Source organism: Garra rufa, chromosome 3, assembly GCF_049309525.1.
Source record: "Garra rufa chromosome 3, GarRuf1.0, whole genome shotgun sequence".
Taxonomy (NCBI): Eukaryota; Metazoa; Chordata; class Actinopteri; order Cypriniformes; family Cyprinidae; genus Garra; species Garra rufa.
In genome coordinates, this window is record NC_133363.1 from 46,043,716 (window position 1) to 46,114,336 (window position 70,621).

Here is a 70,621-nt window from a genome sequence, read left to right on the forward strand (position 1 = left end):
ATTTTGACCCATACAACATATTTTTGGCTATTGCTACAAATATGCCTGTGCTACTTAAGACTGATTTTGTGGTCCAGGGTCACATATGTAAGCATTTTATATGTGTCTCACTTTGTCTTTAGAATAAATATACCCATTTGTACCTTAACATTGGTACCTGGAGTCAACACGTACATTTTTTCATCACAACACTAGTGGTAACAGACATATCTTCATGGAAAATATTCAGCATGTTATTTTCCATTACTTCAGAAGACAGGCAAATAAAAATGCATGTTTTATTTTATTGAACAGATACAAATATTTCAAACACTTTGTAGGTATTTACAAATTCATCATATACATTTACATAGTTTCAATGAATTTAACACTTAAAATTTAACAAACCTAATTTATATACAAAAAACTGTAAACTAAGAATAATTCACAATGGCAGCTGGAATGACATTCTGCATGTAATAAGAATGATTAGGCTGTCTTTACAAACAGATTTGAAAAAATTGATATCACAAACATATTCAGCACATAATACAGTCACTATAGATAGTTTCACATTGGAGGTGAATGAAAACTTGTTCAGGGTGTAAAAAACAGGGTGCCTTGGATTATTTTTACCTCTTGACAATTCAGTGATATCACAGAAAGATGAAATCCTCAATAATTATGAACCATGGTACGTGTTAACATTGTCTTGCTTTAAACTCTGTCTCCTCTTTTATCCAGTGCAGTTCTGTCTCTCTCTCTGTCTTGTCGGATGAGGTAACGTCCTGCCAGCTGCAGGTCCCAGTTGTAGCGGGCAAGGATTTTTTGACATTCCTCACGGGAGCACTGACCCATGTAATACAGCTGCTCTGTCTGATGATTTGAGGCAAGCACAAAAGAATAAGTACAAGTAATGCAATGAATATAATGACATGATTAACTTCAAATGAACAATGGCTAATTCTCTATTACCTTAAGCTGCTGCTCCGCCCGCACGGGATTCCAGTCATTGCGATACAGAGCTTTTTGAACCTGCTCAATAGTCACTCCATGTACCGCCTCCTGAACCTGATGACCAATCAGCATTTAACATATTAGCAACATAATTAAAGAGGAATTGTATTATTTAAATAAAAAAATTAAAAAAATACAGTAAAAACAGTAAAAATATTTTAATTATTGCAATTTACAGTTGAGGTCAAAAGTTTACATACACCTAAATAACACCAAAATAAGAGGGATCATACAAAATGAATGTTATTTTTTATACTTTGTTGTTACGTGAATGATTCACAGCTGTGTGTGTGTGTGTGTGTGTGTGTGTGTGTGTGTGTGTGTGTGTGTGTGTGTGTGTGTGTTTTTTTGTTGTTGTTGTTGTTGTTCATGAGTTCCTTGTTTGTCCTGAACAGTTAAACTGCAAAGTTTTCTTCTGAGGACAACTGAGGGACTCATATGCAACTATTACAGAAGGTTCAAGCTCTCACTGATGCTTCAGAAGGAAAAACTATGCATTAAGAGCCGGGGGTGAAAACTTTTGAAAAGAATGAAGATGTGTACATTTTTAATTATTTAATCTTGTGGACTATATGTAATGTCTTTTATATTAAATATCTTATTCAGGTCAGTATTAAATAAAATAACATGCATTTTGCAGATTCTACAAAAAACTTTTGACCTGTGTATATACTAATATGTCAGTCTATTCTTTTCTAAATGTTATAAGGACTGAAATTACTTTACAAGACAAGGAAAAGTACTGCATACTTGTGCTATGACTGCTTCTTTGTCAACTTGTGGCGGATACCTCTCCTTTGCCCTCTCCCGTTCTCTTTCTTTCTCTTGCTCTCTTTCTCTCTCCTTGTCTTTCTCAGGGCCATCATCTAGCTGAGGGCTTGAATTGGCCAGATGTGCCATCCTGGCAAGGTTGTTATTTCCTAAACAATGCTGCTGTGGTTGGAACTGGAACTGGAACTGTAGCTGTGAATGAGTTTGAGGGGCCCCGGCCACAGGGTTTACTTGTCTCCGATCCTGGATCATCATCTGAGGTTTGTTGAATTTGAAGCCAGGGTTTGGTGGGCTGATGCATTTAAAGCTGGGGGGTGGTGGCCTTGGAGGTGGGATGACAATAGCGTCACTAAACCGGCGTGGATCTTGATTTAAATTAAGTCTGCGTGGGTCTCCTCTCTGAGATGCAGGAGCTCGACCTTTGTCCTGTGAACCACCAAGGACAGACTCTAGACTCCTCGAGATGCCTGAAGATTAAGAGTAAGACACAGAATGTGATTTGATATGATTTGTGATTTGAATGTGACTGATAACGTAAATATATATGATAATGTGTGAAGTTTGTTACAGAATATTTTAAGTACTAACCTGCCATTTTCTTCAGATTGGAGCCTTCCTTCTCTTTTGCTAATGGAACCCTCCAGCGTCTGAAGCTGAAAAGTACACATAAATTGGCAAAAGTCACATAAACAGTACGATTAGACTGACATCCAACTGTTTAGCGAATTCAAACCTTATAGTTTATAAGTTTATTTAAAATGTCACTCACTCATCTATTCGTTCTGGGGTGCCCCAGCTGTGCGCTGGGTCAGTGTCTCCATGGCCAGTGTGCTGTAGACTGCCTTTAACAGGGGGAGAGATCATAGCCGGACCAGACGCAGGAACTATTGCTGTGAGAGCAGGGGCAGCCAATGCAGGGGGAAACCAGCCAACACTTAGTGTTCTCTGGTTTTGACCCTTCCACTCGCACATTTCCAGCCTACAACAAAACAGAAAAGCATTAAAAAATACAGAAATCGTTTTAAAGTTTTTGAGGATAACCACGAAGCCCTATTTAGCATCTCTACTTTTAAATTTAGATGGATAATCTACAGCACCTTTCCTTTTTTGACAACTCTTGGTGTGCTTTAATATATGTGCTCTTAAAAGGATAGTTCACCCAAAAATGAAAATTCTGTCATTATTAACCCACCCTCATGTCGTTCCAAACCCATAAGACCATTCATCTTCAGAACACAAATTTAGATATTTTTGATGAAAACCAAAAGCTCTTTGACCACATTGAAGGTCCAGAAAGACACCAAAAACTACAAGAAAACTACAAGCTACAAGAATACTTTTTGTTGTCTTGTTCCTCTAAACATAAAAAATATCTTAAGTTGTGTTCCGAAGACGAACACTCTTATGGGTTTGGAACGAGCAATTAATGACAGAATTGTAATTTTTGGGTGAACTAACCTTTTAATTTGTGCTCCAAAACTACAGATTTTTTTCTACTGACAGTTTGCAAATTATTTTAATTCTATAAAATGTCACTAATGTTTATGTAAATCTGGACAAAGTCACTTGTACCTAGTCATTCGGAATCTGTTCTGTTCAATCTGTTCATTTTTTTTGTCTAAGCATGATTTGAAGCATGACCGTATAAAAAAAACTGTTGACTGAGGTAAGTTGAGCTATGAATTGAATGTGACTGAGTCAAAGGGAGGGGAGACAGGTTAATAATTACCCACAACTTTTATCAGAGTCAGAGTTAACAAAGATAAATTGGCATGGCATGACTGTTAGCAACTTTCAACAATGCCAAGGGTGTAAAAAAGATTAATACAGTAAGTGATAAATGAAAATTAAGGGAGCAATAGAAGAAAGAAAAAAAATTACATTTTAATATGCCCTCAAACCCCTGTCTTACCCATGATCTATTACGGTCACTAGATCATTCGTCTGTATAGAGAGTTTTCTGGGCTCTGCAAAGTCTTTTACTGCACGAACCTCCATAGGCTGTGCCTGAAAAATACATTTAAAAGAGAGAGAATTGTGAGAGAAATTCCATGTGTATCAACACATTCCATGTGTATCATTCATTAATGCACTGCGCTAAGAACAGGGTTTTATATATGCTTTTTGGAATATCTATATTTTTTTAATGGTTTTGAAAGAACTCTCTTATGCTTACAAGAATGTCTTTTATTTGATCAAAAATATAGTAAAACAGCAATTTTATGGCAAATTATTACAATGAAAAATAACTGTTTTGTAATTGAATATATTTTATATATTGAATTGACAGGAGCCATTACTGAATGGTTTATTAATATTACACTGACCTCCGATACCATGGTGGTGAGCTGTGAGAAGGTCGGTCGGTCAGCAGGATTGCATGCCCAACATTTCCGCATCACAGAATATAACTCCTGAGGACAGTCTGGAGGCCTTTCCAACCGCTCACCTTCCCGTTCAACACGATACAAGATCTACACAAACCACAACATGTCACTTTGTCATCAAAGTGAAAATAGTGCTTATTACAGCTGCAGTTTATAAACAGAATTTTTCACAGAATTTTTCGCAGCATATGTACCTGTCTGCCAGACAGCCCCAACCAGGGCTCCTCACAGTAGGTGAACATTTCCCACAGTGTGACACCAAACATCCAGACATCTGAAGCATGAGAGAAAGTACCCATACGCAAACTCTCAGGAGCACACCTATAGAAAGCAAGAAAGAGGATGGAATTACTATCTTCGACCTAGCAAGCAGGCAATAGTGAAAACCTCTCTTCATTAAGCTCATTGTTTCTTCTGGAATTGTACTCAGAATTCTGAATAAGCTCTTTCTGGATCTTCAATCCAGCTTCTCACCATGCAAAGGGGATGCGTTTGTGTGCCGTCATGATATAGTGGTCCCTATCCTGCTCCAAGCCTCTCATCAGTCCAAAGTCTCCTATCTTCACCAGCTCTCTACCAGCCAAGAGCACATTCCGGGCAGCAAGGTCTCTGTGGATGAAGTGTCTGGACTGTAGGTACTCCATACCTGTAGCAATCTGTGTGCTGAAGAGCCAGAGCCGCAAAAGAGGGTATTCTCCGTGTCGTAGGCGCAGAGTGTCGTATAAAGAGCCAAGAGGAGCCAGCTCCGTTACCTGATAAAAAAAAAAAAAAAGTTTAATTCTATCATCTTAGCACCACCAGCACTGGAAGTACATTACCAACAACACTACTGTTTAAGTATTTGGAGTTTTTTTTAATGGTTTTAACTCTTATGCTCACCAAAGCTGCATTTACGTGATCAAAAATACAGTAAAACAGTAATATTGTAAAATATTACTGAAAATTAGCTATAGAAATCGTGTCAATGTCACTGTTAATTTAATGCATGTTCAATTTACTGTCACGTGTTAACCAATTTAATGCATCCCTGCTGAATAAAATTAATTTATTTCAAAATAAAGACCTTCCTCAACCTTCACCCCTTCCTCAGCCTGGCCAATTATCGGCACCAATATTAAGCATTTTTATTGGTATCGGTTATTTTCAAAACAGATTTGCCAATCAATTTTTTTAAAGCATTTAAAGAAAGTTTTTATCAGAGCCCTGGTTATTATTTATTTTGACACCAGACATATATATCGGTTCAAAATATCAGTTATCGGTCTACTTGATCTGTAATAATCGGTATCGGCATCTGCCCTGAAAAAATCGGTTGACCACTAGTGTACATCTTTAAACAACAACAATCTAATACAGTTTTATTTAGCTCCAATGATTAAATTTCCAAATTAAATTAAATTCCAAATTAAAGTAAATTTCTAATTATTGAGAATGCATTGTATGCACCAAGGTCTTATACTTTGAAAATAAACTCTAACTCTAATAACTCTATGCAAGTTACATTTGCAGTTTCTGCAAGTTATACACTTGTTGCACAAGTGGCGAAAAGTTATTTTCTGAATTAGCTAATCACTGAATAAAAAACATGATTTATTGAATCGCTCAAATAAATTGGGATTCAATGAAGAACATGCAGTGGTTAATTCTGCTTTGTTTGGAAGTATTTTCATTAGTGGAGCACAAAAATACACAAAGTAAAAGGGGTAATATCTTCTAAATGTAAGTTATTAAAAATTAACTTCTTGTTTATTGTACAGGTTTGTAAAAGTTAATATCACACTAGCAATCATGCTTTTGGTCTGAACATCAAAAAGAATGATAAAAAAAAAATGAATAAGTAATTTACATTTAGAAAAATATATAAAGAATCAAATATTAGTACATAATCCCCCGGTTTCACAGACAAGGCTTAAGCCTAGTCCAAGACTAAAATATAGGTCTGGGCTGTTTCAACTGAAAGAAACTTGCACTGACATATGTGACCCTGGACCACAAAACCAGTCTTAAGTCGCTGGGGTATATTTGTAGCAATAGCCAAAAATACATTGCATGGGTCAAAATTATTGATTTTTCTTTTATGCCAAAAATCATTAGGAAATTAAGTAAAGATCATGTTCCATGAAGATTTTTTGTAAAATTCCTACTGTAAATGTATCAAAATGTAATTTTTGATTAGTAATATGCATTGTTAAGAACTTAATTTGGACAACTTTAAAGGTGATTTTCTCAGGATTTTGATATTTTTGCACCCTCAGATTCCAGATTTTCAAATAGATGTATCTCGGCCAAATATTGTCCTATCCTAACAAACCATACATCAATAGAAAGCTTATTTACTGAGCTTTCATATTCTATATACATCTCAGTTTTGTAAAATTTAACCTTATGACTGGTTTTGTGGTCCAGGGTCACATATCTTAAAATATATCAGCCCCTTTTTTGTTTTCAGATGCACACCAGTAATGTTCTTTCCTAAGGCACATTTATAAAAATTATTTAAATGTCCTAATTGACCTATGTCTGTGAAACCGGACCAATATGATTTTAAACAGAAAATGAAGATTACCATTTTAAGAGGATGAGTAAGGACAACACCATACAGATGTATAATGTTGGGGTGGTCCAGAGACTGCATGGTCGAAACTTCCTGGAGGAATTCAGTCACCACGTCTCCGTATCTGGATCCGCCACCCCTCAAGGTTTTCACCGCTACAGGCAACTTAAAATAAGGACAGAGGATTGTTAGTATGGTATTTATTTGTATGTGTTTTAAGTTCCTAGATAGACAAAAAGAGAACACATATTTGGTGTAAAGCACTTACCACTTGTCCAGTCGGTGTTTGCCAATCTGCTTTCCTAACTACCCCAAAAGAACCCGAGCCTAGCCTGTCCCCAAAGATCAGTTCACTGTCCTGGATAAGACAGGGGAGTGCACGTACTGGTTCTGGCCCCTGCCCTGACCCAGCACCATTAAACGGCTCACTTCCCTCTGGTGTGCGACCACTGAAGGCCTAGTAGAAAACGCACAGTGATTATCATAGGTAGGCTAAATGAATGAATAACCATGTATGCAAAGACATTAAATACCTTATTAAGCCACGAGCGTGGTCGCATGTTGGTTTTGTAATGTCTGACGGCTGCCCATAATCGTCGCTGTCCTGTTGACAAAGAAAAAACACCAGAAAACAGCAATAAATACAAAGACACAATGATACACAAACCATATCAAAGGCACTGTAGAGTCTTTAAGTAATAACATGATCTTCACAAGACAAACCTGGTTTACTAATGCCAATCTGTTCAAGATCTGCTTCTTTAACGTAGTTCAGGTGCTCAATACGTGTCACATTGAGCCCATCTCGCATCCGTAGGTAGAATCTCTCTAGCTGCACACTAGCAAGGAGCTGGTACAGCCACTGAGTGTCATGATCCATCATTATTAGACTGTCACACAGCAACTCTGAGAGACAAAAAGCAATAAATTAAGATCAGGAAAAAAGTACAATAAACCTGAGAAGATGTCTGAGAACATGTGACTCGAAAGACTTTCATTTTTAATTTTGATTCCACAGAAACTCTTCACCTAAAGTACTATATTTAAATATCTAATCTGAATAGACACTACCTGGCTGTTCCTCAGAAATCTAGGCCTCACTGGGTTGCTATGGATGCCTGTTGGGAATGTGCTGCAAGCCAATGAGAAATTAAACAAACAAAAGGCTTGAGTTGTGTTGAGAAAGTCCTCTTAAAGTGGATGGTACTCAAAATACTTCTTTTTTTTACTTTATTCTGTTTAGGTTTACAGGGATGTCGCACATAATCCTTGAATTCTAATTTTTATTCTTGTTCATTCATAAAATAAGAACAATTCCAATATATCACCTTGCTTCCAATATTGCAACATATTGTATCACAAACCCTGTATCATGATACGTATTATATTGCCAGATTCTTGGCAATAGACAGCCGTAGTATTTGTACTAAAACCTATATACATATATATGCACATTTACAACAGTTTTCAAAATACATATAAAAAAAGAATAATGATCAATACATTTGTTACAATATGTATTAATTCTTTAAAACATTATTTATTACAAAATAAAAATAAAACATTCATTGTTAGATTATGTTAGCTCAGGTCCATTAAATAATATTAACATATACTTTTAATTTAAGTGTATTAGTAAATTCTGTAATTATTATAGATTAAGAAATGCTTTAAAATAAGTTTTCATTGTTAGTTAACTAATGTGAACAAATGGAATGGTAACACACATTTATGTATAATGCATAGAGGTATTCATAATGTACGTCATAATGTATTACAACTTTTCATAACTAACTGTAAACAAAGCTAAATGCATTTTAGTATTTGAAGGTTTATTTACCATGTATTTTAATGATTTATACTTTCTGAGAGTATAACAATAAGTATTATAATGTTATAAATGTGATTACAATTATTCATGAGATCATGCAATGAATTATGGGGTGCATTACAAGGCATAATTAATGTATTAAAACTACATTTATAATGCATTGCATATAAGGGCTTTAAGTAAAGTAAAGTGTTACCAAAGGAACCTTATTGTAATATTTTATACTGTTTTTCAGTTGTTATATTTAATTTTAAGATGTCTGTCTGAAATTTCCTTTTAGAAGAGAAATGGTAAAGACAAAAAACAAGGGTTAGGACAAAAATGGCAAAATAATGCAGAATTAAACAAGATAGAATATTGTGTGACATGCAAATAACATAACAAGCAGGGAAGGACCAAACAAACCACTTTTTTTCAGTGGATGCCAATGAGGAGAAAGGTATGTAGCCAACCACTTCAGGCATGTGAGGGTAAAAGAAAATGATTTACCTGCTCAGCATGATTAAAGTCATAAAGCAATTATGCTACAGGTATGAATGACTACTGAATACCTTTCTAAAGTAGAAATAGAAATAGAATTGTTGCCTTCAATGTGTCGTTGCCTTCACATGTCCATGAACCTCCCACTTCTATCAGCATGTGTACAAAGAGACAACCAGAAACTCTCTGCACTCTTGTGTTTACAGAACCATGACAACATAAAGGCTAACTCAGACACATGACCTTTTAGTGAATAATCAGCCAGTATGCCTCAGAGACTGCTCTAAAACTGTGGGGGCTTGTCTGAGCAGGTAACCTGAGAGAATCAAAATAAGATTCTCCAAGACTACACACCCAAAGTCCACACCCCAAATGACAAGAGAAAATGTAGACTTTGTGTGAAACTCAAGGCCCTAAAGTTTAGCTGGCAAAGCCTGTTCTAAAGCAGATCTTACATGTGTAATAACTACAGGAGCAAATGTTTTATTTTAGTCAAAAATAGTCAAAGATAATAGAGCAGATATTTTTAGTAAAGGGTTGCAACTTTCAGACTGGTTTTCCTCAAGCCGGCTTGTTTGATAAAGCCATGCTCCTGTTAACATTTGAAACAATCTTCTCTGAAACTGGGTGTGAATTGATAGATTAGACATTTTCTACAGCATTATTGTAATCAAATATTTCAAATCTTTTCAAAGTCTTCAAAGCAGAAAACTGTGGCCATTTACAAAGAGTTATAAAGGAGTCTACACCCAGTGTATAGAAACATGACAGCTTCTGTTTGTCATATTTTGCCAAAAGGCGTGACTTTAATCCTTCACGTATAATTAATCATAGAAATATGTGTCAGATATATGCAGTTGATCTATGACTGGGAATTTAGTCACAAACTATATGCAGGTTATTACTACATTTTACAAATTTCCTAATTTACACCACAGTACTAATTATTATCTTACAGTTATTTGAAAGATTTGTTAGTGTTATGTTAGGCTGTCAGAATGAGTGTTAGGACGAAAAATGTAAAATGCTTTAATTGTCATTCATTTTTTTCATAGCAAGAGATAACAGTATGGTCCTTCATTATTTTTTTGGTAACACTTTACAATAAGGTTCATTAATTAAACATTAGTTAATGTACTAACTAACATGAACTAACCATGAGCAATACATTTGTTACGGTATTTACTAATCTTCATTAACGTTAATTAACGAAAATACAGGTGTTCATTGTTTGTTCATGTTAGTTCACACTGCATTAATGTTAACAAGATTTTAATAATGTATTAGTAAATGTTGAAATTAACATTAACAAAGATTAATAAATGCTGTATAAATGCAGTTCATTATTATTTCATGTTAACTAATGTAACTGTGTTACCATTTTTTTTTTCAAAAATGAAAGGAAAAATAGTAATTTCAACAAATATGACAAATAAGCCTACATTTAAATTTAAACTTGCCATAGATACTCAGATACAGTAGTAAAAACTGTAAAGTTTTAGTCTATATTTACTGAAATGTAAAGGAATTATTATATACACGGTCACAAAGCAAAGCCTTTAACTTACATATAGGCTACTATTGGTTTCACCCTCTGCTATAAATCAGCCATGACAGCAGATAAGGACGAAATTCCTGGGCCCAGGTGAGTGTTTCAGCTTTACACCGAAGCGGAAATGACGCTTTAAAAATAATTCGTTACCTAAATCGTTACTTTTGACTAACCATCCCTTTTGTTTACACTCTCATACACTTTCGCTCTTAAAAACAATTCCATGGTAAATCGATACTTTTGACCAACCATCTCTTTGGTTTAGACTCTCATTCACTTTGAATAAATAGCCTAACGTTACATTGATTATTTTTCAAGATGAAATTAACTTTTCTTTGCAAAACAAAGATGCTACTTGCAGTAAACAAAACACATAGGCTACTTACGAATAAACGCTCGACTTTTTTTTTTCTCCGCAGTTGAATCACTTTCTTCAGCTCGTAAGTCAACTGTACTCCAGGTATAAGATAAGATCCATTATAAACAGTTCATTTTCAGTGAATGTCACACGTTTGTTATAATCCGCGGTGCTAGAAGGTAGTTTAAATAATCCGTCTTTCATTAATCTGTAGTCAGTCGTATTGAAAGTAAAGCAGGTGTTTTATACTCTGCGTCTGAGGTCGCTCTGCGATTCCATAGCATTCAGTCTGAGCTCTTCCTCACTCCGCCTCCTCGCGTCCTCCGCCCTTAACACCAACATTTCCCCTTTAGCATTTTCTGTAAGTATGCCCTTCATTACATCATTCAGTGTTTTTTCCTCCCCAGATTTGACAGTTATATAGAATTTGATGTTTATCTTCTTTTCCCCCCACTGTTGTTTACCATGCTGGGCTCAAAAAGCTACTTTTCAAAAAGCTACTACATCCCTGTAGCCTACTTGAAAGCCACACTATTATTTTCCCATCATAAAAAGTGTTTTATTAATTCCTATTCTTTATTTCTGCTACTAATTCAATTATTATCTAAGTGAACAACATCATGGTTTTCCAACTTCCAATGTTACATTTGACTACATACATTTTAAATGTGGAGTATGGAGTTATATAGGTTAAAGGTAATATTCCAAAACAGCCATGTGTTTAGCTTTACAGGAAACATGCACTTATTTTTTGTTACAACGGAAGTGTTAATTATATAGGACATCAACAATTGCTTAATGACAAATTACAATAAATGGGCGTGAAGGGAAAGTTGTATGCCTAAATATCGTATTAGTACACTCAGTATGAAGGAACTCTAATGAATTGCATAAAGCCCTACATCATTAGAAGCACTTGTAAACAGAGACTATTTTCCCCGGTGCCCCTTTCAGTCATGCCTTTCTGATCCTGTCTTTCCAGTTTGACTGGATATTTATGGTCTTTCTTCTCACAAAGACGCACACACACACACACACACACACACACACACACATATGCAAATGCTCATGTGACTTCATGTATTAGATTACACTTAGTCAACCCATAAACTTAGTCTGTGGGGTAAAAAGGACTTTTTATTAATAACTCACTTCCCGGTTCTTTATTTACGAAACTATACATGTCATAAGCTAACTATTTAGCTACCATGGTTTCACCATGCTAATTTTACCAGTGATTTTTCTTTATTGTTATGTTTTTTGTGATGTACAAAATGTGCAAATATGACTCACTGCATACTACAACATTATAGTCTTTTAATTGTGATATATAAAATTGGATGTTACAAAGTACATAAAGGACTTATTTGTTAAACATAATATAATCTAAGAGGTTTTAATCAGTGTTGGGGGTAACGCATTACAAGTAACGCAAGTTACGAAATCAGATTCCTTTTTTCAAGTAACTAGTAAAGTAACTCATTACTTTTTCATTTACAAGAAAATATCTGAGTTACTTTTTTGCATGTTCTGAGAAATCCCATTAACTGTGAATATGTTGAGTCAACTGTGTGCTGCAATTGACAGACCTCATCATTTACTCCAGACTACTGCAATTTTTTGAATAAGTTTTTCCTTCCCATCATATGGTGACTCAGGCCTGGAAATATGCAGCCTGTATTTAACCACAGTGACTTGAAACAGATACTAACAGCACAGAAAAAGATCACAAACAAAAAGGATAGTAGAGACAAGAGAATAGGCCATTATGCTAGCTATATGTGACCCTGGTCTTAAGTAGCATGGGTATATTTGTAGCAATAACCAAAAATACATTGGGTCAAAATGATAGATTTTTTCTTTTATGCCAAAAATCATTAGGATGTTAAGTAAAGATCATGTTCTGTCAAGATATTTTCTAAATTTCTACCGTAAATATATCAAAAAAAAAAAAAAAATTATTATTAGTAATAGGCTATGCAATGCTAAGAACTTAATTTGGACAATTTTAAAGTCGATTTTCTCAATATTTTATCCTAAAAAACCATACATCAATGAAAAGCTTATTTATTATGTATGATGTATAAATTTCAATTTCAAAAAAATTTACCTTTATGACTGGTTTTGTGGTCCAGGGTCACATATTTAAAATGAAAGATTTAAATTCAGCTACTGAAAACCACATTTGAATCCATTAAACATTTAATTAAAAACTAGATTGGCGTACTTGATTTAGAAAAATGAAATTAGTTTCTATAAATTTCTTAACATAGTCTGTATTTTTATTTTTATCAGTTCATAACAACCGTCATTTAACGTGTGTCTTTTCAAGATATATGGCTTTTGAAAGGCTTGGTGGATAAGAAGCTGTAGGAGATGTGTTCTCTATTCATTTAGTTGTTGATACTAACATTTTACAATTAGCCTATACCCGTAATTATATATCTGCAAATTTCATGAATCATGTTTGGTTAAAAGTGCACAGACTATTAAATTTCTTTATGAATGCATACTGTCTAATAACAATACCTGCTTTCTATGTTAAGTGTTCAGCTTGTTTGTATTTGATGCTTTTAAATTAGAGTAAATGAGAACAGAATTTAAAATATGCTATTGTATATATTTAAAATGTCAAAATAGATATATGTAATGTAGCTAACATCTACTTGATTTAGAAAAACGAAATTAATAGTTTCTAGAAGTTTCCTAACATAGTCTATATTTTTCATTTTTATCAGTTCATTAGTAGCCTAAACCCCCTTTTTACATTTAAAGCTCATTCTACTTTTGCTTCTGTTGCTTCATCACATGATTTGATCTAATATTAGTATGTTAATACGTTGCAAGTGGAAGTATCTTTGTTTACATGTTTTCTCATAATGCTTCATTTTGTCAGTTTCTTTTTTTTCTTTTTTTTCAGAATAGTAATTTATATCTTTATTGAGCATCACTAAAGATATAAAAAGGCATCAACTACCTTTTAAACACTAGTTTTAAACACTATTTTTGCTTTTACTGCAAATGACAAGGCTGCTCTTTTTAACAATTGTATATATATTTTTTTATTCAATGCCACAAGAACAAGAGGTATTACATATTCATATCAAATTAACATTAGCTGCCAGAGAAAAAGAAGAAACAAAATAGAAAAAAGAAATTAAATTACAGAAATTTCAGTGTTTTTAGAGCATTACATGTTTTCAGTGCTTTTTTGTTTGTTCCAAGAGATTTACATACAATTTAAAGTCGTTAATAAAATGAGAAAATTTGGTTTACACTGAGCCCACTTTTTCTTATGTATATGGAATTTTCCTAATAAAATAAACAAATGTATTATATGTTGTTCAATTCAAGCTTTCATTTTCTGTATAAAAAAGCACATCAAATATATAAATTTCTATCATAGCCTACATTTCATTTTTCTGTTAATATAGAATTCCATATCTTTCCAAAATAATCTTGAATAAATACAATGAAAAAAAAAGATGCAAAATGGTTTATTTTTCTTGACCACAAAATTCACAGGTATATGAAATATTAAGCTTAAATCTTTCCAAAACATGCTTGGCAGGATAAATTCTATAAGTATTTTGTAAGACACTTCCTTAATTTTGTTATTTATACAAAACTTATTTGACAGATTCCATGCTTTAACCCAAGAGATATTACCAAATAAAGAAGACCAGAAAAATCTTGCTGCAGAATGAAGAGAATTCCTTATAATCTTATCACACTGTTGTTTTAACACATCAACATTTCCAATGAAAATGTTTCCATAAGGATTAACCACGCTGATTCCTTCTAAAATATAGTTTTTTAAAAGTACTGTCACACTCTTTGGAATTGCGTCAATGACAATAGCAAATTCTCTTGGTTTAATTGGTAATTGAAATTTTTGACAAGTATCCATGAGAATTAAATAACTGTCTTACTAAAAGAATACCTTCATTGAACCAAGTATGATAGAATAAAGATTTGTTATTCCATATAAAATAGTTGTGGGGTGAAACATTGTGCTTATACACCAATTTCCATGCTAGCAGGGCTTGTCTGTGAAAACCAGCCAATTTAACAGGAATTTTGTCAACAGAAAAATTACATTTTAACAAAAAAATATATGCCTCCCAGAGTGTTAAATATATAATTCGGAAATACATTCCAAGGACTTTCTCTATTCTTCAAAAACTCTATTAACCATTTAATTTTAAAAGTGTCATTAAGAGTATTATAATCCAAGACCTCCAGTCCCCCTGGCTCTTTAGGATTACAAATTACCTCCTTTTTTAAATAATGTGGTTTTTTCCTCCAAATAAAGTTATAAAGAATTTGATCTAGATTTTTGATAATCTTAGGAGGCATTTTGTCAGTTTCTGCAACGCCATTACACGAGGCCAATGATGTCATCAGTTGCGCGCAGCGTTGCTGTTTATGCTTTCGTGCAAAGAACGCGACGGTATTCATTGATTGAGCTGGATATCCTCGTAATGCACAATTTGGTTCATTTGCCTCAAATTCGTGGAAAATAAAGGCGAAGCTGCCGTGTGTGCTGTTATCTTACACTGGTGTAAAATTGCATGTAAAAGGTGAGTGATATGTGAGCACAGTTGAAAAGACTGCAGGCAGCTGTTAGCTCGCCAGCTAATTAGCAAATTTGACCATGCCAGAAAACGAAAAATACCATAGCAACTGTGAATTATAACATCAACTGTCATTGCAAAACGCACTTAACGTGTGTTGTTTCTATATATGAAGTGGCTTTTGAAAGGCTTGGTGGATATGAAGCTGTATAAGACGTATTCTCCGTTCATTTAGTCGTTGATACTAGCGTTTTACAGATGCCCATGAATATATCTGCAAATTTCGCAAATTATGCTTGGTTAAATGCACACAGACTGTTAAAATACTTTGAGAACGCATACTGTCGAATAACACTAATACCTGCTTTTTGTGTAAATTGTTCTGCTCGTTTGTATTTGATGCTTTTAAACTAGAGTAAACGAGAACAGTATTTAAAATATGCTGTTGTATATACAGTATAAAATGTCAAAAGAGATATATTTAAGGTAGCTAAAATCTGCTTTACTTTGTAAATCGCCATATAACTGAGTAATAACTGGTCTTGTATAAAGAGCACATCTGTATTATGCAAATTACCCGCCTGCACCTGAAGCAAAATTCAGAGCACTGAAATTACCCAAATTCTCGTTCTTGCAGGCGGCGAGCTGGCGCAGGTAGCAGGTTGCCAGTGGACTATGAGAGACAGCGGTGGAAGCCTGGCCCAGAACCGCTGGCAAGGAGAACTCTCCTTGACTGTGAGCCAGGAAGCCAGCAGTGTTGGAGGTATGGGAGGTAGTCTAATGGATCCAAACTCACCTCCCAATGCCACCAGCCCTATTCATCTCAAAATAGGTCACAAGGAGCAAGTTTGGACTGGAGAGTACATAGAACCAGTAGAGGTTGATGAGGAACCTGGATTTGATGAGAATGAAGATTTGGAAGAAGAAGAAGAAGAAGAACAAGATGAGGAAGAGATTGATTCTGAATGTGCTCCATGGGAGGAGAAAGATGATGTGGAAGACTGGCAAATGCCATTTGAATCACAACCGCAAGCCGTGCTCGCTAATAATTATCGACAGCAGGTGTCCTTGCATGAAGGGGAGGCCAAATTCCAGGCCAGAGACTTTCCTGAGAATCCCTTCCAGATTCGGCTTCATGGACTTAGACTGCAAAGGCTGAAGCGATGGCGAAGACTACGGTCTAGCGCAAGGTTACGCAACCGGCTTGTGCAGAATTGGAAAACGTGGAGACAGCGGGCCCAGTGGGTCGGCACCTTAGGGTATCGACGGGCGAGGAGGTGGCGCCAGTATAGCCTTTATGCCAGCAAGAGAAGGGATGAGCAAAGATTTGACACCATGGGCTCATCACAAACAAGTTCAGAGACAAGTGGAACAGAAACAGGTGAGACTTTACTTTTTTACTTATTTAGAGCAGAGATTTTCATGTCTTTCTTTCTTAAGTCAAAAAAAAATGAAGGTTTTTGAGGAAAACATTCTTGGATTTTTCTCATATTGTGGACTTTTTTCAACCCAACAGGTTGAAGGTCCAAATTGCAGTTTCAGTGCAGCTTCAAAGGGCTCTACACGATCCCAGACAAGGAACAAGGGTCTTATCACATAAAATGTATATACTTCTTAACCACAAATGCTCATCTTGCTCCAGCCCAACCTCACGCATTACATAATCATCAAAAACATACAAATGTAATTTTTTTTTTAGAAAATGAACAATCGTTTTGCTAGATAAGATTATTATTAAGATTATTCCTCGTGCAGAGCCCTTTGAAGCTGCAGTGGAACTGCAGTTTGGACATTCAGTCCATTATATGGAGAAAAATCCTGGAATGTTTTCCTCAAAAACCTTAAAATGTTTTTTTGGACTGAATAAAGAAAGACATGAACAATCCTTTAATAGATATATTCATCTATTAAGCTAGAAAATTTGATTTAAATAAATGATTGATTGATTCAAATAATATAAATTATATTTATTTTAAATAAATACATCAATACAGTACTATAGTGAGTAGAAATCAGATGGCAATAGTGTAACTAAAATAATAACATTTTTGGAGGGGGTCCCTTGCACACAGTTAAAAACCTCTTATTTAGCATAAATAGAATTTGTCAATACTGCATTGTATTAAATATTAGTTTTCTCTCCACAGAAAACAATTTCTCTGGTTTCAATGGTTATCATGGGGATTCTCAGTCAAATTCAACAATAAGTGGGGGTCGAGAATATCTTTCAATGCCCCTGAAGCCCACCACTCAGAGGATGGAGATGGCCCTTACAGAGGAGCACAGGTCTTATGTTCAAGGTAGAACTCTTGTTCAATAAAAGCTGCAGAAACATACATCTTATCTCTGTTGTATTCAAGCTATTGACGTAAAACTGACATTAAAAAATATTTCTTAGTTTATTTTCAAATTTTCTGACATAGTTTGGTGTTTAAATAGATAACATGATCTGAACTCAATGGTGGCGGTACCTCATGCCTGCATTTATTTATTTCTCAGGTCTTCTTGATGAGTTTCTTCAAAAGTATGGAAGTCTAATTCCTGTACATTCAGATGATATTGTTGAGGAGCTGCAGGGCATCTTCAGTGAGGACTTCTCTCAGCCCCACAGGTATTATACATGCACAACCTCATAAACTCTTTTTCTCTAAGTCTTCGTGCATTCACTGTGTACCACATACATCTTTACAAGGAGCTAAAGACTTTTCCTTTACAATGTGCCCACAGGAAAGTCATGGTGCAACATTTAATTCAGTCCTACCAGAGATCCGCAGGGACTGCCATGGTGAAAGGGTTCCGGGTCAACTACAAGCGTCATGTCCTGACAATGGACGATCTTAGCACCCTCTATGGACAGAATTGGCTCAATGACCAGGTCAGTTTTGAGTTACAAATGCACAGCATTATTTTTCATTATTCTTCATTATTCTATTTGACAGTCCTGCTTAATGCACACATTGTTCTTTCATCTTAAGGTCATGAACATGTATGGAGACCTTGTGATGGATTCAGTGCCTGAAAAGGTGATTATTTTGCTCCTATGTAAATTATTTTCTTCTGCCATATTAACCTGATCCAAGTTTAAATTTAATAACAAAGGTTGTGAAATACAAATGAATCATGCACTATTCAGTCATCAAAGTATATAAGAAGTGAACATTTTAAAACATTATTGTGAGTTAGTGATTCAGTTTAGGGAAAGTTCATTTGTATTTGTGACCCTGGACCACAAAACCAGTCTTAAGTCGCTGGGGTATGTTTGTAACAATAGCCAAAAATACATTGCATGGGTCAAAATTACTGATTTTTCTTTTATGCCAAAAATCATTAGGAAATTAAGTAAAGATCATGTTCCATGAAGATTTTTTGTAAAATTCCTACTGTAAATGTGTCAAAATGTAATTTTTGATTAGTAATATGCATTGTTAAGAACCTAATTTGGACAACTTTAAAGGTGATTTTCTCAGTATTTTGAATTTTTTGCACCCTCAGATTCCAGATTTTCAAATAGATGTATCTCGGCCAAATATTGTCCTATCCTAACAAACCATACATCAATAGAAAGCTTATTTACTGAGCTTTCATATTATATATACATCTCAGTTTTGTAAAATTTAAACTTATGACTGGTTTTGTGGTCCAGGGTCACATTTTGTATTGTGTTCAGTGCTGTCTGTTGTATCTAATGACATCTCCTTCATTTTAGGTGCACTTCTTCAACAGTTTCTTTTATGACAAGTTGAGGACCAAAGGTTATGATGGAGTGAAACGGTGGACAAAGAATGTAAGAAAACGTGTAAACCTCTATTATTTTATTTGTTGTACACTACTGTTGAAAGCTACATTTAAAATGAAATGTATTCCTCTGGCAAAGCTGCTTAATATTTTTGTAGAAGTGGTATTGTATTGAATTGAACACCATTTATTTGCAATACATCATAAATGTCATTAATGTCACTTTTGGACATTATTATTAACCCCGCCCTTTTGAAGTGTATTAACTTATTATGTGCATAACATAATCATGTACTATCTAATGATAAATCTATTTGCGTCCATACTTTAGTGATGATCTTTAAAGAAAATCATCCTACAATTATTAGCATACTAAAGTATGACTCTTTAAAGAAACAAGATTTTGACATTTTTTTTCTTGGACACAGCCGTATGGGATTGGTCAGCAGTGAACAGGCAGATAAAGCAGCTAAGGAAGCTTTTCAGTTGGAAGTAACAGAATGTAATATTCCAGTATCTGATGTAAAACCTATATTTGAATTTGTACATTAACAAGAAATGACAAATAGAATGAATGCATATGCAACAAACTCAATGAGGTGAATCCAGTAGTAAATCAAAGAAGTAATTACTGTTTTGAAAATAGATATGACCAGGTTGTATATATAAGATGTCCAATTAACATTCAAGACTCACTCATTCATTTTTAAAAAGGTCTCTTCTGGAAGAAAATTAGATTTTTTCTCATTGATTAGATTGAAAGATTCTGTATAATTTTTTTCAGTACTATTGTTGTTACTTGTATGTTTTTGTATAGTGATTGCTTGTTAAGAAAATGTTATTGTAAATTATATATTGAAATGATACTGTTAATAGTGCCATAAACACAGCCATTGTTGCTGATATTAGAACATGTTCTCGATACGCTTTTATTAATACAAGTACAAAATATTTCAGGTGGACATCTTCCAGAAGGATCTGTTGTTGATTCCCATTCATTTAGAAGTGCACTGGTCACTGGTCTCGGTCGATATTAAGCAGCGCTCCATCACATACTTTGATTCTCAGCGAACCCTTAATCGCCGTTGCCCCAAGGTAAAGGCTATACAAAAATATTGTGTTTTTCTGTATGTACACTCTACATCTTCTCCACAAGCTATGAAATTTCTTTGAAAATGTGTGTAATGTCTAAAACATTACAATAAATAATAAGTTCTTAACTTTAGTTTTTATGTTTGTAATTTAGTTAAATGACACTTTTTTTTCCTCTCCACAGCATATTTTTAAGTACCTGCAGGCAGAAGCCATGATAAAAGAAAAGAGAGACTTTCTCACAGGGTGGAAAGGCTTTTTTAAAATGGTGAGTCCAGTCATTGCAGTGACTCTTACCATAATGTGCTATTTTTGCTTTTTTTGTAATGTGTCTAATGCTGTTAAGTTGTTTAAATGACAATTATTAGAGCCTCTTCTATTTATGTTACAGAATGTTGGCAGACAGAATAATGACAGTGACTGTGGTGCGTTTGTCCTGCAGGTGTGTATATATACCAAATTCTTTCGGAAGTTTTTATGAGTGGTTGTCGATGAGATTCAGATTAACTGACACAGTATTGTATATTTATGGCTGTTTAACTAAAGTTAATCCGTTAAGCTTTATTAAAAACCACAAGAAATGTGTCAGAGCATATGTTGTTTGAGATATATTTTCCTCAGTTACACCCAAAAGATTAACATCTATTAATTTCTATTTCTATTTTTATGTCCTCCACCTCTTCTTTAGTATTGCAAGTGTCTTGCATTGGGTCAGCCCTTCAGTTTCAGTCAACAGGACATGCCCAAGCTGAGGAGACTTATGTACAAAGAACTGTGTCATTGCAAGCTCTCACTGTGATATTTGTGTAAAGACTGCACAGCCAGTGGAGAAAAAGATACATTTGTCCAAAAAGCCTGAGAGACTTCACACTGAGGATATTTCATCCTCGCTCACTTTTATTTTTATTTTGTATAACCTTTTCGTTTGGTTTCGTCCCGGAGCCTAACATCTTGACTGAGAGATCTGAGATGATTAACGGTTGACGGCCTGTCTTGCCCTTGTGACATACTGCCTAATGAACCACTCGGTTTCGGATTTTGCTTTTGTTCTGTGCATAAAGATGTTCCAAAACTCCTGATCCGAAATATTGGCATGAGAGTAACTGTGCTCTAATGCAAGTGACAAATCATGTCTGCAGTTTTGTTTTTAATAAATCATCTTATGAAAAGTGTGATCTGTGTATTCATCAGAACACTGAAATTATTATTCTGTGAGTCACGTTGCAATTAATGATGATATGATGTTTTGAAATGACGGGATTTATTATGAAGGTTTACTGAATGCACGTGAGGAATTCTCAGGTAATGCTGTGTTCACCCTTATTCATACTGAAAATTTGCATATCAGAGCATATTTATAAGGACTAGTAAATGACCTACTTAGTAACACTAGCTGTGAATCATAAATGACTTACTCACAACATTTTTGTACAGGAAAACAGCTCTTGGGTAATAAGGGAAGGGTTACATCTTGACTGTTTTCTGGAAATGAACAAATTAGTATTTGACATGGTAACATAATTGTTTTTTATTTACTTTCTTAATTCAAATACTGTTCATAATTCAAATACCCATTCTTGTCTTAGGACAACTTTCATAAACTATTTATATATACATACAGTGTTGGGGGAAGTTACTTTTAAAAGTAATACAATTACATTACAAATTGCATTATTGTGTTACTCCCTAAAATAACTAATTATGTTAGTTAATTTTTATGGAACGTAATGCGTTACATTACTTTCATGTTAGTTTTTAAATTTGGGCAGGGCTTGCTTGTTTGTTTTTAATATAAAACATTCTGTTTTTAGCAAATGTAAAAGCCCTTTCATACCAAAACGTTAAATAAATAAGCCTCAGGCTGAAGAAAAGGTACATTTACGTCTGCACAGCAAGAGAAGAAGGTTTAACAATCTTCAGCAATAAAAAAAACCCAATAAAGCACAAATGTTAGTTTATCTAAAGTTGCTTATTAGTAATATGGTTGAACTATTTCATCAAAGGTCCGCAGCAAAGACATTGGTTAATAACATAGGATTAAGTACATAAAGGATATTTGTGTGATTTCACGTATTTATTTATTGTTGGTTTTGCAAGTTTTAATTAATTTTGATCAATACTGAATCTGTTTCCACATTTTTTAAATTATTATGCATTATCACCTCAAATTCCAGGGCTGAAACATTGGCTTTAACTTTGTAATTTTTTTTTTTTAAGAATTTATTTATTTTAGTAATTAAAACATAAAACATTTATAAAATATATATTCTAAAGGGACGTCAAATTGCTTGAAGAAAATACCTTAATTTCCTAAAGAACCTCAAAAATTGAGGTTCAATTTCCAGCTAGGATTTTTCCTGACGTCTCCTGACGTATTTTAACAGGCGCTTATAATAGGGCGTTATCAGTCGTTTCTGGACCAATGGGAGATCACGCTGGGCGGGTGTAAGAGCTGACTGAACGGGGCGATGTCCAATCAACGAGGGTTGGTAGTCGTCACAGTTTAAGTATTTGCGCGTTTCCGCCAGACTACAGTCCTTTGTAATAATGTCGTCTGAACATGAAGATAGGTAAGAGAACGTGTTCGAAGAATTGTATTCTATTTGTGTAAATTGTGACTGTTTACTTGAAATGTTCACTTAGTATCATTGATATTACATGATTTGTTTGCGAATGTAGTATATTTGTCTTCCATTAGCGACTTAAAAGCTAGCATTATCAGCCGGTTTGGCACGTTCGCCCTGTCGCTGTTCCCGCCTCGTTAAAACGTTTCAGAAAAGTGTTTTTTCACCATGTAGTATAAGTACCAGATATTTTATTTTGACGTTATATTCGTAATGTTAGTTGGAAAGTCTTTTAAAACGGTTTTTGTAGCGTCTAGTCGACGTTCCGTTAGAATGCCGGTTCTTGTGACGCAACGTGTCTCACGCGCTAGTTCAGTTCCTCGTGTGACCGGCGCGTCCATGCGGCACATGGTCGCTCCCTTTTCCCCCATTTAAACCGATTACATATACTTGTAAGATTTATTGTAGTGTAATTTACGTGAGAACTCCTTATCGGGTGCCATGTTATACTAAATCTGTTTAACGTTAAATGTAGGCCTAAAAATGAAAAAATATGTAGGGCACATGGCCTTTCCTGGGCGAGACAATAGAGTGATCTGGCAGTGTAGGCCCCAGGCCTATCCTCAAATAGGCCTCTTTTATAATTTAAAAATGATTATTAATTATACACAAACTATTTTATTTTAAAGAAAAAAAGAAACCGTGTCGTCGGTGAAAAGATTACTAGTATACCAGTACGTCTAAAAATAAATGTAATGTATTGATATAATACTGAGTTGACGCACAAGCTCATTTGTATCGCATTTTATAAGATTCTACATTTTAACGATCGATTATTGTTACCGACGCGGTTATGTGATTTTTTGCGGAGCCACGTTGTTAATGGCGCAGACCAAAAATGGCCGCCTCTTGGTCATTTTACGACGTTACGAAGTCAGTGACTTTAAAGATTAAAACTAACGCTGTTTTAGAAGTATAATATAAATTATAAAAATGAAAATCTTAATCCAAATCGTTGTGGCTTTTCTTTTTTTTACACAAGAAAAAGGCGTTAGGCAGAATGATGGCCTCAGTCACCGTTCACTTTCATTTTATGGAAAATGATCCAATGAAAGTGAACGGTGACTGAGGCGCCATTCAGCTTTGGTGTTCTATAGAGCAAAGTCGTGTGTTTTAGTTTTTGCGTGAAGTTTCTCATTTTAAGTAAGTCTTTTGGACGTTTAACAATAGACGAATACATGTATGAAATGTTTCCGTGTAGCCAATTCTCTACACTAAATGGGACTTGTTTGGAATCCACTCAATCTATGCTATACTGAATGCGAAATGAGTTTTATATGAAAGCTATACTAATTACAACCTTTTATTTTTAGACCCAGAGACAATGGCCCTGAGGGGATGGAGCCAGATGGTGTCATTGAGGTTGGTGTCTCTTTAAAGCCATTTGATCTATAGTATTAATTGATAGCATAGTATTATATTAATAGAAGATGAGAACTCTTACTGATTCAGGTTTGTTATAGCACTTTTCTGTTTACAGAGGAAAGTATAGCAAACTTTTCAAGCACACTTTTTCAAAAAAAAAAATCTTTCAAATCTTTTTTTCATAAAGTGTGGTTAATACTTTAGATTTATAAGCCTCCCCCTATTATTTGGCAAGGCTGTGTCTGTTGTGGCACAAAGTTCTTTACCTGTTAGGGGCAGAGTAAATAAAGACCATATTCATCACAGTCAACTCTACACAGTGAGAAAAGACTGTTTCAAAATATAGCCACAGATGCTTGTCTAGTATTAAGTGCTTAAACTATATTGAATGTCAGAGTTTCTCTCTATAATCATTTTCTCTCTTTACAGAGCAACTGGAAGGAGATTGTTGATAGTTTTGATGATATGAACCTGCGAGAGGCTCTTCTCAGAGGAATCTATGCTTATGGTTTTGAGAAACCTTCTGCCATTCAGCAAAGGGCAATTCTCCCTTGTATCAAGGGTATGTCTGTCTTTTAGTCACCTAATTATGGAGTCTTAAGATCAGTTTGTTCTCGCCCTTATCAACTGGGCAAGGCAGTGTCTGTCAGTGACACTCTGGCCTATATCTAGTAAGGGCAAATGAAATAAGGCCCACATTCATCACAGTCAACTCAATACAGTGAGGCATAGACTGTTTCATGGTATGGGCACAAGCTGCCATGGTACTTTAACATGAGTGAAACTTGGTGTCATTCAATGGACATTTGTTAATATTCTGCTTCTTTTTTGGTTCGTAGGTTATGATGTCATTGCACAGGCTCAGTCTGGAACAGGAAAGACCGCCACCTTTGCTATCTCCATCTTGCAGCAGATTGATGTGGAGCTGAAGGCTACACAAGCTATGGTGCTGGCTCCTACCAGAGAGCTTGCCCAACAGGTGAGAACCATTTTCTCATTCAGGTTTGTTGTGGCACTCTGGACTGCCTTTTTCTTGAAGGATTTGGAGACATGGAAGATAAAGTGTGGCAAACACTTCAGTTTTATAAGCATGTCCCCTATCAATGGGCAAGGCTGTGTCTGTCAATGACACAAAGTCCTATATCTGTTAGGGGCAGAGCAAATAAAGTCCATATACTCATCCCAGTCAGCTCAACACAATGAGAACAGACTGTTTCATGGTATGGGCACAGATATGTCAAATCTTTTAAGATGACTAGCCAGTCATTTTGCAATGACTCGTGAGCGCAGGAGGTTTTTCAGATCCAGTTTTTAGTTGATGCTAAAATGTCTTTGTCTTCCTCAGATTCAGAAGGTGGTGCTGGCTCTTGGAGACTACATGGGGGCAACCTGCCATGCCTGCATTGGTGGCACCAATGTCCGTAATGATGTTCAGAAGCTTCAGGCTGATGTGCCCCACATAGTGGTTGGAACCCCTGGCCGTGTGTTTGACATGCTGAACCGTAGATATCTTTGTAAGTGCAGATCACATATTTCAGTGTGTGCTCTTATTTGAGACTTGTACTTGGAATTTTCTCACTTTCCCTTTTTTTCCCCCTCCAGCTCCTAAATATATCAAGCAGTTCGCACTGGATGAGGCAGATGAAATGTTAAGCCGTGGTTTCAAGGACCAAATCTATGAGATCTTTCAGAAGTTGGCCACAGATACTCAGGTAAACTAATGATTTCTTTTAGGTTTGATTTCTTGTTGCTCACACCAAAGACCTCTACCTGCCAGCTTTCTGTGCTGTGATGGGTATCATTTACTTTGGTAGAGAAATGTAACTGCTCTCCACAATGATTGGGCTCATGGGTCCCTCTGCATAACTATTAAGCAGCTGACATTTTATATCCTAAATGCTGTATTTTTAACTTAAAATGCTGAAAGCTGACATAGTGGTAATCCACTGCAATCAGCTAAGATGATTGCAATGACTGTACATTTACCTTTTCATGTCATAAGCATCTTCAGGTTGTGGTTAGTATTGACTCATTTTGTAAGCTATAACTTTCACGTTTTTACGTTTTCCCAGGTGATTCTTTTGTCTGCCACCATGCCTCAGGAGGTGCTGGAGGTGACCACAAAATTCATGAGAGATCCTATTCGTATCCTAGTTAAGAAGGAAGAGCTGACCCTTGAGGGTATCCGGCAGTTCTACATCAATGTTGAGAAAGAGGTCTGTGGAAAATGTAATGTTGCGAAAGAAATATTTCTCAAGCTGTCCAATTTGTTGTTAGCCAGTTTTGCTGTTTTATGATGATCCCCATGCGTGTCAACTGATCCCAGACTTCCTGCAGTGCTCTGTGTCTGATAAGCGTTTTGCTTAGCTGTGCATTTGAGCCTGTAGGACCCTGGGAACATGATCTTGACTTTAGTCTGAAACGGCGCCACCTAGTGGCAGTGTTGAAGATTTCTCCCTTTTTTTGCTAAGCTGTTTCTCTCAATATCTTTCAGGAATGGAAGTTGGACACATTGTGTGATCTTTATGAAACCCTGACCATCACTCAGGCTGTTATTTTCATTAACACGCGTCGAAAGGTGGACTGGCTGACTGAGAAAATGCATGCAAGGGACTTCACTGTTTCTGCACTGGTGAGTCACACTAACACGGTCTGATGTTTTGTTAACATGCCTTTTTAGATGTTTTATGAACTTTTTGCACTCTGTTTTCATAGCACGGTGACATGGAGCAGAAGGAGAGGGATGTCATCATGAAAGAGTTCCGCTCTGGCTCCAGCAGAGTCCTCATCACTACTGACCTGCTGGTAAGCAACCTTTCATCTTCACCCACAGTTCTGAGACATCACACCAAAGATACCCTCATCCACTAGCTCTATGTGCTGTGATGGGTGTGAAGATCTTTGGGAGACTATTCTAACAGCTCTCCACAGTGCATGGGTTTCAATGTCCCTTAACACTACTATAAAGCAGTTGACATTCACACTTGTTTCAAGCACTTGCAAAATGGGTTGCTAGTTAACTGCTTTTGTTCTTGAATCTGTAAGTGAACTAAAGTATTGCTTTTTTTAAATACTTTCAGGCAAGAGGCATTGATGTGCAGCAGGTTTCCCTGGTTATCAACTATGACCTTCCAACCAACAGGGAGAACTATATCCACCGGTAAGTCTGCAAAACTCTTTTTGCGCTCATTGTCTAATTTGTGAATTCTGGCTGTTGTTTAATAATGCTGCTTTATATGTATAGAATTGGACGTGGTGGCCGTTTTGGCAGAAAGGGCGTCGCTATCAACATGATCACTGAAGATGACAAGCGCACACTCCGAGACATTGAGACCTTCTACAATACAACTGTGGAGGAGATGCCTATGAACGTTGCTGATCTGATCTAAGACCCCACTTTTTTTTTTTTCCCTACACTTTTTTTTTTTTTTTTTTTTTTTTTCTCTCTCTTTCTCCCTTTATCCTTTCTTCCCTTCCCTCTTTAGTCTCATTCCAACCCACATCCCTTTTCATGCAACGCCCTCACAAATCAAGTACTGTTAATTCTGAGGGTGTGCTTTTTCATAAATCCAATACATCGGCCACATCAATCAATTATTCAGAATGAATTATCTATTCCTAAAGCTCATTTAATCTTGTCCTTTTTGAGTGGTGCCATCTACTGATCAAGAGGAGGCGCTGCAGGGCTTATTTGCATGCGTGGTGTAAATGTTAATGCACTGACTGGCATAATGGATTGAAGACATGCCCTGCTTTTCTTGATGGTGTTGGTTTTACCATTTTTGAGATGTGACCGTTTACATTGGAATATTTTTTTTTTTTTTTTTTTTTTTTTTTTGTAACACAGGGCAAAGGATGTAAAACAAACAAACAGAATTATTCATGCGTTTTATATGGGGGACTTGGACTTTTGTTCCAAACCTTTATCACTGCCATCTTCCTTTTACAAAAGCATCCGAGTACTATAAGATCATCTTGAAGATAAGATGCTTCAGTCCAAAAGGAAGCTGGATTGTGAGAAACCAGATTGTAAATTTTCCAAAATGTGGTCAAGTCATTTTCTCCTGGTCCAGTTCTTCTGTTACATCTCTTGTGTTGTCCTGTGTGCGTGGCTGTAGCTTTTTGATTTTTGTAAATAGGCTTTACTCTGGCGGAATGGGTGGCTGAAGGCATTAGAATTGAATTTGGTATGGCTGGTTAACAACCCGCCATTGTATTGCCTCAGATTTTCTCTGCATCAAAGTCCTATTGGGGAGTGTTGCTCCTACAACCTACCTCACCAAATTGTGTTGGATGGGTCTAAATATGTAAAGGACCAAACTGCAGTAGTAGAGTATATAGAGATCATTATGTCTTCGTATTGTTCAAAAAATGCCTGTCTTTTGTTGGGTGGGTTTGGATGTGGGGTTTACATTGGTCAGTGCTATTTTTTTAAACAAATTTATTACAAATGTGATAATTATTAACCTTTTTGAGACAGAAGCCATGTATTAAATCTTTTCTACATTGGACTCTGTATAGTATTTATTTTAATGGTCTGAAATAAAGGTATTTCCCATTTTTAACATGCTAAGCTGACTCTTACTGGTTCATTGTTTAATTTACAGTTTCATCTTGGAATACAAATGTGTGAGAAATCCAAGCATATGTTCATGGTTCTGGCCCTGGTTGAACTTGTGTTTTTTTTTTTTTTTTATCTCTTTTGAAGTTCAATGTCAAATTCCTTTTGCTATTTTTGTTGCTTTATCAACATTTTAGTCACTGTCTTTCATCATTCAAATTGTGTTTGATCAGATGTAGGGTTAGATGGTAGACATAAATGTTCAGTAACAGCTGAACAAGTCATGTCTACATTATGAGAATTACGTCACATGCTCATTGGTGCGAACATCACAATATGTAATGCATAATGTATTGTGAAGTGAAATGCTGTGTTGAAAACTGCAGTTGCCCTGAGAATAAGTAAATCAGCTATGCCTTTAATATGAACATTTTAATTGGTATACAAGTGTTCATCTATATGAATGAAGCAGTTTTGACAAACTTGCAATGCATATGTCAGTAAGATTTGTTATGGTACTAATAAACAATGTGTTTTAAATACACAATCAGGTTTATGTATTTATCAAACCCAATTGCAATTTATTAACTAGTTGAATCTTCCTTGTTCTACAGCCAGCCATATTAAAACAATGATAATACTTTAACTAGTTAAATTTGTGATGGCTAAGGAATTTGTATAAATATATTTGAAATATGATTATATAAATCAATCCAAACTGATGCAAATACTTAAACTGTGATTCATTTTTCTGTTGTGTGTAGTTTCAAAGATAAGTACATTTTATTGAAAACTTGGATGATACATGTAAAACAGTGCCAACTGATCACAATATGAATACTTTACAATTAGGGACAGAATTAACTTGTGGTAAAGTTATATTAAAAGTATTTGCACTTCAGTAAGTAAATGTCATGTTAGTTCACTCAATTTTAATTCTGTCATTAATTACTCACCCTCATGTCCTTCCAAACCCATAGGACATTTATTCATCTTCAGAACACCGTTTAAGATATTTTTGATGAAATCGGAGAGCTGTATGACCATGCATAGACACCATGTAAATACCTTTAAGGGCCAGAAAGCAAGGACATTGTTAAAATAGTCCATGTGACATCAGTGGTTCAACCTTAAAGGAGAACTCCGGTGTGATTTTGACCTAAAGTGTATTGAATCATGATACCGAGTGTAAACGTACCTTGCATATCTCATCTCGTCTTGTCCACTGCTGTCCGAAATCTGGGGTCAGTTATCCGATGCTCACAACAGGTTGTCAATGAAAGTCAATCGGGCATCGAAGGAGCCATGTAAATAAATCACTGTTTTACGCCATTTACGAGGCACAAAGTAGCTCCAGACTTCATTGGTAGACTTCCAAGGGCCCTGACGTTTAAAACGAGACATTGAGAACTCAGAAAAAGCACCGGTAGTTTATTTACAAGTAGATTTATACAGACAGTAACTGCAAGAAGTTTAGCGGCCGCCGCCATCTTAAATGTAGTCACGATAAGTCGAGTGTCGAGCACGAAGGAAACTACAACCTGATACGTTGATAACCTGATGAATTCCATGGTGCTCGACACTCGACTTATCGTGACTACATTTAAGATGGCGGCGGCCGCTAAACTTCTTGCAGTTACTGTCTGTATAAATCTACTTGTAAATAAACTACCGGTGCTTTTTCTGAGTTCTCAATTAGTGATGCGCGGGTCGGGGTTTTTTTCAACCCGCGGGTCCCGCAATTATGAAATTATTTGGCCCGCCCCAGCCCGCCCCGCAGTACTGTGTCTATTTTTACAACCCGCCCCGCCCCGCACCCGCGACAATTAAATAGACATACTATGCATTGTAATGCAAATGAAAACCGAAAGTGCTTTTCGCCCTTTAAACTGGCAACAATACTGTACGATTATGAATATGAACCATAAATCAAATCATATTAATAACAAGATAATCAGTGGTGTAACGTTAGTGGTGCCGGAAGAAATGTGGGTATATAGCCTATGCTTCATTTATGAATATCGGTTTGAACTTTCTATTTGAACGCATTCGTTTACTGGATCCTTGGACTGAAAGGTTTAAAGGTTCACTGGTTTAAGGAAGTTCTGATCATGAAAATCTGCTTCTTTTTATTTGTAAGATATTGTGTTCGTTATTATGTAGCCTACTGTTTAAAATGACTAGGGTGCAGGACGCAGCGGGCGCAATACATTTCAAAGCAAGCCGGCGCCACAGTCCTGACTACATCATTGCTGTCTTTATTGTGTGTTTTTAGCGAATATTTACATTCATTCACATATGACTGGATGTGGTTGACTGTCATGATTTTGGCTAATGCAGGATAATGCGCATCAGAGGAGATTTAAATACGCATAGCACCAGGCCAGCAGAGCTGAATGTGAGTTCGCTTGATGCGCTTGTGGCTGGCAGCGGGAGCTGCTTGGCGCTTTCGTGACGTGACGTGTTGATAACCTTATTAAAGAACTTAATAAAATATGAAAATAGATATGCCCAAATATGTAATATAGGCTATAGGGGATTGCACGCAACATACATTGATTTTTTTAAATTTTATTTTGTTTTTAATGACCCGCCCCAACCCGCCCCGCAAATAAAGTGACAGTTTCTTTACCCGCCCCAACCCGACCCGCGGGTTACCCGCGGGGCCCGTGGGTTATGAGACGACCCGCGCATCACTATTCTCAATGTCTCGTTTTAAATGTCAGGGCCCTTGGAAGTCTACCAATGAAGTCTGGAGCTACTTTGTGCCTCGTAAATGGCGTAAAACAGTGATTTATTTACATGGCTCCTTCGATGCCCGATTGACTTTCATTGACAACCTGTTGTGAGCATCGGATAACTGACCCCAGATTTCGGACAGCAGTGGACAAGACGAGATGAGATATGCAAGGTACGTTTACACTCGGTATCATGATTCAATACACTTTAGGTCAAAATCACACCGGAGTTCTCCTTTAATTTTATGATGATACGAGTTCTTTTTGTGCGCAAAGAAAACCAAAATAACAACTTTTGTAAATGACCGCAAAGTGGTTGTGTCTCTTTAAATTCATTCTAGGTGCGTTCACACCGGACGCGAATGAAGCGGCAAGCGCGAGTGATTTACATGTTAACGGTGCGTTCACACTGGCACGTAGCGAGCGGGGCGAAGCGGGCGTTTTCAATTCATTCATGTGGAAGTTGTGCGTGAACGGTCGCGTGGTGCATTTTGGGATTGGAAGCGGCGCGGAGAACGCGTTGAGAGCAGCTGAGAGCGTCAAAAGGTTGGGCATTCCTCAACTTTATGCAAATCTTGAGCGCAAAACGCTGGGCGACAACCAATCGCTGTGAGAAGTAGGCAAGGCAACTATGACGCGTGTTACCGAAACTGGTTAATTACTGAGTTGAAATCACATATCGAAAAAGGCATGCAGAAGTAAATGCGCTTTGCATGCTTTCATTTACATGCCAGTGTTTCATTTGCGAACCGCCGTTAAAAGAACACGATGAAACGCAAACAGGGTGTAAACATTGTTTTTCCATAGGCGTGCTCTGCTCTAAATTTGACACTCCCCAAAGCAGTGGCGTTGTAGCGTTGCCAGCGGCACTGAGCGCGGATTTGACGCTGTAGTGTGAACGCAACTGGCACGTAGCGAGCGGGGCGAAGCGAGCGTTTTCAGTTCATTCATATGGAAGTTGAGCGTAAACGGTCGCGTGGTGCATTTTGGGATTGGAAGCGTTGCGGAGAAAGCGTTGAGAGCGGCTGAGAGCGTCAAAAGGTTGGGCATTCCTCAACTTTATGCAAATTTCGAGCGCAAAACGCCGGCGACAACCAATCGCTGTGAAGAGTAGGCAAGGCAAGATTATGACGCGTGTTTCTGAAACTGGTGGATTACTGAGTTGAAATCACATATTATTGAAAAAGTCAAGCAAAAGTAAATGTACTTTGCATGTTTTCATTATATGCTACAGTTTAGTTTTCGAACCGCCGTTAAAAGAAGACAATGGAACGTAAATAGGGTGTGAACATTGTTTTTCAGAGGTGTGCTCAGCCCTAAATTAGACACTCCCCAAAGCAGTGGCGTTGTAGCGTTGCTAGCGGCACTGAGCGTGGATTTGACGCTGTAGTGTGAACGCACCGTTAGTCAATGCAAAGACGCGAATAGCCATCCTGCGGCGCGAAACGCGCGAAGAGCGCGAATGAAGCGGCGCGCATTGAGCGTTTCAAGCGATTGCCGCGCCATTCGCGCGAATCACGCGAAACGCGCGAGTTCAAAAATCTGAACTTTGGCGAAAATCCGCGCCGCGTTAACCAATCAGGAGCTTGCTCTAGTAGTGATGGAGGCAGAAATCCGAAACAACAATGGAGGACAAAATCACCGTTGCTGTCTGTGGTTGAGGGGTTACTCGGAGCTGTACGATACATCTTTGGACTTTTGTAGAAACGGGAATAAAAAGGATCTTGCTAGGAAGAAAGTGAGTGAAGAGGTCGGACAATCTGGTTAGTTTAAAAAACGCTCTTTACTCAATTTGACCTACATATACATACATATTGAGACTACAAGCAAGCTAAAGCTGGCAAATTGAGCTCATTCACCTATTTTACAACTCCTTTCTCGCTGATGAGTGGCAGAAGCCCCTCCCATGACGCGAATTCGCGTCTGTTGTGAAGAAAATAGGTGCGTTCGAGATGCACTACACTAGCCTGCCGCCGGCTGTCGAGAGCAGCCGCTTGCAGTCGGGGGAGGAGTAAAGAGACGGCCGTCAAGTCGGACACTTATAGAGGATGAAACTGTATTCCAAACATACACAAAAAAAAAAGGAATAAAGAAAAAGAAGAAATGAAACTACATAAGATAAATAAATAAAAGAAAAAAGTTACCCTATCATTTATTCTATATGCTACAATCGTTTTGCTTTTTTGTTGATCATATCAAGTATGTGAGTTACTTTAATGTAATGAAATATGACGCTTATTATTTGTATCTTGGTTTTGTATTTAGCTATAGGACATTTTTCAATTTTTATAAGCAGTTTATTCAGTGTAGTGAAGCCTCTCACAACATCCATTAAAAAACGGCCTCTGGTTGACCAGTTTTTTTTTTTTTTTTTAACTCTTATACAATAAGAATATATATTTACCATATCGCCTAGTCTTCATTTTTATCAATAATGTTTTGTTTGAATATCAGATATTCGATATAAAGATTGATTACACACGTGAACTTTTTTAAGAAAAACACGCAGCACACGTCGTGCTTGTCATCACATAATCTGACCAATGAGAATAAAGTGTGTCGTCATCAAGGCTTTCGCAGTCGGTTTTAAGCAACTGCAGCGCCTGACCTCTGCGACTGCTCTCGTTTTGCTCTCACGTTACTTTGATGGCACACGTGATCGAAAGGCGGCTGCAGCGCCGATCAAAGTCGGACAAATGATCTTACCAGAATGCATTGTTTTGTAAGGCGGCAGCCGATTTCTTTCGGCGCCGCATGAAGTCGAACGCACCTAACGTCACGCGCGAATGACGCGAATTATACCGCGCGAATGGCGCGAGTAAACTCAAATGTTCAAGCGTTCAACTACGCGCGAATAGCGCGTTTTTTTCGCGCAAGTCGCGTCCATGACGCTATGAGGGGTGGGGTAATGGAAACTAGTCAGATCATGTTGGAATTTACCGGTATTCTAAGAATACCTACTTCCCCCCAGTCCGTTTATCCGCCCTTTAAATAAAACAGTTCGAGTCCGCGTCAAAGTTTAAAGCCAATTTAATAGTAAAGTCAAAGCGTGCTGAGCTCAGGATTCCAGAACAGCCAATATCAAATCTGACATTCTGGGCAGTCCAGGAATGTCTCACAAAGCTAAAATATGCATTTATATTCTTGATTCTGCAGGCCTCTCCTCCTGATATCGTTCAACCATTCTCCTCCAATCAGGGCCTGTTATCGCCAACCCGTTCCTGCACAGAGAAGAAAATACAGCCCCATCCCATTCTTCTTCTTAGAGTGACCAAAAGTCTAGTCTAAAGTGACCTTCAAATTGCTACTACTTTTGCAGGGCTTCTTTTCTCCTACGTGCCTGTAAACAAAGGTTTCTCAGAAATGACATAAATGTAGAGAGTTCGCAACTACACGCACACATTTTACTAAACAGATTCTGTTACATAGTGTACACTTTGTCTTTTCATTAAGCACAGAACATTCTGTATTCTCATAAGCACAGAACAACCAAAACACAAATTTAAAAGCATTAACAAAAAGTATTTTCTACAATTCCCTCTCTTGATCTCTGAAAGAGATCACACTTCTTCATCCTCACCATCATATGCACCCTCATCTGTCAGCAAATGCATCTTGTACGGGGGAGGTTCTCTTTTCTCCTAACCAGATTGCTCTCAACCTGCTTCCACCTGTTTCCATTCAAAGTTAAAGGCACAGCCATCCTCACCATAGGGCACAATCCTTCTGTTATTTCTGTTGGCCTAACTATCATCACACCTGTACCACATGCACAATACAGACCTGCTCTAGCCCATGACCCCACCATTTCCTGCCCCCTCTGGTGGATTACCTTGCACCATGACACTCTGACGTTCCCTACTATCAGCTTATTGTTTTTAGAGGAAGTGAAATTGAAACAGGTATAATTTCCCTCCCTTACCCTATGTGCAGCCCCTACAGAAGTAGTATTAGTGGTAACAGGATAAATTTTGCTTAGTTCAAAACCGTTCTTTGGTTCTGCCATTTTTGTCATGCTCAATATACACTCATAACCCCATTTGTCTTCAGGATGCAGAGGAGCTGGTTCTGTATTAAGTTCAGGTCTGGCCGCAGCACAGGCCAGACAGCCACTCAGTTTCAATTCAGCTGCACTCCCATGTAACCAATCAATCCATAAATTTGTCTCTTTATACCCTGTTTCCATTGTAACTATATCATGAGGGGTGATATTTCTGTAATCAGTACTCCTAATCACTTTACCTAGTTTTGTGAGATCCCTGACCATCGGGACTGCAGTTGTGGTGTTTTCGCTCTCTACCAGTTTTCGTATAAGTCCTAATGGGTCCTTTCCTGACGCATCTGCTCTTAATGTTATAAATGTTTCAACCCTGTCTGGCCCATCAAATCTCGCACAAGGGGGTTGTTTTCTTTCAATTGGGTCCAAAGGGGCGCTCAGATACAACAGAACCCTGCACTGTTGGTGTTGTTTTTTTTTTTTTTTTTGAACAGTACCCCACTCACACTAGCCCCTTGCTCACTGACATCCAAATGGAATGTTACAGAATAATCTAGGGTCTGCAGTTCAGCAGGTTTGGCCAAATCAGTTTTTAGTGTTATAGATTCCTGTTCTGCCTCAAAAGTCCATTTTAAGACACTCCTAGTATTTTTCATCCCTGCCTCTTTCTGAAATTCTTCCATATATATTTCATCTCCCTCCCTGTCATATTATACAGTGCAATGCAACGGATCAACCGGGGCTGACAGTGAAAATTTTGAGGACATCCATGAAGTCCATTCTTGTACAATTTTAGTAACGTCTGGCATGTCTGGTGCAGTTAGCAATAGCCAATAAATATCTGCCCCTTTTTCCACCACCTTTTCTATAACCCATTGTCCTGTGTCCCCTTGTACCAGCCCCCCTCCAGTGGAGCAATTATGAATTGTGCCATCTAGAAATCTTATGTATATGCCATCTGGACAGCAAAAAATGCTTACCCCCAATTTCACTAAATGTCTCTCCCCAACAAGGGTGATGGTGCACCTGTGGAATACAACAATAGGCTTAGTTAGTGGCCACCTTTCTGACTCCCCAGAGAACCCTCGCACTCTCACTGTGTCAGATGAAAGTGCTCCTTCTTCCACCGTGCCCCCTGTAACAGTGGAAAAAGTAGCCCCAGTGTCCACTAGGGCTGTTATAGGCTTATTATTGACCAGCACCTGTTGGTAGGGTTCAGCCTTTGCCCCCCTGCTGGTTCTCTGTTGACCTCGTCAGTAAAACTCTGCATCACCTGCCTGGTCCCAGACTGGGCATCGACCGGGCACCTGTTGGTTGGCAGGCAATGAGAGTGCATTTGGGACAGCTCCCCCTCTCCTTAGAGCCCCTCCTCCGAAGGGAGCCCGTCCCCCTGCAGGAGGTTGTCCCTTCCGTGGGCATTCGCCCTTCCAGTGACTCAAGTCTCCACAAATGAAACAACCCCTCGATGGTGGAGCAGACAGACCCCTTCCCTTATCATTTTTCATATTCATACCCCTTTTTAATCCCCTGCCCCTGTTGGTGGGAGGCCAATCTGTGTATGGATCATAGGGATCATATTGTTGACTGACACTCTGCCAATAGGGCTGTGGTGTGGCAGGCTGTAGAAACTGTGGTGGGGAGCACTCTGGCTGGATTGCTCCTGCACTGACATTTGCTGCACTTCCTTCCCTTTCTCTTATATTTGTCTTTTTCTGCTTCTATCTGCATCTTTAACAATTGAGTTTTCAGTTCGTCTATTTCTGTCTCTTTGTTTCCTGCTTTCTCTACAGCTCTATCAACATGATGTACAAAATGTCTCACCCATGCGTCGCTGTCTCCCCCTGCCATTTCAGGACTGTTTTCTATGCTAGAAACAGCAGCTTGTGGGACCCCTTTTACTACAGCCTGTCTGTAAAATTCTTGACATAGTTTATTAGAATCAGGGTTTTCTCCAGTTTTCTCCTCCCACTCCCCCTCACATCTATGCAAATAGGCAGCTGCTGATTCGCCAGCCTTTAGTTTGAACTTTATGCTTTGATAGGTCACTGCTGGAGTGGGGAACATCTGACCTAGGGCTTTACTCAGTCTATTTAAGTATCCATTTAATGGTTCTTCATTATCTGCATCATCCATCAAGGCTTCTCTCTCTATCTGCTCCATCTTAGTTCTAGTCATTATTGCCTAGTAACACCCTCATGTCGCCCACTGCTAAAGTTACCCCGTGAGTTAACAATGCGTCCTTGTTTATCCGTTTCTGTCCTCCCCTAGGTAGTTCTGGAAACTTCAGCAAAACTGCGTTCATATCTGAGTGCCCCCAAGGTTTATATTCTTGTTGTTGTCCCATCTGCATTAAAGGGTACATCCCTGGTCCACCCTCTCCCACTATTAGTGGTCTCCTAAAACCCATCTCTGCTCAGTGCAATTATTTGTATGTCCCCGTCTGCGAATACACTTTCAATTATTTCCTTGACTTTTGTGTAGTCCAACCAGTCTAACCCGTAGCCTAGTTTTGGTATAGCCATTACCTGTACTTTGTTTTTTAGTAACTAAATGAAATATCTTTTTTTTTTTTTTTTTTTTTTTTTCATGTGTTGTTAGAATGCACTGACCCGGGGTGCTAATATGTTTCTGTAACTGCTCTACCCCATATTTGTCTCTTATTTGCTTTGCTACACCTGCCCCTAGTGCATAGTCAGCGCTAATGCAATGTGCAATTGGAATGTCTTCGCTAATTTTTAGCAAATCTCCCACCCTCTCTAGAACAGTAATTTTGTGTCCCTGTGTTGGCTTCTGAGGGTTAAGCTGATTCTTCTGCTGTGTCCTTTTCTGCTTCCTGTTCTCCCTCTCTTTGACCTGCTCGCAGGTCAACTCTGGTAGCCTGCAGCGACCTGGAAGGAGGATCACAGCTCACACAAGATGTGTTATACCAAGTTTTTCCCTTACCTGCCAGTCGAACACAATGTTATGTCCTTGCAGTGACCTTCATGGGCTCAGACCATTTAGCAGGCAGCCATTTTCGTTTCATCAATTTCAGTCTTACCCACTGATCCTGGGGGCTTCAGTCACCTGCTGCCAGTCCTGTGAAAAGGTGAGGTTCTGGGGAGAGAATATGTTAATAACCGCCCTTACTTTGTCATAGTAGTCCCCATGTGGCAACAGGTCAGCTTCCTTACTGAAAGGGGCCCAAGGCCCAGGAAATTGTCGCCCTTTTAACAGCACAAAAGGTGTTAGACCAGTTGTGCTATTAATAGTGCAACGTACAGACATCAAACCAATTGAAATAACATTAAGCCAATTCGTCCCTGTATCAGACATTTCAGCCAATTTTTGTTTCAAAGTCAAATTCATACGCTTTGTCATGTCTTTCTCTCCCCTGTGGCACATGCTGTCAGCTTCTGACAGTACCGAGACCGCCGTTGAAGCTGGCAGCACCAGTTTGCCATTTGGACCCCTCCAAATTCCCTTCCCATCCCTCACTGCTCCCAAGTTTAACCAGGATATGCGTTCTTCAGGAGACGCAGTCAATTGTTGTAATTTTACATATCGGACAGTAATTTCGGGAGCTAAAGAAGTCAATTTGTCACTGGTTGTTGGAAGCATTTGACTGTCAGTATAACCAGCAGCCCCTTTAGCTGCTGCATTAGCTGCAGCGTTACCCAGCGCTACAAAGTCCCACCCCCCTGTGTGCTCCGCACACTTTTTGATAGCCAATGAAAATGTATGGCCTGCAATAGCTCAGTGGCTTCTTGGGCATGTTTAATCGGCTTCCCTGTTGACACTACTAAACCAAATCTTGCCCACCCTGGCAGCTCAGTAAGTGCTGCTGATACTGCATATGTTGAGTCATAATAAATGTTGACCCTCTGGCCTATTGCCATTTTTAGAGCACATATCAATGCCCGCAATTCAGCTCTTTGTGCTGAGGGGTGGTCACTCATGCCTTCACTTATGCTAGCCATGCGTGACCAACACCCTAATAAATCTTTTTGCCTTCCCTCAATCTCTTTTGGCTCTGTTTGTGCCATCCCTTGTGACCGTTTCTTTTTTTAATCAAGGGTTATAACATTTCCCATGTTATTATCTTTTAATTAAAACTAATGCTTATTAAAATAATTTACAAGGCTTAATTAAAAATATTAAACTGTTGCCCTTGCAACAAAATGAAATAAATCAGAAATTGCTCAATATGTATTTTATTTAGTTATCTATTTATTTACTTATTTATTTATTGTTTGTTATATGTATTTCAACTTACTTTAACATTCATTCATTGAAACCTGATACTGGTAAAGTATTTACTAATATTTATTTATGTTTCTTCCTAATTACCATTTCCACAATTTTCGCCAACTTTCCTTATATGTCGCCATTCTAACTTTTATACTTTTATCCTTTCTTTATCAACAGTTGAGTTTCACAATTGGATCACACCGTCTGCAGTCTGGACGATGTCCAAACAATTGACACAACCAATTTCTTGGAATATTTTTTTTTTGTTCTTTGAATTCTTATCGTACCCCTCAATTCAACTATTATAGTTTTCTATATGTACTCTTTCTTCATATATTAGTTTTATTTAACATCAACTGACATAAACGATACACATACACACTTCTTTCACTTCACAAAACGCATATGCCACATGCACTTGATCTCAAATTTAGGAGGTCCTTGAGAAAATCAACCTTAGGCTTCGACCCCGTCGGGTTTTACGATGTTTCTTTCACCTTTATTTACCAATATTTTGGAGGTCCTTAAGAAATTTTAATCTATCCTACTGCCCAATTACCCCCGGACACACCGCCTCCTTGCACACAGCCTTAAATTTGTCTCCTGCTGCCCAATTACCCTGCACACAGCCCTCGCACACAGCCTATTATTGTATACCTCCTTTTTTTTTTTATTAATTGGAGACCCTTAAAATTAAAGAAAAGTCAACCTCGCCGGGAAACGTTTTTAGGACCTTTCTGTTATCTCCTTTCTAATCTGTTGGAAATCCTTGAGAAAACTCAACCTCACCGGGAAAGCTTTTGTTTTAGGAGTTTTCTTTCATTTCCTAATTTAATTCCTTTATTTGAGATCACTAGATATCCTTTACCTTATTTCACTTTCTTACTCTTTGAGTTTACCCAATTTTATACAAAACGCAAAACTGATATTCACTTCCTATTCAACTCTTCAATTTAGTAGTAGCCAAACTGCAGTTTTTTATGAAAAAGGTAACTGCTTACCTGTTATTTATTTCTCTGCGCAGAGGAGTTGAAATGGAGATGTCCTTCAGTTTCTGATTCCTCGTCTCGGGCGAATCCGGGTGCCCCCTCCATTTGTTGGAATTTACCGGTATTCTAAGAATACCTACTTCCCCCCAGTCCGTTTATCCGCCCTTTAAATAAAACAGTTCGAGTCCGCGTCAAAGTTTAAAGCCAATTTAATAGTAAAGTCAAAGCGTGCTGAGCTCAGGATTCCAGAACAGCCAATATCAAATCTGACATTCTGGGCAGTCCAGGAATGTCTCACAAAGCTAAAATATGCATTTATATTCTTGATTCTGCAGGCCTCTCCTCCTGATATCGTTCAACCATTCTCCTCCAATCAGGGCCTGTTATCGCCAACCCGTTCCTGCACAGAGAAGAAAATACAGCCCCATCCCATTCTTCTTCTTAGAGTGACCAAAAGTCTAGTCTAAAGTGACCTTCAAATTGCTACTACTTTTGCAGGGCTTCTTTTCTCCTACGTGCCTGTAAACAAAGGTTTCTCAGAAATGACATAAATGTAGAGAGTTCGCAACTACACGCACACATTTTACTAAACAGATTCTGTTACATAGTGTACACTTTGTCTTTTCATTAAGCACAGAACATTCTGTATTCTCATAAGCACAGAACAACCAAAACACAAATTTAAAAGCATTAACAAAAAGTATTTTCTACAATCATCAGAGAGAAGTGCGAAGATTCATGTTCCTCCGAAGCACATAAAGATAAAATTGAGTTTGTGCTGAATGGTGTCTGGATTCAGCTCAATTTAAACTTAGTACCCTTTGGTAAAGCGGAGTGAGGTATGTGAAGCTCACATGTGTAACATTTTGTACTTTATCTCATATAAGTTATATGAGCTCGTTTGTATGTCGTGAGCTCTGCTTGTTAATTAGTTGTTTCAAATGTGTATATTAATTTCACCTTTTGATTTTTATCTGTTTTCTTTGTGTAGTTTCACGGTGCTACGCAACTAAAGGCGCTCTTAACGAGCAAAATAAAGAAAGATAAGCACCCGTCTGAAGCACTCTGTGTCCCGTTTATGGATGCCAAAGGGCAGCTACAACTTTATTCGACAATTTCTTTTTTGTCAGTCTCTGCCATGCATTTACGAGTGTGTGTGCATTCCTCTGCATGCAAACAAGGCACAGCACATCCGGGTTCTACGTCAGAACGCCGATTTATCAACGCATACGTCATGGTACTCTTGTGAAGGAGTGTCAAACTGACACGGAAGAGAAGAAATTATTGAATAAAGTTATTTTTGTTGTTTTTTTCCACACAAAAAGTATTTTTGTAGCTTCATAAAATTACGGTTAAGCAACTGATATCACAAGAGCTTTCTGACCCTCTATAGACAGCATTGTAATTACCGAATTCAAGGGCCAGAGAGGTAATAAGGACATTGTTAAAACAGTCCATGTGATATCAGTTGCTTAACCGTAATTTTATGAAGCTACAAAAATACTTTTTGTGTGGAAAAAAACAACAAAAATAACTTTATTCAATAATTTCTTCTCTTCCGTGTCAGTTTGACAAAAGGGACTTTGATGCGTATGCAATAGCCCAAAGCTTGCCACAATGGGGGAGAGGGCTGGCTACTGTGTGCGATCGAAGGTCTAGAGCGGCTTGCCTGCCTGGCCGTGCATTAGGGATGAAATGCATAACGTACTCGGTTACTAACGTAACCTCGGTTCTCTCTAGAGAGGGAACGAGTACTGCGTAAGTATCTTACGCTAGGGGAAAATCCTTTTCTGCGAGATATTGAAGCCAAAAATTATTCTTAATTTTGAAATAATGTAAAGCGCGTTGCAGCAGCATACAGACATAGGCGAAACAGCTTGCGCCTATTGGCTGCTCTGCGGCAACTGCAGCAGCCTATAGAGCGAGGCCTGGCGCGACGCCAGATCCAATGTGGGCATTTCGCGCCCACTGCGTCGCTTCCCGCCAAAAAGGGCATGGTCTAGGCCTATACATACCGCTAGCAGGCAGCTATTATCTGTTTTTTCATCATCGAAGCAACCAGAGCGTGCGCATGCACGGCAAGATACGCAGTACTCGTTCCCTCTCTAGAGAGAACCGAGGTTACGTTAGTAACCGAGTACGTTCTCTTACGAGAGGTCTCTCGTACTGCGTAAGTATGTTACGCTAGGGGACCCAGTGTAAAACGCCATGCATGCTGAGATCTGACACCAAAGACCCAAGGGCGAAAGCCCGGGGTTCATACAGTTCATAATCACCTAGAGAACTCACAGGGAGTCCGGGAGGCCACACTCTTCCACATAGTGTAGCGTCACTCAGACGCTAAGTTTAACGTACATACAGGGCGGGGTTACGGCCTGAACTGACGTGGAAATATGGGTCTTTACACAGTTTGCCCAAAAACATCTTGTGCTACTACTTTCACTGTCGACCCTAGAGCTGTGCTCAGTAGACGCAGCATTCCGAGCTGATAGCATCAGGTCAGACAACACTGATTATCTAGACTGACAGCAGCCTGGCCTGTAAGGCGGGAACCTCCAGGTTGTAAACCTTATAAATGTAGACGGAGAGGCCCAGCCCGCCGCCGTACAAATATCTTGCAAGGCAATCCCACTCGACCAAGCCCACGATGAGGCCACGCCCCTCGTGGAATGTGGTCTGACACCCAGCGGGCACTGCATGCCCTTGGAAGCATATGCCAACGCAATAGCATCCACTATCCATCTGGATAGGCTCTGTTTCGACACGGCCAGTCCCTTGGGACGCCCATAAAACGAAACAAAAAGCTGTTCTGTCTGCCTAAAAGCAGACGAGCGAGACACGTACGCTCGTAATGCTCTGACTGGGCATAGGAGGCTCGCATCCATTTCCTCATCAGTGACCGGTAGGGCTGACAGAGCGATGACCTGTGCCCTAAACGGTGTGTTGAGGGATTTTGGAACGTAACCATACTTGGGTTTGAGTATGACTTTAGAGTCATTAGGTCCAAACTCCATGCATGTCGTGCCCACGGAGAGCGCGTGCAAGTCCCCTATGCGCTTCACTGAAGCGAGAGCCAGCAGAAACACAGTCTTAAGAGACAGGTATTTCAAATCAATTGTCTGCAGAGGCTCGAATGGTCCACCTTTCATGGCCTCTAGTACCACAGAAAGGTCCCATACGGGGACTGAGGGAGGTCTGGGGGGATTCAGTCTTCTAGCTCCCCTCAGGAAGCGAATAACTAAATCGTTCCTTCCTATTGACTGACCTAGCGTTGTCCTCGAGAATGCTGCTATGGCCGCCACATAGACTTTGAGCGTGGACGGGGTTCTGCCCTTGTCCAGCAGCTCTTGTAGAAAGGAAAGCACCTCCGTCTAACCACAGTCAGTGGGTGACGAGCCGCGGGCTGCACACCAACCCGAAAACACAGACCATTTTGAGGAATAGAGCCGTCTCGTAGAAGGGGCTCTAGCCTGCGTGATCGTGTTTAATACTCCTTTAGGGAGTTCATCATATATTCGCTGGTGGCCCAGACATGAAGGGACCACAGCTCTGGGTGAGGATGCCAAATCGAGCCGCTGGCCTGAGAGAGAAGGTCTCTCCTCACTGGTATCGGCCACGGGGCAGTGCTCGTCAGCTGCATCAGCGCTGGGAACCAGGGCTGGTTTTGCCAAAACGGCACTATCAGCAGTATTGAACATCCTTTTTCCCTGACACTCTATCACCTGAGGTAGGAGAGAGACGGGGGAAAAAGCATAGAGATGACGGCGGGGCCATTCGTGGGCCAGCGCGTCCCTGCTTTTGGAGAAAAATTCCAGACAGTGAGCGTTGTTCTGAGACGCAAACAGGTCTACTTCCGCTCTGCCGAATTTCTTCCACAGCAGTTGTACTGTCTGTGGGTGTGGAGACCATTCGCCTGCTGGAACGTTGTTCCTGGACAGTCTGTCTGGCCCTATGTTTAGGAGCCCCGGTACATGCGCTGCTTTCAGCGAGCGCAGGTTGCGCTGAGCCCATACCAGGAGGCGTTCTGCAAGCCTGTATATGTTTTTGGACCTGGGACCTCCCTGGCGATTTATGCAGGGCACCACTGACATGTTGTCCGAGCGGACTAGTACATGGTTTTCCTTTATTTGGGGACAGAAGCGCGTCAGCGCGTTCTGTACTGCCAGCATTTCGAGGCAGTTGATATGCAGGAGCTTTTCCCGTTCTGACCACTGGCCAAAAGACGGTCTGCCCTCGAGCAGAGCCCCCCATCCCGAGGTGGACGCGTCCGTAGACACCACTTTTATTCTCGAGGAAGTCTCCAGGCTAACACCTGACTGGTACCAGTCGACTACTTTCCACGGTTTCAGGGCTGTGACACATTTCTAATTGACCATGAGACGAAGCCGACCGGACGCCCATGCTTGACGCGGAACGCACGCTTTCAACCAGAACTGCAGTGGGCGCATGCGGAGCAGACCCAGCTGGAGAACTGATGACGCTGAGGCCATGAGACCCAGCATTTTCTGAAATTTCTTGAGCGGGACGGACGCGCTTCAGCGGAACGAGCCCGCTGTGCACAGAATGTCTGCTGCGCGCTGTGGTGATAGCCGCGCTATCATTGACAGCGAGTCCAATTCTGTGCCCAGGAGGGAAGTCTTCTGACTGGGAGACAGAGAGCTCTTCGCCCAATTGACCCTGAGACCCAAATTCTCGAGGTGATCGAGTAACATGGTCATGTGCTCCACGAGCACTGAGCGAGATTGCGCTAGAATCAGCCAATCGTCCAAATAGTTCAGTATGCGCACGCCTTTCAGTCTGAGAGGAACGAGCGACGCGTCCATGCACTTCGTAAATGTACGGGGTGCCTTGGACAAACCGAATGCCAGGACTGTGTACTGATATGCCTGGCCCTCGAAGGCGAATCTCAAAAACCGCCTGTGACGTGACGCTATCTGTATTTGAAAATACGCGTCTTTCAGATCCACTGACACGAACCAGTCTCCTTGGCGAACTTGCGCGAGGATTTTTTCTGGTCGTGAGCATCCTGAACCGACGCTTCACCAGCGCTTTGTTCAGTTGCCTTAGATCTAGTATGGGTCTGAGACCCCCGTCTTTTTTCGGTACCAGGAAATATCTGCTGTACAGCCCTCCTTCGCTCTGAGCTTGAGAAAGGGGCTTTATGACCCCGTTGCTCAATAGTTTCGCCACTTCGGCTCGAAGCAGGTGTGCTGCTTCCGTCTGCATCGTGGTCTCGACGCGCGCTGTGAAACTGTAGCGAATAGCCACCTTTTATAATGTCCAGCACCCCTTTTTGAAACCCCTGGAAGCTTTTCCCATGCATTTGCATGAATAGCTAGAGGTTGAATACGAAGCGCGCTCCGTTTGTTCAGTAACGGAGTGGTTTCAGTGTGCTGTGGCACAAGAGACGTGCTCGTGACATTCAGGGCGCGGGCGCTGATAGCGAGAACTATTATATCTGTGTGTGGATGTGGTTGTGTGGCAACAGGCACATTTAACACACTGCAAACAACGCTCGCCTGCATAGAGGGAATGCACTTTGGTTTCGTTTTTACAGTAACCTTGTGACGTGCATAATGTGATGTCTGTGGGCACTGTGAAGTGGGCACGTTTACCACATGTGAAGCGCAATCGATCTGAGTGCGCGGGACCTGTGTGACAGGCTGTGCTTGTGTGTAGAGATGGGCACTGGGTAGTGGGCATTCTTACTACACATGAAAAACACCATCGGCCGTGGCCGGTTGTGAAGCGCAATCGATCTGAGTCGATTTTATGTGCGTGGGACCTGTGTGACAGGCTGTGCTTGTGTGTAGAGATGGGCACTGGGTAGTGGGCATTCTTACTACACATGAAACACCATCGGCCGTGGCCGGGACTCCAGAAAATACACTCTATTGGGGGTTTATCTGGGTAGCCGTGAAAACAACCTTTGTGTGCAGGCAAGCGGGCGACAGAACCAGCTTGTTGGCTGCAGAAAACACTGGAACAGTCACATTTAACACACTCCAAACATCGTTCGCTTGCGTGGAGCGAATGTGCGTTGGTTTCGTGCAAAACGTGCTCGTGACATTTGAGGCATGGGGCACGCTGATAGCGGGAACTATTGTGTGGATGTGGCTGTGGGGCAGCGGGCACATTTAACACACTCCAAACAACGTTCGCCTGCATAGAGCGAATGCACACTGGTTTCGTTTTTACAGAAACTGTGTGACGTGCATAATGTGGTGTCTGTGGGCACTGTGAAGCGGGCACATTTTCCACGTGTGAAGCGCAATCGATCTGAGTCGATTTTATGTGCGCGGGACCTGTGTGACAGGCTGTGCTTGTGTGTAGAGATGGGCACTGGGTAGTGGGCATTCTTACTACACATGAAACACCATCGGCCGTGGCCGGTTGTGAAGCTCAATCGATCTGAGTCGATTTTATGTGCGCGGGACCTGTGTGACAGGCTGTGCTTGTGTGTAGAGATGGGCACTGGGTAGTGGGCATGCTTACAACACATGAAACATCGGCCGTGGCCGGGACACCAGAAAATACACTCTATTGGGGGTTTATCTGGGTAGCCGTGAAAACGACTTTTGTGTGCAGGCAAACAGGCGACGGAGCTGGTTTGTTGGCTGCAGAAAACACTGGAACAGTCACATTTTCTGGAACTGGACGAGCGAATAACTTTGGTGGGGGTCCGGCGACAGCGGGACTCGTACACCGTCGTTTTCCTAGTTGTGCTAGGACGATTTCGGAGGCTCAGGTTTCAACTCAATCCTGGGCCGCGGGCCGCGTCCGGCGGGGCGGCGGCCAGACGAGCGTGAACACGGTCTCGCGCCTTGAGCCTGACAGAAGATCCGAATAGGCCAGCGGGTGAGAGCGGTGTGTTGAGAAATGCGGTACGCTCAGACTCAGACATGTCAGAAAGCGTTAGCCACGGGTGCCTCTCAGCAACGGTGAGAGGCCATGTTACGCAGCGCTGACGCGGCTTGGCGGCGGCGAAAGCGCGGCGGAGCAGGTTTGACGTCTGACGGCAAGCTTTAGAGGGGAGGGCCGACTTAGCACGCCGTCCAGCGGAGGGCAGACATAAGTGGGCTGCTATCGCCTCTTCTGAGCAGCATGCGCGTTCCCCTTTTGGCGGGAAACGGAAATCCTCTTCCTCCTTCATGGCCCCCTCGTCAGCGGCGTCGATGGAAGCGGTGGCAGAGGCTGACGATGCTTCGGTGAAGCAGGCGGGCGAACCGACGAGCTTTGTCGGCTGGGGGAAGGATCCGGGGCCCGCTGGGCACGGCGGTTTTTACGGCGCGACACCGCGGCGGGCGGGGGAGCAGCCTCATTGAAGAAGGCCAGGCGAGTCCTCAGAGTCGCCATTGGCATCTGCACGAGCCGCAGGAAGGCATCTTTAAAAAGACGCTTTGCTCTTTTTAGAGAAACAGTGTGTATCGCAGCGGCGACACACACTGTAGATTATAAAGGATATAGGCGCCGGAAAGCGCAGCAGGAAGGCACGGAAGGCGGCGTGGCTAGCAGCTTCAGTGGCTCGTCCCGCTGAGATGCTTGCAGTCGACGGCGGCTTCTTCTCCGGTTCCAGCGATGCGTGTGCTTCGCTTGAAGGATGAAAAATCAGATAATAGCTGCCTGCGAGCGGTATTATAGGCCTAGACCATGCCCTTTTTGGCGGGAAGCGACGCCAGGCCTCGCTCTATAGGCTGCTGCAGTTGCCGCAGAGCAGCCAATAGGCGCGCAAGCTGTTTCGCCTATGTCTGTATACTGCTGCAACGCGCTTTACATTATTTCAAAATTAAGGATAATTTTTGGCTCAATATCTCGCAGAAAAGGATTTTCCCCTAGCGTAAGATACTTACGCAGTACGAGAGACCTCTCGTAAGAGAACTGATGCTACTAAAATTTATAATGGCCAGTGGGGTGGCCAAGAGTCGTGGTGGCGCCGGGTCAAGACAGTTAGGGTATGTCAAAGAACTCCCAATTCATTTTGTCTTCAACTTCAAAATCATCCTACAAGGCTGTTTTACCTTTTTTTGTAAATGCGTTTTATTTTCTTTGTATGTTTACTTTGTAAACACTGGGTCGGTACTTCTGCAGCGATGTAGGACGATTTTGAAGTTGGGGAAGAAAGTTTTTCGACATATCCTAGATCACACAGACTACGCATGCGCAATGCAGAGACGAGACAAGACGAGCATTTGAGGTTAAAAAGTATATAAATTGTCAATTTGTTTTGAAAATAACCGATTGTTTCGCTAGATAAGACCCTTCTTCCTCGGCTGGGATCGTTTAAAACCATTTGAAACTGCATTTAAACTGCATTTTGGAAGTTCAAACTTGGGGGCACCATACATATCCATTATATGGAGAGAAATCCTCAAATGTTTTCCTCAAAAAACATAATTTCTTGACGACGAAGAAAGACATCGTGGATGACAAGGGGGTGAGTACGCTATCTGTACATTTTTGTTCTGGAAGTGAACTAATTCTTTAATGAGATATTTAATCACTACGTTATTATGGTAAATTTGGTGCCTATTTTACTGTGGCGGATTCCTGAGAGATCGTTCTGCTGGTCCTATAATGGCAAGTTCTGAGTGCGTCCACAGGAGGGCAGATCTGTACACCATGTGTATCCACTGGAGAGAAAGGAGCTTTCAGCTGTGCCACAAACTCGGGATGCATACCAATCAGATTGGACCTGTCATTCCAGCACATGAGGATGTATTAGGAAATGTTCTATTCACACATATGTGAGCCAATAGTTATCCGAACTCTCCGAAGGCCTGTGTCATTACAATTCCACGGCTGCAACTTTTGATCACTTCAGCGAGATCGCTCCACCAACATCCCCTGACATAATGCGCGGGCCCTCATTCACCTGTCCATCACGCAAACACTATGTTAATTCCCGCATCATGTACCCCTGTCCCACGTCCCCTTCATTCAATTCATTGTACCAATCCCCTCTCTTTCCTGGCCTTTTATACCCACAGTCTTCTTTTCCGACATTCTTCCTCCTATCACAGCCCTCCGTCGGAGGCATAACAACCTCTCCCCTCCATCTCGCCGAGGGCTATACACCTTATGAGAAATGTTTTGATTATGTGTGCTCAGTGTAGGTGGCCCTCCGAACACTTTCACTGTCTGCATGGTAACCCCCCTGCCACTTCCCCCTCTCCCCCTGCTGGGCGCATGATTGTGGGCTCAGGGATTATGCGAGCAGGAGGCTCGTAAAGGGCCTGCCAGGGTCTTTCTGTGCAGTGACGGATGGCTAGGAGACTGAAGCCTCCATTTACATAAGAAGGGAGAGAATAGAGGCCCCATTCACTCGGTCTGTCAGGGAGGACTCAGGGACAAACTGCACTCTCTCCAAGTTGCCCTCTTCCCCTCTCAGTCTCTCTTTTCTTCTTTATCTTTGCCATTCTCCCTTCTCCTCAAGCTTTTCCTCATCCGTCCTCCTTTCTTCAGGCCATTGTAATTTATTGTGAACTCAGTCTCTTCATTTTTAGGCCACTTAATTTTTTTTTTCTTTTACTCTATTAGGTTTCCTAATTCAAATCAAAATGTCATATTTGCCTCAATGAATTACATAGCATTTAAATTTTCATCGTTTACAGATTAAAACAACTCAAAAAGGTATTAATACACTATAATATAATCTAACCTAAAAGGATATTTTGAATGCTTGAGTGCAAACATTGTTAAAACAACAACAATAAAAACATCAATAGAACAGTATCAAAATATGAAATATCTCTGTTAATTGTTGTGAATTTTATTTTTTGCAAGTATAAAAATATTAACTACTCAACTGTTGTTGGTGCAAGGGATGATTAAATTGACTATTTACAAAAAAAAAAAAAACTAACAAAAAAATGAATTCTAGAAATGTACTGTCCTGTCCATTATCAAAACTTCTCAGAGTAAAATTCTTGTCAAATCAAGGAAGTGTTAAAATATTCAATCAGGATCTTCCTTTGTTTCTAATGAAATTACTGATTCTAATTAAATAAACATTCTTGGAATATTCTGATGATCAACTTTTGTTTTTGAAATGTATAAAATAATGATGATTCAAAAATAATGATGTTAATTTATATACACTACCAGTCAAAAGTTTTTGAACAGTAAAATGTTTAATGTTGTTAAAGAAGTCTCTTTTGCTCACCAAGCCTGCATTTATTTGATCCAAAATACAGCAGAAACAGTAATATTGTGAAATATTTTTAATATTTAAAATAACTGCTTTATATTTTGAATATATTTTCAAATGTAATTTATTCCAGTGGTCAAAGCTGAATTTTCAGCATCATTACTCCAGTCTTCAGAGTCACATGATCCTTCAGAAATCATTCTTATATGCTGATTTGCTGTTCAAGAAACATTTTTTTTATTATTATAATTGTTAATTTAATACAAATTTGAATAAATAAATAATTATATTAAAGTTATACTTTATGTAATCAATATATAATTGATTAAATATAATATATTTAACTTTAATATAACTAAATTTACAGTTTAAACACTGCATCCATAAACATTAATTATTGTAACAGTTCCTTACATACATTGGAAAACTAAAGATTCATATTTTTATTTTTAAAATGTACAATTCAGGAATGAACTGTACACACACACACACATAAAAGAAAAACAAATAAGCAAAAAAAGTCTAGACGCAGTATTTATTTAGTTCAGTCAGAGAACTCATGTTGATTCTCCCTTACAGGTTGATTCAGGTAGCCGTGTTTGAGCAGCTTAGAGCCCAGCTGAATGGGTGGTTATCTTTTGTGTGCGCTTTGGAAAAACAACTGTGTTGTAACTTGTTTTGGACATACATATTCAAACCCATGAAAACACTGGTTTTAAAAAGCAATACAATAGTCACAGAGAGGCATGTGGAGCACATGTGTATGCAAACACGAGGGCTTTGAACGACCTGTGTTTGTTTGTAGGAGCCACACTTAACATTTCTGAGAAACTCTCGGAGCTCTCTTGGTGCTGTCACAAACCAAATGGGACAAAGAACGAGGATGGCAGAACGAGCTGGACACTCTCCATAAGAGGTTTTCTGTTTGTCCAAAAGGTTTTTGGATATGGTTATATAAGAATAAAGCCCCACAATTTGCGGTTTGATTGGCAGAAAGGCGTAACTGTCAGTCACAAACAGAGGCCGCTCACATGGTTCACAAAGCACCTGCAAACTCACAAGCGCTCACACCTGTGTCTACAAAAAAGGAGAAAGAAACAACGTAAAGCTTTGCACCCACACCTTTTCTCAAGCAATTACAAACACAGAAAATCCCACACCTATAGAAAGTCACATGTCATAAATTGTCATCAAAAGGGAGTAATGGCGCATTGCTGTATGAGGAGTACCTAATTGTAATTATATATATTATTTTATATGGTGTGTACCATATAAAAAATATATATAAAGCTCACACAAGATTTTAAACACAATTACTTAACACAATATACACTGTAATATAATAACCGGTTAATAAAATACTGTTATTATATTTTATAATAGTGTATTATTAATAACAGTTTAAAATAATACACTTTTAAATAGCCTAACTTTTGTTTTGCACTGCTAGTTTTAACAGAAAATGTCTCAGGTCAGTCTTTTTCCCATGACCCCAGGGTGAAGGGGTTAAGAACTAACAATAGAACACACAGAAAGTGTAAAGGTGTAAAGTGAAACTAATTAAGTCATAGAAAGTGACTCAAAGAAAGCAAGTCCAAAAATAACACAACATTTGTGTTTACTTCTTTTAAAAGTAGTTTTTTTTTTCATTTAAAAACATGTTCCATTAACATATATTTTAAAATACATAATAACTAACAGGAAGAGATTATTTAAGTGTTCTCTGAACAAAAAATAAGCCTCGATTTCGCTCTCTGCATGCAGTTTACCTCTTGCAACAAGTGATCTGCTACGTAAAATACCACACCCCTACAATTGTTATGCAAACGAGACACGGGTTGCGCTGATTGGTCAGACGTGGAATACAATTATACAATTGGTTCAACGTGGACTGCAAACTATTGCGGCTCAACAAGTGGCTTGTGGATAGTGTTGAACACAGTTTAGACAGACAAACAGCTGTAATTGAGAAGCCTTTCGCGCCCTTTTTACTTTATTTTGTTTGCAGAACTTGTTCTAAATGTTTTGATTCCTCGTGGAATTCCTTTCTCACGGCTCCTTTTTGGCCAGACAATCCCGGCTGTAAAGAGACTTCACCTGCGCCGGATTTGTTTGACCTGATTAGGTTCGCTCGGACACTTTTAATTGGCTGCTTTACGCATTGAGCGGTAAGTGTTTAGTAGCATGATGTACAGCATGATGGAGCATGAACTGAAGACCGCAGGTCCACATCATCCCCACCATAACAGTCCAGGGATGTCTCCTCCGGTCAGCGGGGTTGGAAACGCGCACCACGGTTCAAAAAACTCTTGTCCACCCGGCGGGGACCCTATGGACAAAGTGAAGCGCCCCATGAATGCGTTTATGGTGTGGTCCCGAGGTCAGCGGAGGAAGATGGCACAGGAGAACCCCAAAATGCACAACTCGGAGATAAGCAAACGCCTCGGGGCGGAATGGAAACTTTTAACGGACACCGAAAAGCGGCCGTTCATCGACGAGGCGAAACGTTTGCGAGCCGTGCACATGAAGGAGTACCCCGACTACAAATACAAACCTCGGCGTAAGACCAAAGCTCTCATTAAGAAGGACAACCCCATCGGTAAATATCCTCTCGCCGCCGGTAACCTGTTAGCGTCAGCCGTGGCACAGGGACAAAGTGGGAGCCCGAGAATGGACGGCTATGGCTGGGGTCACACCGGTGGTTATATGAGCATGCAGGGTGAAGCACTCGGATACCCGCAACAACTGCACCGGTACGACCTGTCAGCTCTCCAGTACCCGGCGGCACAGACGTACATGAACGGGGCCAGCTCTTACAGGTTTGTTTTATCAAAGTTGATTTATTTTCAAGTTTAGGGGTGGCTTGACAAACTGTGAAACTAGTTGTGTGTGGCGAACAAGCACAGATAAGTTCATGTTAAAAATGCATACATTTGAACAACGTGAACAATTTCACTTTGTTCTCTTTAAATGTTTTCTTAGATTAAATATTTAATATTATTTCTAGTATGTAAAATTACTTCTATTAAGTGTAAGGAAGTTTTGAAGTTGGCACAATGTGCTTAACTTGCCACTTAATTTGATTCTCATAACCGCACACGTATTCAGAATTATTCTATAGGTTCTCGCTATAAAAACTTACTTATTGTTAATTTGTCTTTATATTTAAATGCATTTCCTATTTGGCTATATAATTTTTCTCTGAGTCGCCACAAGTAAGCTGGCTTAACCTGTATAGACCTGTTATTTGATTGTCAGCATTACTGGGAACAAATGCAGAGGCGTTTAATGTGTGGAAAGATACAGATTCTCCATGCTACGCGTGTCTGAACTCCTGATCATTAATTAATTTTTTTTTTTTTTTTTTTTTTTATCCACCCACAGCCAGATGTCATATAGTGGCAGCCCTCAACAGCCCAGTCCAGTGATGTCTATGGTTAAACCAGAACCCCTATCCCATTCACCTACTGGAGTACCAAACCACCACCGTGGGGCTTTCCAGGGAGACCTGAGGGACATGATTAGCATGTACATTCCAGGTGGTGATGCCAGCGATGGCTCAAACCAGAGAGCCTACGCTGGTGTCCAACAGCACTATCTTGGTGGAACTGTTCCCCTCACTCATATCTGAAGTTTAGGGAATGCTCCCTGAACTCATGTTAGTTGGACCCTTATTGGGACCGTAGTGCCAGACTGTATGGAATATTGAACACTTCTGATTGTTTACTACCTCCTTCCTTTGAATGATCTGAAGTTGTCTGTTGAACCTGTATAGCAAATTTGGCTGTTTCGCTCTCTTGTTTTCTGTCTTTGCAGCCATCACATTTTGACCAGGCATAATTTCTTATGACATTGAGGTTAAGTTGACAATTTTCTCCATTCCAGATTCTAGCACAGCCATCCTCTTTGTCCCTAAATAGATAATAGATTTTTAACTTTTGTTTTTGTAAGTATTCTTTTGTGCTCTGTGCAATGTTTAGAACATGCGTTGTTCAGCAGTGGGCAATCACCTGATTGGCGTACAAAGCAACAGGGCAGAGCTCCCAAAAAAACAGGTCAGCCAATAATGTCTGCAATGCACATACCATGTGACCTTGAAGAGTGTAAATTTAGAAAATTTTCATTTGTATGCCCTGGCTCAGCACACTGAGTGGTAGGTGAAGTTGACCTAAGTGTCTCCTAAATCTGGGTATTGATGTAAGTGTTTTGGACAATCTCAGGGCTTTCTTTAAATGATTAGCAGAAAATGACAGTATAGCTCAGCCTCATCAAGTCTTTGAAACTTACCCAAATTGTAATAGAGAGGAGAAAAAAGTCATTCAGTCACTATCTGCTCTTTTCCAACTTCAATTAATAGCTGTAAATTCATATGTACCATAACAGTGTGCACGTATGTTTGTGAACTAACTTTTTTGTTTGTAGTCTCTACAAGGAAAATTGCACTCTTGTAAATAACCAGTTTTGGTCGTATTTACAGATGTTTGTGTCATCTAGCATTCATAACTCGAATGCACTGATCTTCGCTGTCAGTCAATGCACTTCGTTAGACTAGGAGGTTATAGACATCACCTGGTCTTTCTCATTCTACCACAGCATTAATTCTGCTTCTGCCATTATAGTATGGTTGACCAGTGAGTTCAGTGGACTTGACTGAAATTTTCTTTTTGGGCACTGTTTTTATTTTTTCTTTCCCCCACAGTGACCTGGTCCTTTGTCAACAAAATGCAAAGTTATGTCAAGGTCCTGAGGTTTGTTTTGAACTCATAAACTGTGTGTAGGTGGCATTGTCAAATATGAACGTCAGTCTGACTCATTGTCGCCACAAAGCTCGGTCAGTTAGTTACTAATGTTTTGGTTAATTAAATGGTGATTTAAGCACAACGTTAAAAGTTTACATTGCCATTGAAGTGAGTTTGCAGCTTGCTTTTTTTAAAAAAATGTTTTAATCTCAGTTGTAAATAACTTTTGTACAGTGTATATTTCATGGTTTTTCTGGCTCTTATTAGGGCCGTTTTTACAGAATAAAAAAAAGACAATACAACATCTATGTCTCAAGTTATTATTTTGAAATCTTTAATTGAAATGTTTCCAAGCTGCATGCAACTGGAATTGTGTACCCATTTATGACAGTCACCTTCATCTGACAATAGTTGTTGGACAAAGGAATTACTATTTTCAGTCAGACATGGTCCATTTAATGTGAGTGAAAGTGTCTGATAATAACAATCAAGATTGAAATTAGTATTTGTGATGTCAACATAGTGGCCCCTGAGATGTGACTTGCTTCATGTAAAATGAAACTATTTATATTACCACTATTAATAAAAATCTAAAAATCAGTTGTAAGTAGCAGGGTATATTTGTAGCAATAGCCAACAATACTTGTGTGGGTCAAAATTATTTATTTTTCTTTTATGCCAAAAATAATTAGGATGTTAAGTAAAGAACATATTCCATGAAGATATTTGTAAGTTTCCTAACAAAAATATATCAAAACTTAATTTTTGATTAGTAATATGCATTGCTAAGAACTTCATTGGGACAACTTCAAAGGCAATTTTTTCAATATTTAGATTTCGTTTGCACCCTCAGATTCCAGATTTTCAAATAGTTGTATCTTGACCAAATATTGCCCTATCCTAACAAACTATACATCAGTGGAAAGCCTATTTATTCAGATTTTATATATAAAAAAACTGAACAAAAATACTTATAGTGTAGCCTACCTCAAGTGTTTATTAATAATTTAATGTGGTGACATTAAAGATTTCTGAATAATTTATTATATTTTTGTTAAACATTTATTAAACTATATTATTCAGACTTTTAAAACTTAGTCTGATGAAAAAATACAGATTGCACCTTTAAATTTACCGTATGGAAAAACTTTTGTTTTAATTATACGTTTGTGTCGTAAAAAAGTTTGAGTAGAGGGTTAAACATAAAGAAAACAGTCCGAAAGGAACGATTTAAGGGCGAAATCATCTACTTTCACTGTCCACCTCAGCATAACCCTCTCTCCAGATTGAAAACTGGTTGTTGTCTCGGTCGTAATTGGCCGTTTCGGAGGCACATTGTCCGTTGCTTTTGAGCTCGCAGGTGTACGTAGTAAGCCACTGAATCCGGAGAGGCTCCCTTGGACCACTTTGTTCTCTTTTCTCGCTTCCCGCTGTGCGGAAAATTAGCGTTGCCGTCGTTTCTCCCCGTTTTCTCCTCGGGTTTAACCCCCTCACCTCCTAATGTCATTCTCATGAAAATGTAAGAGCTCGCTGCTGCTAATCGGAGGGCGAAGGGAGGGGGGCTGGGAAGAGCGTGTACTTTACATTTACCTTGATAACAGTTCAGGCGTGTTCCCAAGTTAGATCAAGTAAATCATTAGCCATTATCAATTTTTAAAAACGTTTAAAGGAAGGAAATTAAGCCCACTTTGTTTCAAAAGAGCTGCTCGGATCAGACGACTTTGCCGGGGGGGTTAAGAGGGCGAATGTGGGTGTCGAAAAGGGTGGGGGTGCTGGATGTTCTGCTGAGAAACATACAATCACTTAGCAACGACCAGTGAGGCTTCAACAAACTGTTACCATGGTAAATTGTGGGTTGCCAGTTTGCAGATTAAGGCCAAAATTCGATGTCAACGAATTTACTGAATGAGCAAGATATCTTTGGTATGTTTTAGCTGATTAATTTGCTTTCTAAAAAAAGTTTTAAATCAGTTGACAGGCTGTTGCAATTTCGTCATAAACCCGGAAACGAGATTAATGGTTGCTCTGGAAACTGGGGGGTGCGTAATATTTACATGCATTCCGAGGGAGCCGCTCCCCTCCTGCACGCACACACGCTCAGGCTTCACTTCCCAACAGGTGAAACTGAGAGTATGAAGAACCTGGTGATTAGGGGTATGAATTGACACACTTACTGTAAAATTTAGATATTTGGCTTTATTTCATTTCAGTTATGCAAAGTAAGCATATATAAGTGTATATATAGCCTATTAGTGTTCTACACCAGCAGTATGTTAGCCTACAAATGTGACCCTAAACCACAAAACCAGTCATAAGGGCCAGTTTTTTACAAGCTGAAAGCTGAACAAATAAGCTGTCTCATTGATGTATGGTTTGTTAGGATATGACAATATTTAGTCGAGATACAACTATTCAAAGATCTGGAATCTGAGGGTGCAAAATTCAAAATATCGAGAAAATCGCCTTTAAGGAAGGTCTTAGCAATGCTTTGATATATTTATGGTAGGAAATTTACAAAATATCTTCATGGAACATGACCTTTACATAATATCCTAATGATTTTTGGCATAAAAGAAAAGTCAATGTATTGTTGGCTATTGCTACAAATATACCCATGTTGCTTATGACTGATTTTGTGTTCCAGGATCACAAATGTTAAAAAAAGACTTTTTGTCTTACACACATGTCGTTTTGTGTCAGCGTGTTTTGTTTATGGCCATTATGGTTGTCTTAAAATGTCTTAAGCATAGTATTCTCAGTATTATTCTACAGTTTTGTTTTCATTTCTGTTTCACAGCTTGAATGACATGAGGGTGAGTAGATAGTGTCATCGTTTTCATTTTTGACTGAGCTATTTCTTTAAGCAGACTATATGATTATATTTCATTTCCAATCTGTCCACAGACCTACATCAAAACGTGTTTCATCACTCTCTTGTTCGATGACTTGTCAGACTTACCTTAGATGTTGTGTATGCACAGGTGAGTGAGTGGGCGTAAATTTTTCTTCCTTTTTAACCGAGCCGCTACGGTTGGTTGAAATGCCACCAGGGCTGGATACACGCATATGTGTGAGTCAGCCTAGACGAGCGCTGCCTGTCACGCAATAACAGGAGGGTGGCCAGACTCAACCGATAACAGTCTATGTTGTGTCTGCCACATGCCAAATGTAATTTTATAAGCTAATAGTATGAAACCTGTTTAAACGGTAATATCTGTTTGTGTATACTTTACACAACATATGTTGTGTTGTGTGCCCAGACAAACAGTATAGAAGAGTAAAAGATAAGAGAACAAAACCAAGTGTAGCGACAAATCTTCACACCATAGGCGGGACGTTTCTGCCAAATCTATCAACATCCTGTATCTTGAGCTATCTGTTCAAATCAAGATTTGGATGCTATTCTAAGTCGGAGTAGGTGTGTACCTCATAAGTTGTTCGCTTTATTTATTCAGAGGGAAATAAAATGAAACACGGATTCCAGCTTGTCAACAAAACATATCTACATCAAAAGACTGGCATAAGGCCAAAGCAGTAGTCTACCTGTCTGCTTAGCTCATAGTTGGCAAAGTCCAGGGTAAAATTATTTGTTTTGGATAAGAATAATACCCCTATAAATTAGTTTTTTTGCCATGAAGCATTTTACAAATCTAAAGAGGAAGTTGAATATTGTGAATATTGAAAATGCTACAGTAAAACATGTTAATTGGTTAACACTAAGATTCCTTACTCTATACAATAAAAATGGATCTGTACCAAAGCAAAATTATTATTTAAAGTCAAAAACTGTAAACTGACATTCCCAGAATTCCCTGGATTGCTCTTTGCATTTGTTTGTATTTTAAATAATTTTGTTTCTTACTAGTTTTGTGATCAGTTATGTGTATTATGGTTTTATGTTACATCCTATATGTGACCCTGGACCACAAAACCAGTCATAAGGTTAAATTTTACAAAACTGAGATGTATACAACATATGAAAGCTCAATAAATAAGCTTTCTATTGATGTATAGTTTGTTAGGATATGACAATATTTGGCCAAGATACATCAATTTGAAAATCTGGAATCTGAGGGTGCAAAAAAATCAAAATATTGAGAAAATCACCTTTAAAGTTGTCCAAATTAAGTTCTTAACAATGCATATTACTAATCAAAAATTACATTTTGATATATTTATAGCAGGAATTTTACAAAAAACTTCATGGAACGTGATCTTTACTTAATGAAAAATCAATAATTTTGACCCATACAATGTATTTTTGGCTATTGCTACAAATATACCCCAGCGACTTAAGACTGGTTTTGTGGTCCAGGGTCACATATGGTTTGCATTATTTTAGTGTCATACAATTGAGGTCAAAAGTTTACATACACCTTGCAGAATCTGCAAAATGTTATTTATTTTACCAAAATAACTGGGATTATACAAAATGCATGTTTTTTTTTATTTAGTACTGACATGAATATGATATTTCACATAAAAGACATTTACAAATAGTTCACGAGAGAAAATAATAGTAAAATTTATAAAAAATGACCTTGTTCAAAAGTTTACATCTTAATACTGTGTTGTTACCTGAATGATCCTCAGCTGTTGTTTTTTTGTTCTTGTTTAGTGATAGTTGTTTATGAATCCCTTGTTTGTCCTGAGCAGTTAAACTGCCTGCTGTTCTTCAGAAAAAAATCCACAAATTCTTTGTTTTTTCAGCATTTTTGTGTATTTGAACCCTTTCCAACAATGACTGTATGATTTTGAGATCCATCTTTTTACACTGAGGACAACTGAGGGGCTCATATGCAACTATTACAGAAGGTTCAAAAGCTCACTGATGCTTCAGAAGGAAAAACAATGCATTAAAAGCCAAGGGTGTAAACTTTTGAAAAGAACAAAGATCATTGCCTAAAGATCATTGTTTTTCATTTAGTAGTGCCCTTCAGGGGCTACAGAACATACACATTTCCCAGAAGACAAAATAGGTCACATTTACCCTGATGCTAAAATTCAGAAAGCCCAGTATTATCAGTATATGTTAATAGGACAAATTTGGTCTTAGTAATAGCATGGCCTTGATAATTCAGCAGTTGGATTTACCAGCTTAAAATGCAATTTATTTATTCAAATAAATTACAGCTTTAGGCTGTAAAATGTAGAGCTTCTGTAAATATGTTTACATTTGCATTTTTACAAAATTGGCATTTTTTCTTTACAAACTACAGGACTTTATTTTTTTTAACAGCGTAGAAATCAGATAAAAATAGAAAATGTTGAAACCGCTGAGGTCAAGGCCCACCTTTCTGAGCAGCCGTGGCAGGCTTTGACGGAGCACGTGTACATTTCTGTCAGGTTAATGTGGTTAATAGAGGAAGCATTTGCGCAGCAATGAAAGAGTGATTGACAGCTAACACTAATGAGTGCACCACACCCCGAGCAAGACTGGTCTTGCAGCAAATCGAGGGAGAGTGAGGTGGGGTGGAACAGAGTGAAACAAGATACTCAGGATTACTATTTCCAAAAAAGATAAATCCATCACCTGTGATTTTGCACATACAATGTTAGCATGCAATGTCAAAGTATAGTGTCTATACTTTGACATTAAGCTGGGGGCTAAAGATGTTGAGAGTCTCTGACAAACCGGTCTGACACATGAAATTTGCCGTTATAGGCTGGATAGGGCATTTGTCAAGCACCTCACACAGATGGGGAGGTGGTGGTGTGTAGCTACCACTGATTAAAAGATGTAGATACGGGAAATAGTTCTCCTCAGGTGAGGTGAGATAAGAACACAGGCCAAACCTTTAAGGGCTTCCCAACAGACCTGAGAAGACAAAAAAATAACAGACTGTGTGATCCAACATTATGGTTTTTAATAATACATTAATTTAACTGTCAAGAAAAATAAACCTGACCACTTTCAGAAACAAAACCTAACCTCTTTCCTTGCTTGAAGAAGTTTTTCATGCTCAACAAGGCTGCATTTATTAATTAACAGTAAAAAAAAATTGTGAATATTATTACAATTAAAAACAATAAAAAATATTTCTGTAATGGCAAAGCTGAATTTTGTCACATGATCCTTTTAAATTATTCTAATGTGTTGACTTGGTACTCAAGAAACTATTTTTGTTATCATCAATGGTTGAGCTGCCTGATATTTTTGTGGAAGCATTTTAAGGTTCTTTGATGAATAAAAAGTTCAAAAGAACATTCTGTAACAATATAAATCTCTTTACTGACACTTTTGATCAATTTAATGCAGACTTGCTGAGTAAAAAAAAAAAATATATTAATGTCTTTAAAAAAAAATAAAAAATAAAAATTACTAACCCCAAGCCTTTTGAGTGGTAGTGTAAATAAACATATTTACACTATTTACACTGGTCTTGATTTGTATCTTTAGCTATCTTCAACTGTAATTAGACAAAGCAAATTCATTCTCAGTCTTAATGTATTTGTTGAAAAGGGGTCTGATGAGCATTGACAGTAGGTGTGTTGACATGCAGTGTGCCTAGCCCTGCTGATCGGCAAGAATAGCCGGTTGCAGTTGGGGGTGGAGTTGAGAAGAGAGCCATCAGATCGGTTGCTTTCTGCGTTTCGCAGTGTCTACGGGAATAACCTACCTAGCCTACTTTATGAACTCAACCAAAGAAAACATGCAGAGTGCATGCCTTTAGAGGAACTTACAGAGGAACCTAATCTATTATGCTTTACTTTCATGTTTACGTATATGAAATCTCTGTTAGAAAATAAAAGTCATTTTAATGCCCCCCTAAAATTAAACAATTACAGAAAATAGAAAATATTTCTTCTACTAGCCTTTTTATGGCACTTGTATATCTTATTTACAAAGGATAAAGTGGTTCGGTGATGAATGGATGATTTAGAGACTCTTTTGTATTGTGTTTTATCTTTTGCTTTATTTAAAATGGTTTACAACTGTATGTTTCATAGTTTTGCCTCACATACATTTCACATCATGTCATACATCAATTCTTAGTTTGTTTTTAGTCTCAGTTTTCATCCTGGTAAAATGAACGCACAGAAAACTTTTGTATGGGACCAAAATTATTATTAGTTAAATTACTTTTAAGTAACCAAAGATGTAATTTGCTTGTGAATAGATTGTCAGTATTAAGACTTAATTTAAAAGTCATATTTTTTGTCATTTCATAAATAATTTCAAGAGTCTGTGTGTGAATAAGGTGGTAACAAATAGAAACTAAATATTCTGAGCTTATATTAGATGCATGTACATTACCAGTCAAAAGTTTTTGAACAGTAAGGTTTTTTAAAGAAGTCTCTTCTGCCCACCAAGCCTGCATTTTAAAATAGCTCCTTTCTATTTGAATATATTTTTAGATGTAATTTATTTATGTGATCAAAGCTATCATTTTCAGCATCATTACTCCAGTCTTCAGTGTCACATTATCTTTCAGGAATCATTCTAATATGCTGATTTGCTGTTCAAGAAACATTTGTTATTATTAATAAAATATTTAACAGTTGAGTAAATTCTTCCAGGATTCTTTGATGAATAGAAAGATATATCAGCATAAGAGCATTTATCTGAAATAATTAATGGGAAAGAAATTATAAAAATTGAACACTTTTATTTAGCAATAATGCTTTAAATTGATCAAAAGATGATGATAAAGACATTTAAAATGTTTCAAAAGATTTCAGATAAACGCTTTGTTCAAAGAAACCTGAATAAATTCTACTCAGCTGTTTTCAACATAATAACAATTTTTTTGAGCAGCAAATCAGAATATTAGAATGATTTCTGAAGGATCATGTGACTGGAGTAATGATGCTAAAAAGTCCGTTTTGAAATGGCAGGAATAAATTACCTTTTAAAATATATTCAAATAGAAAGCAGTTACTTAATTTAGTAAAACTATTTCAAAATTGTACAGTTTTTGCTATTCTTTGGTGAGCAGAAAGACTTTTTTTAAAACGCTAAAAAACTTTTACTGATAGTGTAGCTTATCTTTGTACCTTTTGCATTCATCCATCCTGTCTGAGCGCATGAGTACTATTGCTCAAGCAGTGCTTTTTTACTTTTATGTTTGCCTGCTCTGACATTCTTGATTGTATTCTCTCTGTACATGGAGAAGACAGAACAAACAACTCATCTGAAATGGTACCAGTTCCAATGGGGTAGAAAGAATTAAGCACATAATAAATAATGGCATATAAGGGGCCCTGGAAAGTAGTTAAAGTAGCATTAAAAAGGACAGATACTATATATGCAAGAATACAAAGCACTGCTTTTTTAAAAAGCACAATGACGTATTAACAGCTTTGAGAAGGTTAAAGACATCCAGCTGGCCAGGTTTCATTCGCCAACATTAAACCACATTTTCAAAAAAGAAAAATGAAATCCAACTTGTAGTCAAGTAAAACAATAATTTTATTAGGATTTCAGGCTAATTGAGAATAGCAGGACTTCCAGTACAACTTTCCAAGCTTTCTTCTTGACTTCTACTACACTTTGCTTTAAGAAGTGATGACGGATGGAGACTTAAAGGCTGACGTAAGTAATAATGACATAGCTAGTGGGGTAAAGGTGGAGAAAACCGAGAAAAGCCATAGTATTTTTATTGACTCTTTGCCTCTCTCTGGTGGCACAATTATGTATCACAGTTCATCAATTCAAGTCATCCATAATGGATAAATGCAAAACACAACTTCAGATAAGAATAAAAGTTTAATTATTTAAATGTTGTTTTTCCCTACAACTGTCTGAATCTTTTTTTCAAAGCCATTTACACAACACTACATATTATCTGATGGAAATGTCTTACTCCGTGGTCAAACGTACACCTTAGCCATTTATAATGTTTCATTCATGAAATAAACCAACAGTGAAAAAATATTCACAAGCAAAAAAGGAAAATAAATTCACAAATGTAATGTGTGCAAATATGCAATTTCCATCACACAAATACATTTTCCATTTACCTGCAAACAGCATGAAACTTGCTTCTGATGGGTGAATACTACCATCTATAAAAAAAAAAAAAGTGCTCTTATTTGACCAATTTCCCGTTAGTCATAGTGACACTCAAGAGCAGGGGTCGCCACACTCGGTCCTGGAGGGCCGGTGTCCTACAGAGTTTAGCTCCAACCCTAATCAAACACACCTGAACCAGCTAATCAAGGTCTTAATATGTATACTTGAAACTTCCAGGCAGGTCTGTTGAGGCAAGTTGGAGCTAAACTCTGCAGGACACCGGCCCTCCAGGACCGAGTTTGGTGATCCCTGCTCAATAGCATGGCTACATGAACATTGCAACTTAGGAAATACAACCATAACTGATTCACTAGTCTCTATACATTACCTAAAGAAAAAAACTTTATTTTGTCAAATGCAACAGAATGTCTTTTCTAAAGTGTGAAGCAACATGGGCTTTCTAGGTTCTGGAAGACTTTGTGAAATAGTGTCCATATGGTTGGATTTGTCTGAAAAAAGAACAAAACACTAATGATCCTCTGTGGGGATAATAGTTCTCCTATTATGTTCTAAAAGGGCTGCTTTTAGCAAATGTGCACATTTTTACAATTCTGAAATTCACAGATTTGTAGCTGAATTCAAAATGGCTATGTGGGTTTTAGTGAACATATGCAATACTATATGTGGATTTAGTACAGTTGTTTGTATATTTATGGTTGATTGCAAGAATACTATGGACACTACTCCCATCCCTGAGCTTAGAAAATCCAAATTTAACAGCCTAATTAAATAGCCCACTACCATAAAAAGGAATAAAAAGGGGGAAATGTTCTATAATTATAGAAGGACCCCTAACCAAACTGGCTTTTTGGTCCACTTCAGGGCCACCTGGAATATGTGAATGTGTGGATTATACAGTATTTGTACCTGTCTCTAAAGTCAGCACTGATATGTTAACAATAAATGCTTTTAACAAGAGACCGAGCTTAATTTCACAAGAACCGTCATTTTGATTAGAATACATCTAATTCCCCAATCGGCTGTCCAGTGCACTTTGTCAACTTGAGTGGTCACTGAATTTGCCTTTTGCATGAATCTACGCTTTCTTCTTCTTGAGGGCAGGCCTGCTGTTCCAGTAGTAGAGGACCTGAGCTGCGATCACACCATTACAGAAAGAAGAGATGACGTAGGTGACAGCCATGAGGGAATCTCCCGTTTCCTTAACAAAGACATTGAACACATTAAAATAGTCACTTATCAATGGAACCATTTAAAACCATTTTAAAATGAATATAAAAGCTAATAAGGATCATAGTTGCACTACCTATGTTTTAGGTCACAGGATGTTTTTTTAATGTTTAATAATTTTATTCAGCAAGGATACAATAAATTAATTTAAAACGTTAGAAAAGGTTTTCATATCTAAAATATTCTAAAAAGTCTATTTCAAATGAATGCAGCTCTATTGAATATTTTATTAATCGAAGAATCTTTTTAAAAAAAGTAAAGCGTTTTCTAAATTCGCTTTGATGAGCATTAGAGACTTCTATCCTCTAAAATATTGCATGATAACTCATTTTAATGGTTTTACCTGCACTGTAGTGAATATGCGTGCTAATGAGCCTGCAAACAGCAGAAACACTGAAATTGCTGACAGCTGCCCAGTGTGGCCATTTCTGTAGTTGGTACCAGCCTGAATTAACTGAAGAGACAGAGAAAATTGAATACATTATATGAAAAATACATTTCTGCTGGGTTAGCAGTTAAACTGAGTTGTTGTTTTTTTTGTCCATCTTACCCGTCCAAAGATGATGGCTGGCATATTAGAGGCTTGCATTGTAGTTACAACAGACACTGGGGTCATGGGAGACAGTATGAGTGCCAAAAGACCAAAGTAGACTACCAGAAACCCCAAACCTGCAAATAACCACAGCATAAACAAAAGTTGTCTCATAAATATTGACATTTAAAATGAATGTGTGTTTTTTTTTACCCTTACCTTTGATGGTGTTTCCTCCATAGTGCTGTATAAGGAAACCAATGGTCACAGTCTGAAGCATGAGGAAAAGTGCCTCTCCCCAGGAACTGTCAAAAATAATCACGTTACAGTTGAGGTCAAATGTTTACGTACACCTTGCAGAATCTGCAAAATGTTAATTATTTTACCAAAATAAGAGGGATCGTACAAAATGCATGTTACTTTTTATTTTGAAAAATAATAGTTAAATTTATAAAAAAGACCTCTTGATTCTTAATACTGTGTTGTTACCTGAATGATCCACAGGTGTGTATCTGTGTATCTTTATGTGTTTAGTAACCAGTTTTCCTCTTTGTTGTATGTTATTAATGCATGGTGTGTGGACAACTGTTTCACACAGTCTTTCACATAATTATGAAAAAGCACCACTACTGATTTACCTGAAAGGGAAGCTGTTGGCAATACTGTAGGCCATGGTGCCTGTGATAGCAAACAGCTCCAGTAGAACAGAGTTAAAGCTCAGTCCCTCAGCACTTTTGGCACCAACCAGCTTTAGAATCTGAGGTAGCTTTACTATGAAGAGATATGCAGAAATCATCAGTATTAGAAGAAAATAGTTTGGTTTTGTGTGTGTGTGTGTTGTAAAGATTGAAATGGCAGAATTTTCATACCTAATACAGAACCAAGAATGATCCCAATGCCCAGGCCTTTGCTGATTACAATCTTCAGACAATCCACTAAAGAGAATCACAAAGAAGAACATAAGTCAGGCTTCAATATGACTTGTAAGTGGTTGCATGTTAAAGTTTAGGCACATATTTCTAATGCATGTTACACAGCAAACATTATTTATGTAAATTATACAGTATACATTAACATATACAGTGGTGGCCAAAATTATTAGAACACTAGTATTTTCAGCAGCTAAAAATGGTTTTAAGTCCGTTATTTCTATCTTTTGCTGTAGTGCGTCAGTTGGAAATATTAGTTTACATTTCCAAACATTTATTAATTAATTTTAATACTCCAGTGAGATTTTTGTTTGCAGAAGGAGTCTGTCAACATCTGATCTCATCATCATCCAGTCCGTCTGGAATGACATGAAGAAACAGAACAAACTGAGGCAGACTAAATCCAGAAAACTGGGGCAATGTTTCCAAGATGCTTTAAGAAAACCTACCTGCAAAGCTACCTGAAAAACTATGCGCAAATGGACCTAGGGCAAAAGCTGCTTTAAACGCAAAGAACACCACATGTTGGTTTAAATTAGTTAATAGAAGTTATTTAATAAAGAAAATCTATTTATGACAATATTTTTGACAGCATCTTCATTTTACAGCATTTTTACACAAACTTTTATCAGTACTGTAGCTTTGCGGGTAGGTTTCGTAAAGCATCTTGGAGACTTTGCCACAGTTCTTCTGAATTTAGTCTGGCTCAGTTTGTCGTTTCTTCGTGTCATTCCAGACAGACTGGATGATGATGAGATCCGATCTCTGGCTGTTGTCAGACTCCTTGTGCAAACAACCTCACTGAATTATTACAATTAATGGCAAAATTAATGTTTAGAAATGTGAACTGATATGTCCTACTGACACATTAGAGCAAAAAATAGAAATAACTGACTTAAAACCATTTTAGCTAGTGAAAATACTACTGTTCTAATAATTTTGGTCACCACTGTATTAGTTAAAACCAAAAGACTCCGAGGTTTTGACAGCTTTTACGGAAAACCCCGATGATTACCGAGGACATAAGTTACTATAAGTATCCAGTAAGAAACTGACATGTATACGGTTTCCGCCTCCTCCAACAAGCGTCAAGTAATGAAGCTGACGAGGTTTAATACAATAACAACAGAATAAAACACATTTACAGCTTAAAAAACCGCCTAATAGCTAATAACGAAGAATATTTTTGAGTGGTAGATTATCATTACCGAGGACTAATTTTAAATAAATATGAATATCTCCCTAAAGTCGACAACACGCGAATAACGCAGTTACTACCAAAGATGCCAAAATGACAGCTGTTCTGATATTTTACATGAGAAAAATACACTTTGTCATTGAATCGTTGTAAGCATATCAGGAAGAAAAAAACTTTGAAATATCTCACAATTATCTATAGTCACTACTAAACTAATAAAATGTGAACCTACCATGCAGAAGATTGAACTGCAAAAAGAACTCGTCATAACATTTTTCTGGCATTAAATAATTAACCAGAATATCTTTAAAAGGATCCATGAATGATGTTTCTACAACTGCTTCCGCCATGATGCAAACGTCAAATCAAGTCACGTGATGTCGTACGCTACTGTAATTCTTCCCCTTTATTTATGGAAACTATTCTAGTAAATTATGTTCCCGCGATTTGCGAATAAAGACGGTGGTGGCCCAAAATATTACCTAGCTTAAATGTATTATTATTGTTGTTCTTATCATACATAGTAATAGCAGTATGTGTATAAAATAAATCTGACTTGTTCTTTTTGTTAGCAAAGGGTGCCGCCATTGTTCCATAAGGCCAATATCAAAACCTTTGGTTTGTATGGCAAGCTGTTTTAGCTTAAAATATTCTTAGTGTTTCTTGTCCTTACTTTGAAATAATTCAATATGTATCCTCTGACTTCTATTCATTTTTAATTACAGATCTCTGCAACTGAATTTTTACTAGTAGGAAACAATTGGAGAGCTCTATAATTAGATTTTTACTTAAAAAACACATCAAAGGTATGTTGAATTGCAGAGCTCTGTAATTGAATTCTTACTAGTAGGAATCAAAATATCACAATATATAAATGTGATAACGCATTTTAATGGTCATGAAGATTGTAAATCCTCAAAAGTTTTTAAAAATGTTTTTATTTTATTTTTAAATATGTGAATTTATAACACCATACTTTGTATTATATCACCTTTGCGTCAAATTGCAAATAAATAAATAGTTAACGCTAATGCGAGAGTGTTTCTAATGCAGCGTCTATGGGAGGGATGTTAAAGTTGACATTGTTCTCTCATCTGACTGCCGTTATCAATCTCTCATTTTTCGTGAAAACACTATCATGGGCTTTTCTTTTGCTACTTGAGCAATTGGAAAGGCAAAAATATATTTGTGGTACTCTCCCATTCACTGCTTTCAAAGTTAACCCAACTACTTCCACTGCTGAAACCCAGAAATGTGAAAAATGTCCATTAGAGAGCTCTGTAATTTAATTGTTACTAGTAATAATTGAATTAAAGAGCTCTCTAATCATAATTGTTATTAAAAAAAAACTGAATTAGAAAGCTCTTTAATTGGCATTGTTACTAGTAGGAATATAATTATAGAGCTCTTTAACTGAATTATTACTAGTAAAAATGTAATTACGAGTAGCCTAACACCTGGGAATATTTTAAGATAAAACGGCTTGCCATATAGTTTGTCCTCAGTGACGTTCTGTAGAAGCAAAAGAGAAAATGAAATTGTAGACGAGTTTTTATTTTTATTTTTTGTCCGTTTGAACTCAAATTATCTCAATTACAGCGGCTAAAATGGACACGCGTAGCGCAATAAGAAAAAGTGAATCTGGCATCAATTCCGACATTTCAGGCCAACCGTATTGCGTTTCAGTGTTGAAAGAGGGCTACTGCACAGCTGAACCAGGCGGAACGTTTAGAGCTGACGGCACTATTTCTTTAATTACCGGACCACAAACTATTCTGGTAGACACTGGGGGTCCGTGGGACCGAGACTTCCTCGTCGCAAAACTTAAGGAGAAGGGCCTTACACCAGATAATGTTTCTACGGTAGTCGGAACCCACGGTCACTCGGACCACGTGGGAAACTTGGGGTTGTTTCAAAACGCCAAAATAATTGTGGGATGTGACATAAGCGTGGGAGATCGATATTTGCCGAACCAGCTGGCTGAGGGGCAGCCATACCCTATTGATGATTTTGTGAGTTATTATTCATGTGTCAT

At 38.5% G+C, this 70,621-nt stretch overlaps 6 protein-coding genes and 1 non-coding gene across 7 annotated transcripts in view; 5 read left to right on the forward strand and 2 right to left on the reverse strand.

Annotated features, from left to right (window-relative positions):
• Positions 1-264: 264 nt before the first annotated feature.
• On the reverse strand, positions 265-11,197 carry tnk1 (tyrosine kinase, non-receptor, 1). Its single transcript, XM_073837167.1, has 14 exons — positions 10,958-11,197; positions 7,432-7,614; positions 7,242-7,312; positions 6,977-7,165; positions 6,721-6,873; positions 4,629-4,906; positions 4,349-4,475; positions 4,095-4,241; positions 3,680-3,774; positions 2,537-2,746; positions 2,356-2,420; positions 1,747-2,234; positions 955-1,050; positions 265-855 (listed from the first exon to the last, which is right to left on the reverse strand). Exons 2-14 carry the CDS (start codon positions 7,589-7,591, stop codon positions 697-699), a joined length of 2,238 nt encoding a protein of 745 aa, XP_073693268.1. The 5' UTR covers positions 7,592-7,614; positions 10,958-11,197; the 3' UTR covers positions 265-696.
• A 4,175-nt stretch (positions 11,198-15,372) lies between these two features.
• Positions 15,373-21,505, forward strand: senp3b (SUMO specific peptidase 3b). The gene is made up of 11 exons (XM_073837168.1): positions 15,373-15,512; positions 16,144-16,887; positions 17,654-17,806; positions 18,006-18,117; positions 18,234-18,381; positions 18,482-18,529; positions 19,213-19,290; positions 20,199-20,336; positions 20,518-20,601; positions 20,725-20,775; positions 21,022-21,505. Exons 2-11 carry the CDS (start codon positions 16,182-16,184, stop codon positions 21,130-21,132), a joined length of 1,629 nt encoding a protein of 542 aa, XP_073693269.1. The 5' UTR covers positions 15,373-15,512; positions 16,144-16,181; the 3' UTR covers positions 21,133-21,505.
• A 1,357-nt stretch (positions 21,506-22,862) lies between these two features.
• eif4a1a (eukaryotic translation initiation factor 4A1A) lies at positions 22,863-28,900 on the forward strand. The gene is made up of 11 exons (XM_073837170.1): positions 22,863-22,903; positions 24,271-24,319; positions 24,752-24,884; positions 25,162-25,301; positions 25,668-25,836; positions 25,925-26,034; positions 26,395-26,538; positions 26,817-26,954; positions 27,038-27,127; positions 27,403-27,482; positions 27,567-28,900. Exons 1-11 carry the CDS (start codon positions 22,881-22,883, stop codon positions 27,709-27,711), a joined length of 1,221 nt encoding a protein of 406 aa, XP_073693271.1. The 5' UTR covers positions 22,863-22,880; the 3' UTR covers positions 27,712-28,900.
• Positions 26,611-26,745, forward strand: LOC141332546 (small nucleolar RNA SNORD10). Its single transcript, XR_012355325.1, has one exon. It is a non-coding gene; the product is annotated as a small nucleolar RNA SNORD10 (small nucleolar RNA).
• Positions 28,901-52,912: 24,012 nt separating the features above from the next.
• On the forward strand, positions 52,913-56,019 carry sox19b (SRY-box transcription factor 19b). The gene is made up of 2 exons (XM_073837172.1): positions 52,913-53,803; positions 54,369-56,019. The coding sequence occupies exons 1-2, from the start codon at positions 53,169-53,171 to the stop codon at positions 54,613-54,615; spliced, it is 882 nt and encodes a 293-aa protein (XP_073693273.1). The 5' UTR covers positions 52,913-53,168; the 3' UTR covers positions 54,616-56,019.
• An 8,099-nt stretch (positions 56,020-64,118) lies between these two features.
• mpdu1b (mannose-P-dolichol utilization defect 1b) lies at positions 64,119-68,950 on the reverse strand. Its single transcript, XM_073837173.1, has 7 exons — positions 68,819-68,950; positions 67,329-67,394; positions 67,098-67,230; positions 66,679-66,764; positions 66,478-66,596; positions 66,271-66,381; positions 64,119-65,898 (listed from the first exon to the last, which is right to left on the reverse strand). Exons 1-7 carry the CDS (start codon positions 68,934-68,936, stop codon positions 65,776-65,778), a joined length of 756 nt encoding a protein of 251 aa, XP_073693274.1. The 5' UTR covers positions 68,937-68,950; the 3' UTR covers positions 64,119-65,775.
• Positions 68,951-70,112: 1,162 nt separating this feature from the next.
• mblac1 (metallo-beta-lactamase domain containing 1) overlaps positions 70,113-70,621 on the forward strand; it is a 1,292-nt gene continuing 783 nt past the window's right edge. Inside the window, exon 1 of the mRNA XM_073837426.1 lies at positions 70,113-70,598. Coding sequence (XP_073693527.1) covers positions 70,194-70,598 — 405 coding nt within the window. The 5' untranslated portion in view covers positions 70,113-70,193. The remainder of the gene's footprint in view (positions 70,599-70,621) is intronic.

What these genes read in the sequence shown, in the direction of transcription:
- senp3b (XM_073837168.1), top strand. Translation starts at nt 16,182, where the DNA reads ATGAGAGACAGCGGTGGAAGCCTGGCCCAGAACCGCTGGCAAGGAGAA. An exon ending in TTAATCGCCGTTGCCCCAAG is followed by an intron (nt 20,337 to 20,517) that starts GTAAAGGCTATA and finishes TCCTCTCCACAG; the next exon opens with CATATTTTTAAGTACCTGCA. An exon ending in GGAAAGGCTTTTTTAAAATG is followed by an intron (nt 20,602 to 20,724) that starts GTGAGTCCAGTC and finishes TTTATGTTACAG; the next exon opens with AATGTTGGCAGACAGAATAA.
- eif4a1a (XM_073837170.1), top strand. Translation starts at nt 22,881, where the DNA reads ATGTCGTCTGAACATGAAGATAG. An exon ending in TCGTCTGAACATGAAGATAG is followed by an intron (nt 22,904 to 24,270) that starts GTAAGAGAACGT and finishes TTTTATTTTTAG; the next exon opens with ACCCAGAGACAATGGCCCTG. An exon ending in CCAGAGAGCTTGCCCAACAG is followed by an intron (nt 25,302 to 25,667) that starts GTGAGAACCATT and finishes TGTCTTCCTCAG; the next exon opens with ATTCAGAAGGTGGTGCTGGC.
- tnk1 (XM_073837167.1), bottom strand. Translation starts at nt 7,591, where the DNA reads ATGATGGATCATGACACTCAGTGGCTGTACCAGCTCCTTGCTAGTGTG. An exon ending in ACCCCAGAACGAATAGATGA is followed by an intron (nt 2,421 to 2,536) that starts GTGAGTGACATT and finishes TGTACTTTTCAG; the next exon opens with CTTCAGACGCTGGAGGGTTC. An exon ending in GGGCGGAGCAGCAGCTTAAG is followed by an intron (nt 856 to 954) that starts GTAATAGAGAAT and finishes TCAAATCATCAG; the next exon opens with ACAGAGCAGCTGTATTACAT.
- sox19b (XM_073837172.1), top strand. Translation starts at nt 53,169, where the DNA reads ATGATGTACAGCATGATGGAGCATGAACTGAAGACCGCAGGTCCACAT. An exon ending in AACGGGGCCAGCTCTTACAG is followed by an intron (nt 53,804 to 54,368) that starts GTTTGTTTTATC and finishes ATCCACCCACAG; the next exon opens with CCAGATGTCATATAGTGGCA.
- mpdu1b (XM_073837173.1), bottom strand. Translation starts at nt 68,936, where the DNA reads ATGGCGGAAGCAGTTGTAGAAACATCATTCATGGATCCTTTTAAAGAT. An exon ending in TGGAGGAAACACCATCAAAG is followed by an intron (nt 66,597 to 66,678) that starts GTAAGGGTAAAA and finishes GGTTATTTGCAG; the next exon opens with GTTTGGGGTTTCTGGTAGTC. An exon ending in CAGCCATCATCTTTGGACGG is followed by an intron (nt 66,382 to 66,477) that starts GTAAGATGGACA and finishes CTGTCTCTTCAG; the next exon opens with TTAATTCAGGCTGGTACCAA.